The sequence below is a fragment of the Sinohyriopsis cumingii genome, chromosome 4 (genome assembly GCF_028554795.1).
Source record: "Sinohyriopsis cumingii isolate HCF-2022 chromosome 4, ASM2855479v2, whole genome shotgun sequence".
Lineage (NCBI taxonomy): Eukaryota > Metazoa > Mollusca > Bivalvia > Unionida > Unionidae > Sinohyriopsis > Sinohyriopsis cumingii.
Genome location: NC_142964.1, coordinates 40683809 through 40744756, shown reverse-complemented (window position 1 = coordinate 40744756; position 60948 = coordinate 40683809). Strand labels below are relative to the sequence as shown.

The following is a 60948-nucleotide window of genomic DNA, read 5'->3' as shown; positions in this document are numbered from 1 at the left end:
ATATATATATATATATATATTGGTATCCAGAATGATTACATTTTGGTACACTCCAAAGTTTACACTTAGCTTTTTTAACGAAAACTTAGCACGGGTGTATGTGTCGTGTACATATATAATTTGATCGAGAGTTACTTCTCTGACCGTCACTGATATGTAACAGGACAGATAATTATTATCTGGCAACTCGATTAATCGCAAGAAGTAAAGGTTACATATATATGAACGAATACATTAAAAGTTGAAATGTAATGCAGAACGTCAACATTGCCCATTATCATGCAAAAACCTTTCTGCTGAAGCAAGAGAGATAGTCCAGACAGAAATTCCAAGGGCATCACGGCAAACCTTTCACAGTAGAGTGATATTATCCGAGAGCTCTATGTGGCAACTGATGTAGAAGATACGTTAATTTTCAAAAACTTTATGATGAAGATATGTGATTTTCAAAAACTTTATGTAAAAGATGTGATTTAAAAAAAAAATTTATGCAAAAGATGTGATTTTCAAAATTTTTATATAAAAGATGTGTGATTTTCAAAACTTTATGTAAAAGATGTGATTTTCAAAAACTTTATGCAGAAGATGTGATTTTCGAAAACGTTTTTATAAAAGATGTGATTTTCAAAAAATGCATTTAAAAGATGTGTGATTTTCAAAACCTTTATGTAAAAGATGTGATTTTCAGAAACTTTATGTAAAAGATGTTATTTAAAAAAAAATATTTAAAAGATGTGTGATTTTCAAAACCTTTATGTAAAAATGTGTGATTTTCAAAACTTTTATGATGAAGATACGTGATTTTCAAAACACACACGTACACGATTGCTTGCAAACAGAAAGAACAGACATTTTTAAAGCATTTTATTTTAGCCAATTCAATTTTTTTTAAAAATCTTAAAAACAAATTTTGATTGATAACAAGTGTTGTCAATAAAGATATCTATAAATTAAGTATGATGGAAAGGATGACAAATGTCATTGATTTTCTAATAATCATAACGAAACCTTATCAATAGTGATTATTACACTAAAACCACTTACTAATTGTATCGATGGCATATTTGAAATCCCAGGCATGAAATTATTATTATTATTATTATTATTATTATTATTATTATTATTATTATATAACGAGCGCATTTGTGCGAAAAGAGTTGACTCTAATCTGCTAACGCATAATGCGCAAGCAGATCAGAGTCGAAGTGTTTGTTCCCACTAGAATATCAAGGAAAGTGTAAACTCCGGACCATCGATTCATTAAGGAACGACAAGGTCTAGAGAATTCGCAGGCTATTTTTTTAAATCATGTTTTTGCTTTACAAAGGTAAACACGATATACTGTCAGACTCTTATGCGCTTTCATGTCCTAAGGGATTCTAATAAAACACTGGCGGTTAAGGGGTGGGGGAACGGGGGTCAATAAGAAATTGAAAAGGTTGGCCATTTTGAGGCAATCTGATTAAAATCAGATCTTCGTTGTCCTACTTGAAGATCTGACTGCGACCACTTAGGTCATGCTCTGGTGACCTATGTTATTACCATAATCGTTTATTTTATCAGCCACTCGGATGAAGTCTTATATTGTAATAAATATGGAGTATGCGCATTTGGTTATAGCGCCCCGTTTTAAGGAATTCTTAGATTTGTGTGATTACTTGTGTGATTACTGGAATTCGGCGCAATGGAAATATCCCTAGCCCGACATAATTAGCCAATTATTGGGAGCAAACGTCACGGAGTGAAGTGTTAGTGAGTTTCCATGATGCCATGGTTCACTGGTAGTGAATTCCGGCCAAAACTGAATGAATGTCCTCCCTGTCGTAAGATAGTCCATATTCAAATCTAGTGGTGTACATTGGTTGTGTGAGCAGTGGCAGTATTTACGGCAGGAAATCGGTAAATTACACAAGAGAATAAATAAGAAGGGACTTGGCAGATACCGTTTATGTCGCAATGGGGGCTGGTGCATTTATACTGGCCTAAGGTGGCGGAGTTAAAATAGTTCCCAGTGTTAGGGGATACTCGTATATTTTTTAAGCCGCGAACGGTTGGCGGTACGGTTGTTTTATCTGTGGTCTTACATTAATTAGAGTAAAAATTTAGGTATAGAATGGACACGTCGGGCTTTCTAATTTACAAATGAAGTTGTATGGAAGTCTTTAGAAAGTTGGGGTAAACTTTTGAATTCTAGCGAGAATAGCGCCAGGGTTTGACAACGACTCGGTCAAGTAAGGACCCTTGGCTTGTAACAATATCTTCACCTTCGGGAGACTGAGCAGTATAAATGAAGAGCATCGTTGTGTGCCGAACGATCTGACTCACTTTGAAATTTATGAAAGATGCATTTCCATGGGCTAACTCAAAAGTCACAAAAACATGACTCCTAAGCGACCGCTGTCAGATCTTCACTCAGGACAGTGGAGATCTGATTGCAATCAGATTGCCATTCAAGGATAACCAGCCACCTGTCTTCAAAATCGAACGAAATTAATACAAATTTATCCATTTGCCATTGCAGTGCTCGTTACATATAATGATGTTATTGAAATGTCTTGCGTACAAGTAGTTATAAAATGGAAAGTTGTTTATTTTGTGCTATACTTAAGTAGTGTAAAAGAAGCTATCGCCATTTAGGCTCATCCGGGAACTGACATTGGATCAGTCCACTATATACCGAGATTTGTAATATGTTCCTCTATTCAGGTCGATGCTATTATGTCTCACGCTAAAAAAAAAAAAAAAAACTAGTGCATGTCAACATCTATAGGGGTCAAATGTTAGTGCGAACAAACTGAAGGTTCAGTACAAGGTATGTCAAAATACTTTAAGACAAAAGGCGCTCATTGCGGATTATTTACATCAAACGGATACAGACTGATCCTTTCCTTAAGCAAGTAGATAGTATGGTTTCATTCAGTGCATGACGTGAAAATGACGTTAGTGTAAGAGAAACTGAACTTACAAAATTCTCCCCAAATGATATTAAATTTACGTTTCTTTATTTGATTTTATATTATTCACTCTAAATACTGATTTAAATTGCCTTTTTCAATGCCGTAAGTGCCCATATTTTCGCTTTACTTAGGGTTTCTTCAACCCCCAACACCCCGACCCTGGAAACCTGAAAGTGAACAGTATAACAGTATAAGTCAAATAATTAATTACCTGATGTGCCAAATTATCTCTGTCTATATATAAAAGATGTTACAAAATGCAAATTGGGTGGCCGGGTGCTCTAAAGCGTTCACTAATGCAGATTACTGCCATCTCACCTCTGTCTACGTGGGTTCGAGTCTAGGGCTAGGGCATTGTAAGTACGTGCGAAATCTTGCCAGTAACTTCTAGTGGGTCGGTGGTTCTTCCCGGGGTTTTCCCGGGTTCTTCCTCCACCGGTAATAATGGCCGCCATGTATCGTGTTCTGAAAAATGGCGTTAAACCCATAACTACGAAATGCAGAACGAAAGTGTCTGATGTTAACTTCCCTAATAAAATCACATTCTAGATACTTTTATAAAATTTATTTACAATGTTCGAAACAATCCATGTCCCACATTTCTGTAGAAATGTACTCGCCAATATGTGTATACTTTAGATCAAATTAGCGTACTTGGTCTATACTGAAATAGCATCTTTCAGTATTTGACAGTATGCTATCTGTACGATGGGGCGAACCCTCTGGTGCGCAAAAGTGCCAGGTATTGTGAAATAGGGAACAAATCAGCAAATCACTAGTAAAGAAATATTGTACGAGGAACGTTGTACTGCAGGCAAAGTTATTCCCATAAATGTGTCTTTCAAGTGGTTGCAAACTGTACAATATTGTTGAAGAAATGGAATATATTCACCAGGCTTTTAGTGACAAAAACATATTAGTAAATTTCATTAATATTCTGAACTGAAAAAAAAACTACTGAAATGTTAATGGACAGAAATGTTTATAATGATCAAATATACTGGTAGACACAACCTAACAATTTCTAAACGAAATCAATAATACATACATACATACATACATACATACATACATACATGAGAGTATTTGTAATCAATGCAAGATATATAAAAAGAATCACCATAAAGTCCTCATACCTTCAAAGTCACTTGAAAGAAAGTTACGTTAAACAGGTGCCGTTTAAAGCACTCTTTCAGTGACGAAGAGTGTAAAGTGTATAATTTCGGGCAGCACTACAATACAATGATACTGCAGTAGGAAACGCGTGCGCGCACACATTCATACATACATACATACATACATACATACATACATACATATTGGAAATGAATTTAATTTTCTGGCATATGACAAGGGGAGATTTATTACACGATCAGAGTTTAAATATCTGCTTAAAACTTGATGCAGTAAGAATGTTCCATCTCAGCCTTAACTCGTACATCTACAGTGTGCATACTTTCAAATCATAAACATATACTAGTGATGTTTTTGTAAACTGAGCGAAGGTCATATAAAGATCAATACAATTTTAATAATATACATTTTTGTTTAAGGGGGGATGAAGGATTATTCATTGACAAATTAGAGTGTAAATTGTAAACGAATCAAAATTGGCTTTAGTTATATGTAATTTGCATGTACATTACACGCATTTCTATTGATGTTCACTTTAAGTAAATATAATACTTGTTCAATTTTTACGATACGTTCTATTTTGTCTCAATAAACCAATATGTGTAAGGTATGAACAGAAATAAATGTAAACTTTTGACTGCTATTTATTGCATTCACCCTATTATCGAAGGAGAGGGATTACACTGAAAACTGGTTGTAAGACCTAACTGTTTTCCTTTCTTTCAAGATTCCATACACCCCATTTAAATGCAATTTACGGCCATTTAAATGCCATTTACTGCAATCATAATGTTTTCCTTGATATAACATTGCACAAGTACCTTTAACAACTACCCAAAGAGCAAGTTAATCTTCTCATCCCTATTGAGTTATGTGGGTTTTTTTATACATATAAAAACTGAAGCATCCACGACCATATTTAAAGCTGAAATAGTTAGTATTCTAGACATCTGCCTTTCGACAGACCCCCATAATCCCATAAATATTCAATGGCCAGACACCATGTCCTCTGAACTAAAATAACGATACAAATAGCACAATTCTCTTTAGCCAGCTGGTAGTCTTCCTCCATATCTGCCGCTGTCATGAAACATCTAGACGCCTCCTCAAAGAGGCGAAGTTCCATCATTGCATATCCAAGTAGAGAGTGGAGAAGAGGGATGTCATAATCCAATACCTCTTCCATCAAATCTATCAAGTGCCTCTCAGCTATCCGCTCTAGTCTCAAACATTTATTGCATAATACCAGCAGATAACGAGCTAAACATGTTGAGGGGAGACAGATCTCATCCTGTGCTTCGACTTCGTCTTGCAAAAGATCTGGAAGAGTAACTTTTTCCAGTCCACCGTAAACAATGTCCGTTGTCGTTTTGTCGATTTTAAGAGCATCCTCCAGATACATGACAGCATCTTCGTAGTTTGTTTGGCTATACAGAAAGTTGGCATACTTTACACATACTTCTTGATTCATTTCCAGATTGAGAGCCTCCTGGAAGTATTGCTCCGTTGTCAGAATCATTTCTAGCTCCTCGTCTATTTGATCTGAAATGCATGCTTTAACGTAGCAAATAGCGGCAAGATTCCCAAGGGTTGGGCACATTTCTGGTCCGAGCTTTCCATCATGGATTTCTCGATAGACCTCCAAACTTTCTTTATAGGAGTCAATCGCCTTTTCCACATCTCCGGCCATGGAATGCATCTGCCCTAGCTGGTTTAGAGTGTTGATAAGGTCTTCTTTGATGTCCTCTCCCATGACCTCCTGCATGTCATGAGCCTGTTCTAAATAGGATACGGCATTCTGGTACTGCTGCATGCTAATATGCGCCTCGGCAGACTTGCTGACAAGATGGTTGTGCATGGTCATTTCATCGGAAGCTAAATTTGGATCAAAAACTTCATCGAAGGATACCTGACTCTCACATTCACCATACTCCAGGGCTTCGTTGTAAAACTGAAGTGCTGTTTTGTAGTCATACTGAGCAAAATAACAGTCTCCAAGAATCTGCAATACTCTCATGAACTGTCGCCTTTCTCTGCATTTTGAGGCTTTCATAAGTGACCTTGCGATGGTCAGGTATTTAATCCCCTTCTGTTGAAGGTTAAGAGTGTTGTAGGAGTTGCCCATTACGTACAAGTTCTGGCATACCAGCCAGAATTTCTGCTTTGGAAGCTTTGCAAGCTCCTCCCCAAACAGATCACAGAAGACTTCAAAAGCCTGATAGCACATTGATACACATTTGTGACAATTTTTCATCTTATACTGACTGATTCCGAGCAAGGAAAGCAGAAGTCCGTGCAAAAATGTTCTGTTATAACCATATGCACATTTAACCATGTGCAGTGCCATTTCAAAAACCGAGGCAGCTCTTGGATATACGTGTAACATGAAGCTTGATACTCCTAGCATACATAATACATGAGCATTCTCCATGAGTGATTCTTTTCCAAAAATATTATTCGTTTTGAACATGCTGAGAGATCTTTCAAAGCACTCTAGTGCCCTATCATAATTCTTTTGCATGAAATAGCAATCTCCAAGACGCATTATAGCTTTTGCAGTCATCTCTACCTGTTTCTCGTCCTCTTGGTATCTGTCTAGCAAAGAGATTGCCTCATTATAGCACATAATAGCCTCTTCTATGTCTCTTTCATCAATATCTGATCGAAGTGATGACGTCATTTCTGATTTGTTGCTCCCTGCACTGGAAGTAGATGTGGATGTGTCTGTACAGTCCTTTTCAAAAAATTCACAAATGGCAGCGATCACGTCTTCGAAAACAGAATCTTCATTGTTTTTTCCAACAATATAACCGTTGCCAAGTTCTATCAAAGCAATGGCAATTTCAAAATTTGCTTCCTCCTCTTGAAGATCGCGATAAGTTTGTAAAGCCTTGTTAAGAAACGCAAGTCCAGAAGACGATTTGCCCTGTTTCGACTTCACTGTCCCAAGATTCTTCATAATGCGAGCACTGAATCTGAGCATTCCTGCCGTTCCGTCCTGGATTTCATCAATAACGTCCAAAATTTTCTCATATACCATCTCCGCCTTTGCATATTCCTCCTCTTGTACAAGTTTATCCGCTAGTTTACAGAATGATCTGGACAATGTGAGACTGATGCTGTGTTCGTGAAGCGGTGAAATGATCTCCTTCTCTCTACACCTCTGTCGTTCATTTCTTAAATCGTGGTCTCCTTTGGTCGTTTCAGGATATTCCTCCTTGTCATAACATGTCTGGGAGACCTGAATAACGCTCTGAAAAATGCAGTTCTTTCGTTTGTTTAAAAAGAAGTCCCATCCTTCGTTATCCGCATGGTTGGATGCAAGTTCAAATGCAAATGAATATTCCTTTACTGGGGAGTCCGACTCCAACATTTCTTCATCGATCTCTTCTATACCCTGTAAATCCCCATGATCCCAGTCAAGAGAGTGGTGGGAGTCATTACTGATGACACTTTCGGTGTCATCATCGTGCCTCCTCTCAGTCGATTTCAATACCCTACCAGTAACTTCTGTAAAGTTTTTCGTTTGAAGTCTCCCTCTACAGTATTCCTGGAATTTTCCTAGCCAGTCTACGTTGGTATCCATGTCGTCAGAATTCTGTTTTTGCATTCCTTGCCCCGTTACTCTATAATGCATTCCTGTAACGATCAAATATTGTGGTACATTTGAGCTAAGAGGAAAGAGTCCCGCCGACTTTCTTGAATTTGAAATCGGAGTATTTGGCAATGATATTGACTGGAAAGGATCGAAAAATTTTCCATCATTTTTGAGTGAGTTGTATAGAGCACGGACAAGGTTGTCCTCAAGAGGCCTGCATTTGAGTTCAGCACTTTGCCTTTGTTCTTGAAACCATTCCGTTTCTTGGTTGTCCAGTTCATTCTCAAGCTCCGAATCACAAAATTCAATATTGTACTGCAATAGAGCGATGGCGTGCATACAAAGCCATTGCCATTCAAGCGGGTTCGACCGACACATTCTGCTACGCCGAATGCAAATATCAGCGAGACCAGATAGCGTATGGACAAGAATAATGCCGTTGTCCTCTGGCTTTTCTTGCATTTGCTGGTACAACTGCATGAAAGCCGTTTCCGCCTCATCTAAGCGAGAACTGTTAAGGAAATCTTTGGCTTCTGCTAACATTTTTGCAAGATCCGTGCTACTCGCGTTCACATCGTCAACTTTTGCCAAGTTATCTAGCATCTGTAATGGAAGAAAAGATACTCTTACATTAGACAATTAACTGATGTACGGAACGGAAAATCAAGTGATTGGATAGAGTTTCATGTAGAAGTACATACAAGAAATTGTGTAGTTTTTATGAAGTAGTGATATGCATACGCTGCTTACAACAAGTTCCTGTGTTTACTTTTAGTTTGTACAAGAAGTAGAATCGACGGCTAAAACAGTGAATTTGGCGCGTCAACTGAGATTAGCATCATTATGTTCGTGGAAAAACATTGCAATTGGCGAGAAATTGCGCCTCAGATATTGTTATTTGTTTAATGTGTTATATAGAAGCACTGAACATAGAGGTGCGCGGTATTATCAGTATGCCTGTTTACCGGATACGTTTTCCGGTTGTACGCTCCACGCTACTTTATTTCCTGTACCGGTACTTCGGTAGGTGCTGTCAGTAAGGAATATTCTGAAATTCCCGAGCAATCATGTAACAAATTTAGTGATAATAAAAGCATGTTTTCATTTTTCATAACAAAACATTCCATAAATTACGAATGATCTACAAAATAATTATATGTGTCACAAAACTAATTTCGAATATTACACATATTTTTGAGCCTTGAATCCCATGTCTGACACGTGTCGCGTATAAAAAAATGTCAGCCGAATGGAATGTAGTGAAAGATGTTTCGGCCATATCCATCTTTTGGGAAAATTTCTGATTACGAAATAATATATAATTTCTTTGAGTTATTTACTAGCGTATGTCAATGTGTTAAGTACATGTATTTTTTGTAAGACCAAAAACTCCTAAGAGTTCCAGAAGAGCAGTTGTTTTCTGTTTTAATTTTACGTAATTTCTGGAGCCGACAAAATATTTACTTGTTTATTGAGTCATTGTGTTTTATGTTTACTGACCCTCGCTGTTAAATATCTTAACCCGTGTGTCGACATCCCATTCAGAGTTTCCCCTGCCTATTATATTGATAGTGTATGACTGTAGGTAGTAAATTGTCCATATGACAGTCAATACGTCCTATTTTTATCAACACACTCTCTAATGGCAGCACAATGACTTTTACAGTACGTCATCTATAGTGTAAGCTTACTCATCCAACATTAATTACAGTTGTTAGAAAACAACGCATTCAATAATTAACATACACACCGCAAATTCATCTATAATAACGTCTTGGTCATTTCATTCGAGAGGAGTGCGTGCGATTTCCTTTCTAGCCAGAATAGTATAGTTTCCTTTATTTCAAGATAATTATTTTAATTCTTATAATTTTGATATAATTTTTGTTCGTTTGCGATAAATCAGAGCAAGATATTTTTCCAGCTATGTCAAAGCCGGAAATTTTAAACATTCATAGGCCCTGCCCATCGAAAATTAAATTACTGGTCCTTAACGTAATTGCAGTATACCGTAGTATGTACCGCGGTATGTTCAGAAATATCCCGGTATACCGAGGTACAAATTTTTTCGCCGTACCCAGCTTTAATTGATTTGGTTTTATGGGGTTTAACGCCATTTTCAGCACATGAAAAGCCGGCTATACGTGGTGGCCAGTATATTTTGTGGGGGAAGAATCCGGGATGAACCACCGACCCATGGGAAGCTGCTAGCAAGCTTTTCTCAGATTCCCAAATTGGTGAGTCGAGACTCAGAGCCAAGCGGACAGAGGTGAGACGTGTCAGTGATCTGTAAACGCGAGTGCCTTAGACCACTCGGCCACCCGGATTCCCTGCAGAGATGAGACGAAGAAGAAATACGGATGGTACAAAAAGTGTATGTACGACATCTTTTGCTGCATTGTATGTGGGTAATAAACTTCAGCTTTCTGTTCTCTAGACTCGCTACAACGTAAGCTTCACAACAAAGGCATTTACGATACGAAATACTTAGTTTAACGACATGCACAACGCTAAAGATCATGGAAGCAATAATGGGTTCTGATCTTTCTGAAATGAAAACACTTACGTGCAAATGAAAGCGAGGAGTGGACGAAAGAACAACATTTTCAGAGGAATTCCCGAAAGTAGAATGAATGATTGTTTGTATCTGGTCTTTTTTCATATAAAAAAATATTAATGCGTGTTTATAACTGGATTCATGGGACATGTATTTCCTTCTGCCCAAGGTTACCAATTAGTCAACGTGGCCAAATTGAAAAGCCACGTCACAAACCAGTCATCGTAGCTGCTTGTGAGTACGGTGATATATAAAATATACTCAAGCGATGTTTGCAAACTGAAAGGTACCACATGTGGCATCGACCGTGATTATACCCTGGAGATTGTTGCAGCAAAAAAGAATTTAAAATATATGTCCTCGTTTTGTTCATTACAATACGTATTTTGACAAATAACTTCAGAATAACACATCATAAGCTATGCATTCTAACTAATTTGTATTCAATGAAACAACTCCATTACGCTGTTCTAATTACAAATAGGTACACATATCTAATCAACAGTCACTACATCAATCCAAAATGCTCATATCAATTTTGGGATTTGTTTTAAATTCTTTTCTTTTAACCATAAAGGGGGGGGGGGGGCTAGGGTTGGCAACAAAAATCAGGAACTTTCGGCCGACCGGAAACACATATTTGTTTTTCATTTTTATTTTTATTTATTTATTTTTGGGGGGTCTATAATATGTGCCAAGTTTTAAAACGCTTTAAACCAGTGAGAAAGAAAAGTTTTATTTCAAAAATTCTGTCCTATATTGCTTTCAGCAGCTATGCAAAAAGTAACAACTCTGACAAAAATTTAGAACACTGTGATTTGTCCATAAGTGCATCATTGGGTGATTACTATTAGCCTACATCAAAAAAGTTTCAGTCGATCCATAAAAAAAACCGTTAAACTAGATGTGTTCTGAATATTCTGTCATACACACTACATACCGCTCCGGTGGCCTTGTGGTTAGAGCGTCCGCATCGGATGCGGGAGGTCGTGGGTTAGATCCCCGGCCGAGTCATACCAAAGACTTAAAAAAAATGGTACGAACAGCTGCCTCGCTTGGCGCTCAGCATTAAGAGGTTAGTGTTACGACTGGTCGGTCTGGTATCAGGATAATGTGATTGGGTGGGACATCATGCTACATGTCTGCGGCATGATGCCCCAGTGCTAGACATCACTTTAAACTGCCACACTGCAGATATCGTAACGATATGACTAAAACATTGTTAAAGCTACGTTAAAAATCCAAATCACACACACATACATACCGCTCCAAGTCAAAATGAGCAGTAACTCGAAGTAAAATAGCTTCTCTGTGATTTGTCGATATAAGCATCGGCATGTGAGGACCATAATAATTATATATGAGGCGCCGTAGCGGACAAAAGCTGGTCCAATCAGAACGTTCCACTTTCACGTGTTGTCTCAAAAATGCTCGTCCTTAAAGTTCAATTTTCTAGGTCGAGATTTTAGATTGTATCTGATGAATTAAACAGTAGTGGTTATAAGTTGTATTTTCTATGTCGATGTTCTGGATTGTGTCGTTTGATTTACACGGCGGTGGTTGAAATTTCAGTATCGTACGTCTAGAATTCCTTATTTACGTATTGGCTCAAAGAGTTTATGTTGAAAGTTCCATTTCATATGAGGAGTATTTAGATTTCATCTGTTGAATTACACAGCGCTTGTTGAAAATTCGATGTGCAATGTCGAGTTTGAATACTGTATCTTCTGCATTACATGGCGGTTGTTGAAATTTTAATGTCATATGTCGAGAGTTTCAATTTAACATGTTGAATCACATTGATTGTGCTGAAAGTTCCATTTCGTATGTTAACATTGTATCTGTTGAATTAGACAGTGGTGAATGGACATTTTATTGTGCTTGTCAGAATTGTTATTCTTATATGGTGAAATGATATGTTGGTGTTAAAAGTAATATTACACAATGTCCACTTCAACAATTCAAAATAATATCGAGCATTAAGATACATCATTCGTGTATTCAAGTATGAGGCACCATTACCTTTCATGCAGTTGCAGTTTGAAACTTACCATTCACAGGTCGAGAATTATCATGAATTTCTTCGCTAGAGGTCGATCTCTTTAACGGACCTCGTTATTTTTAAACAAGGAGGCTGCTTCTAATTGCTGTGAAATTTAACAGATGAAATCTAAATGCTCGCCATACGAAATGGAACTTTCATCACAAACAGTTACATACAACGTGTGAGTTAGGAATTCTCGACATATGATATTGAAATTTCAACCACAGCTGTGTAATTCAAAATATACACTGTAAAACGTTGACATAGGAAATATAACTTTAAACCACCACTGTATAATTCAACATATAACATCTAAAATCTCGATCTAGAAAATGGAATTTTAAGGACATTCAATTTGATCCAACACGTGAAATTGGATTTCTCGACATACGACATGGAAATTTCAATCGCAACTTTCTCACTGGACCAGCTTCTGTCCGCTACGGCGCCTCATAATTATGTACCAAACTTTACTGGGACCCAATCGGAACAAACGCATCCACAAAATTCTGTCGTAACACTCAGCCGAAAGACAAAAAGGGAAATAACTCTAACAGCAATATGTACATCTTCATATACCAAGTTTCACAGCAATCGATCCCAGATCGCTCGTCTAGTTGCGTTGACAGTAGTGCCTGATGGGCAGAAGGACGGGCTGATGTATTCGAGGATTTCATAAATATTTCTGACTTTAGAAATATATAATTCCTCATGTTTATGTTCACTTCCTATTCGAAGGAAGTGGGAGCTTTATCAGATATTATTGAATTCTTCCAGCATTGATCGATGCACAAGAACCTGAATAACTGACAGCTCCAGCCATTGCAAACTCATTCTTTTCCTTGGCTACATGATGTTCATTGATACTGTAGTCTCGTGACCTGAATCATAAGCCGCAAATTAAATTACTTTGACATTGATTTTCCGCAGCAGCTCCCGTTAGCAACAGCTCGTTTCACCCGATATAAAACGTCAGATATTTATGTTTCAGCGATTTACCAGCAATCATTAAAGAAGAAGAAAAAAAAACTATGCCCAGTTGATAATGCTATTACTTACTGAAGGGTCTTGAAGCTAGACATGAATTCAACCATATCCTGGGAAGAAAATAAACCAAAAGACAAAATCTACCTGAAGCACAATAGATGTTTTGATACAAATGCCCTCCAACCCCATAAAAAGGCGGATTCAAGGGAGTTAGTTCAAAATGCAACAGCAAAGTTCCAAGAGAAACTTGTCAGAATATCAAAACTCTACATACCTCAATATAAAGCCTTATCTAAAATTGGGTTCTATTTGTCTAATGGTTCAAACATTAATTGGAAGAAACGGATTTACGATGGACGGAAGGAAGAATGAAGAGACATAACGTTAAGGGACGGACGGACAATTGTAACAAAAAATGACCTCTCCATAAAATGGAGGGATATAGAGCGGTGGGGGTGGGGTGGGTGTAATTCGAGTGTGTATAATCCAATATATTACGTTTACTGGATATTTATAAGTAAACCCGATTTACATCTTGTATACACCGTAGTATAATATATTATATAGGTTTTAATGCAATTTATAAGGCCTAAGATCTAAATGTCCCATAAAAGCACATATTTATATTCAACTGCTTTAGTATTCCGATAATTATCTTCAAATGGTGTTGAAATTCCTGCATGCTAATGGAAATATTTTTTGTAAAATCTGGAATCAGTTCAGAATCAGGAATACGTGTGCCAAATTCAAATCTGAAGGCCAAGCCGAAACAGATCTCAAAATCTTGATACATCAAGTGTATACGTACTGATTAAATAATTCTGAACGGAAATAAATAGTGGCCTGATTCTGAGATAAAATTACAAACTGATTACGAAAGTATCTGGTTCGTCCCCCAAAAAATGTTATCACCCCAGTCAAGTGTGTATGTAATGAAACACGTGCTGAGAGATGTCAGTAAAATTATAACTACCTCATTATCTGTTTTTTGGGCACCAGACGTGCAGGAAGTATCCACAGTTACCAGTCTATTGCACGCGTGCAGGATCTCGTGGGATGAAGAGTCGGAAGGAAGCGCCATCTTCTGAAAGAACGGCTGGGTAGATGACATCTTGTAGACATTGTTTTTAGTGCTGGGAAGTCCTGCAAGCATGAGAAAATGAAATTGGTAACGGACGCTTAACAAGTTAAATGCATGTGTGTGAGTATGTATACATACATATCTGCGTATGTATGTCCCATTCAAATATAGACTTTGTTATTGTTTTACTTTTGCACTGGTTATTTAGAATACAGTGATGTCCGCAATAACTTTTCAGTAGAGTGTTAATTCCGTATGTCTCTGTTCTTCGCATACACTAATATCATTCTACATAGGTAATGAACAAGTTATACAGATCAAGGAATAAACACAAGAAAGTTCAAGCAAAAAATGTGTGGGCATTGTTGGTTTCTAAACGCTTCACCGAAGACATATCCGTTTACATCAATTCAAATTTTGGATTCGAACACGCAATCGTTACACTCATGCCTCTCCCATTATTTCCGGAAGACTGATGTGTGCACATTTACGTAGATCTATAAAGCGATCAAACAATGAATAATTACCTATCGAAGGGCACTTAAATCTTTTGACATGTACCGCGACGATAGAAAAACAAAGCTAACAGTAGACTGTCTATCGTTTGGAGGACATAGATGCATCATACATATCTTGCAAACAGATATGGCATATACAGCGCACACTACTGTAAACTAGAGTATATAAGATCTCACGTCTCATAATCATAGTTCCTGATCTGCCGGAGCAATATGTGTCAGCTGATCCGGGTCTATGTTGTTCGCATTCGGGTGCAAGCTATATGGGGATAAACACGGCGTAAAATGTGGCCGCGTGGTCTTAAGCGTTTGCCTTTACCAATCACTGACATATCAGCTGTGTCCGTGTGAGTTTGAATCTCGGGCTTGGCAAATGTAAGTATATGAGAAATGTGTGTGTGTGTGTGTGTGTGTGTGTGTGTGAGAGAGAGAGAGAGAGAGAGAGAGAGAGAGAGAGAGAGAGAGAGAGTTTTTGGATTTTTAACGTAACTTAAACAATTTTCCAGTCATATCGCTACGATGTCTGCATTGTGGCAGTTTATAGTGATGTCTAGCACTCGGGCATCATGCCGCAGACATGTAGTATCATGTCCCAATCAGTCACATTATCCTGACACCAGGCTGACCAGTCATAACGCTACCTCTTAATGCCGAGCGCCAAGCGAGTACCATTTTAATAAGCCTTTGATATATCTCAACCGGGGTTCGAACCCGCGACATCCAACATCCGAGGAGGACGCTCTAACCACTAGGCTACCGGAGTGGTCGGGTATTTGAGAAAGCTTGCCAGTAGCTTCTCGTAGATGGATGGTTCTTACCTGGATTTTCCGGGTTCTTCCTCGGCCAGTTAGACTGGCCACTTTGTATAGCTTATCATGCGCTGAAAAATGGCGTTAAACCCAAAACAATAAACAACAACATGTTAAAAAGAAAAATTAGCAAGTATATAAGGCATTGTTCGGTTTCGTAGAGTTTAACGACATAATAACTGAAGAACCCGGCGACCAGTATATTTGATTGTGAAAGGTCCGCCACCCCACGGTGTGCTAGTGGCAAGCTTTCTCACATACCTACATTAGCTGAGCCGAGGCTCATGCCCATTCAGGTGAGATGAGTGAATGATCTTTTGACATGATATAATACATATCTTGCAAAGAATTACGGTATGTAAAGAGCACCAAACTAAGACCACTCAGTCTCCAAAGGTCCCCCTTTTGTTTCTTGAAAAATATATCTCTATTTTTTTGTTGTTCAAAAGTGACCATGAAAAACCAAGCGAATCATATATTTTGTTTATATCATAGAAACATCCAGCAAACTATTCGCTATGTTACTGTGAGGATAACTATTTTTAACATTTTTCGGCTTACAGTATTATTGTTTGTTTGCATTTCGCATTTGCACTCATTTATTATTCATATATTGACAAAAAGAATTAAGTGCACCCAGACTAACAGACCTATATGATAGCCTTTTACATAGATGGATGGATGCAAGAAAGGAGAGACAGATAGATGGAAGAAAGGAATGAAGGATAGATAAATGGATGGCAGAAAAAAGGAGGGATAGCTCATGTACATGCGAGTAACAACACCCAGATCAAAGCTGAATTATGGCCTATTAAAGAAGTATGTATTACATTAAATACGTTCAACACGTACATTTTAATTGGAATGCTAAAATTAGGACGAATGCACAAATACGTGTGCGCACATGTAATATGATAATACCATATTTACTCCTGTAGAAATCACTGTTAACTGCTAACATCTGAGACCCTGCATAATGTGCCACCTGACACGAGTCTACGTTGTTTACATAAAAACAAACGTAGATTAAACAGTATAGATATCGTTTTATTTACTTTGCTCTGGGCTGCAACAAAAAGAAACAGTTATCGTGTGCATGCTATGCACATTTACCATATTTATAGATGTACGGTATATATATAATGCACAGCCAACTTCGAGAGTTGGATCAGACGTCGTATTGTGTGCAGCTGGAATATTCCCCGTTTACTTATTTTTAGCAGCCTATCAGATAAATCGTTGCCAGTGCGTGTGACGGAGAGTTATCGTTAGTGATGACATGTTCGAATGACGTACCACTATCAGAAATTTGAAATATGTGATTTGATTGGTGTACTGCAAGGTCAATAGAACGTGATCACTTATTGGTGCCCATCAGCTCTTCAAACGGGACTGTGGAGATCTGATGTTAATCAGATTGTCAGATCTGGGTCTTGGTTGATTTAGTGTGTATTCTAAACAAATAAATAATGTATTTTCGCATGAAATTACCCCTTAAATAAAAAAGAAGAAGAAAAAAAAGCAAAAGCAAATCACAGAAAGGGGTTATAAATGAGTACATATTGATCTTGTATCTTGTATATTATATGGAACACATTGCATTGATATAAATATTTCAGATAAAAGTAAAGGAGATTTCGCATTCATTCCAGTCATATCATCATCATTATTATTATTATTATTATTATTATTATTATTATTATTATTATTATTATTATTATTATTGATTTAAATGTAATTCGCAAACTTTAAAAAATTATTATTAATAATAGTAGCAGTAGTATCGTCGTCATCGTCATTTTAATCATCACCATCGATGGATTTGCCTGTAATTTGTTATATGAAGTATACATTAAACAAAATACAGTATCTTTAATTATACCTTAGGAATACAGTATTGCATGCAATTGGTGGTTATTATTAAATTTTGCTTGAATTATCTCATTCCCAACCCTCTCAAAATTTACTTACTGATGAGTATTAAAAAATACGTAAACGAGAGATGATTATTATGTCAATTTTCTTTTTAAATGCGGGTGCAAACACTGATGAGATGCATTTTCGAAGTATCAATTCCCTCGTGTATATTATTTAGCCTATTCAATAAATTCTCTTGCATCCAGTTACAAAGTCGCTTCCTCTAAGTTATATTAATTGCAGATACAAATAAATTGTGTTGCAAGTGATAATATAGGGTGTTTAAATGCATAACAATGCAGCCCAAACGCTGTATCGATAAAGTGAAAATCAATACGACACACTTTGGTAATCAAGTACACATGAATTATGCAAACATTGGTGTTACGTTGTTGTGGCAACAGCTTTTTGTTACGTCTATAAAGAAAAAATGACAGGCGGACTGGCGGACGAAGCTAATTATCATAAATTAAATTAAGAATGGTTTACCCGTAAGAGATGCAAAGTGAAACTGTAGTTGACCCCAAAACATTGAGTTGTTCTGAGAGCTAATTTGCAAATATGGCAGCGCGCTCGCGTGCGTGCGTGCGTATAACGCGCGCGCGCGCAATCTACAAAATAACTATTACCGTCCTTGCAAGAATATTGTCTATGAGAACAATTACTGTCAGTATTTGTCTGCATTCGGGTTATAAAGATTCTAGTCAGGTTAAACAAAGTGAATCCATGTTTCATGACCTGTTACAAGGTCAATCTCATTCAAACGTCTCTGGGCTCTCTTTTTATATTTGGAGAGCAACTGTTTGCTACTTTCAATACGATTCTTTTCTGAGCAGCCGTCATTAAATACAGGACCCATCTTGCACATAACGTTTTTTTGTTTTAGGTTCAATTGATTTTGCAATATATTAAAAACTGCTGACGAATTAGTTTTTTTATTATTAGAAAAATATCATCCACTGTTTATCAAGCATGTTCATTAATTGCCTCTTTTCACGGCAACTACTCCCCGCTCACCAGCTGTAGACAACAGTCGTCCAGAACGTGAGCCATCTTCTAAAGAACTGTGAACATGATAAAACCGCCTCAGAATTGTAGAATGTAACAGAGAATTACATACCTAAACTGATCAGCTTCGGTATCAGTCGGGGAACGCCCTAAGATTGCCCTAATTTGCGCCATGCTCTTTGCTCAGTAACAGAATTGTTCTCCTTCCTTAACATTTTCAGGTCGCTGTTGTTTACATTTTACGTCACCTACATATATCTGCAGGTATCCGACATGTTATACATGCAGCCAGAATCATTGTTCTCAAACATTTTTCACCCGCTGCACACTTCCGGGCGTTTTATGTATCACTAATAAATCACTTGCAGCAAGCCAGCGCGCGCGCACGTGTGTGTGTGTGTGTGCGCGCGCGCGCGTACGTGTGTGTGTGTGTGCAAGCGCGTGTGTGTTACTGCAGACTATGCTGCAGGTATATTCACAATTTTGTTAATACATTTGCTCAGCTTACTAAATATAATTGGTGTAGGGATGGGAGTGTTGGCAAACAGGTCATTCAATACTGTAACCGGTTACTGTTTAACAACTCGAATTGTCAACGGCTATCCGAGCGATCGTTACTGCCCTGTTCTTTTAACTGTTCTTCAAACTGTTCTTCAAGTGTCAAATTAGCTTTTAAAAATCCATGACTGAGGCCCAGTAACACAATTCTCAATATATATATAATTTTTTCAAATGAGATCATCTTAAAAATGTAAAGAGATTCTTCAAGCCTTACTTGGTATCACCCCACCCACCCCGACCATTACCCCATACATTGGTCAGTGTGCAAGGTTATGATTGCGAGAAATCATAGATACTGTCACAAATACCTGAAAAATAATATTTATTTGGATGAATGTTATACCGTGTGCCAGGCTTATGATCATCTAAGAAAGAAATGCTTTAATGAAGTTTATTTTTATCCGTCTCGATAAATATTTGGATCTTCATGAGTAATAATACTATAGTGATTATAAGAAATCTTTCTATGTCAATTCGCTTTTTGTCTCAAACAATCTTGGATAAGTCAAAAGAATGACATACTATGTCGTAGACGTCCTTTATTATATCACACAATGATGCTTTGTAGAAAGTTGTGGTTGAATACCGCATATAATTTCTGTACACCATGTGTGTGTGTGTGTGCGCGCGCGTGTGTGTGTGTGAGAGAGAGAGAGAGAGAGAGAGAGAGAGAGAGAGAGAGAGATTGAGCTTTCAGTCACATCGCTATGATGTCTGCAGTGTAGCAGTTTTATAGTGATGTCTAGCACTGGGGCATCATGCCACAGACATGTAGTATGATGTCCCACCCAGTCACATTAACAATAGCCTCTTAATACTGAGCAACAAGCAAGGCAGCTGCTAGTACCATTTTTATGTCTTTGGTATGACTCGGCCGGGCTTCAAACCCACGACTTCCCACATACCAGGCGGACGCTCTAACCATTTAAATCACCGGAGCAGTCCTCTCTGTACACCATGGCTCACACTGTATTTACTTGTATTATGTGGTATGGGCCGGTGGTCTAAATTTCTTAATAAAGCATTATTCTTCTTCAGTTGATTTGGAAACGGGAACCAAATATTTAATCTCTCCAAAATTTTGTGTAAAGCTAATAGTTCTGTAAATGAGGTAAAACTCAAGACAAAATGCAATTAATTTGTGCAGCAACTGTAGCTACCAAGGCGTATCTTCTGTTAGTTTCAACTAATATATTTATTCTGAAATGAAACTGACCCGTGCGCATTTATAATAATATTTTGTAACATATACGATGACATAAAAAAAGATACAGTTTATTTATAATGACTTACTGTGTCCTTTGTCGAAATTATCCAGAATCCTAGTCAGAATGTGGTTAATATATACACTGTACACAATTCCCATTTTATTTACAGAAGCCTGATTGTTCTTGAGACCCGCCATTGAATCACGCAACGTAAATCCATGCAGACTACTTTTCTGCTGGGACAACTTACCCCACTGCACCATGGTGCACGATGATCAGATGATCAAAATCTCTTTTGATCATACCAGGAAAAAAAAGTCATACATACAATACCATTTGTTCTCTTGTTTTCCACATATTAATAATACTAAACACTATCATCATAAATTATGTCCTGCGCATGAGATGCACCCGCCATAATTCCGTTACTGTGACATTCCAGTCTTATACATTATTCAATCCGATAAAATTGTATAAAACGGGGACGAGAACAAAACGTCAACGACCTCCAGCAGTGAGCAAGTATAACTCAAACACAGGTCGTGCTTCTTGATGGATTATACAGAAGAAAATCGTTACACAAATGGCGGTCGGTTCGTCTGCATAAAAGTCACATACATTCCGCTATATAGATCGATACATGGTGTTGATGAGTGAAAAACAGGAAAACTGGTGGAGTAAATAATTACCTACTTATTTGCAAATCCTTGGATTAAGAGTTGTGTAAGGCCACAGTAGGATGGATATCTAGCTCTATAAAAATATGGCGGCCTCCGTTATAAATAAAATCGATGCAGACCGGCATAATTCGGTCCTTGACGGACGCAAGCTCCTCATAAGTTCTTGTTATACAATAGCTAGTCCTGCAGTAGAGCAGTGCAGAGTAATTTACGTACTATTATTGTATTCCCTCCTTAGCTATAACTGCTGATCAACACAGTTTTGGTAATATAAATTGTTCGAAGAAAGAAAAAACTTCCCACAAATTAGCCTATATTTATATATATATATTTGGATTTTTAACGTAGCTTTAACAAATTTTCCAGTCATATCGCTACGATGTCTGCAATGTGGCAGTTTATAGTGATGTCTAGCACTGGGGCATCATGCCGCAGACATGTAGCATGATGTCCCACCCAGTCACATTATCCTGACACCGGGCCGACCAGTCCTAACACTAGCCTCTTAATGCTGAGCGCCAAGCGAAGCAGCTGTTAGTACCATTTTCGTAAGTCTTTGGTATGACTCGGCCGGGGATCGAACCCACGACCTCCCGCATTCAAGGCGGACGCTCAAACCACTAGGCCACCGGAGCGGTTATATATATATATATATATATATATATATATATATATATATATATATATATATATATATATATATATATATATATATATATATATATATATATATATATATATATATATATATATATATATATATATATATATGTGTGTGTGTGTGTGTGTGTGTGTGTGTGTGTGTGTGTGTGTTATCCGTACGAATAAATATAATTTAAACACAAATCATTGCAACTTTACAGCCTATTAAAAAGTTTATTTTAGAAAACAAGTACTTTTAGTCCGTCTTTTTGTCTATCAGGTCCCAAGGTTGCAAGTAACACAAAATGACTTTATTCCAGGACTTCATAAGCAACTGGATACATTTAATCTAAATGACATTATGGAATCATATCTTTTCATGGATAACAAATCAGAGTGGAACAGTATTGTTAAATGTTTGAAGTCCGTTTTCTACATGAAAATGCTTTGAAATGTAGACTTTATCAAAATATTTCTTTTACTCAATTCCAGAAATTATTTCTTGACGGCAGTTTGTTTTCCTCAGTAATATGAGAAATATAAGAGACAACAAAAAAATTCTTGACACATGTCGGCCTATATTGTGACTACAATTTTTTCATCTCTGGAAGAAGCTGCGTTGTCAAACAATGCTCTTTAGCCTTTTCATTTTCTGTCCGTATGTTGTTTTCTTACAAAAGACTGTGACACGTTTTGGTGCTACATTACCGGCAAATATGGGGTACATGTTTGCATGTACATAGATTCAATGTCCAATACTGTATGTGTGAATATTTTCAAGGAAATGATGACCGTGATTTTTGTTATTTTATTAATTTAGGAATGATCATTTAATATATTCCCATCCCAAACATATTTTACCTGTTGTTTCTACGTGGAGAAAAGACACAACAAACTTATGGTTATATCAGTACTGATAATGAACGTATCGCCAGTTAAATGTTTGACAGTAACCTTACACTTTAGTTCGATAACATCATAAACTAGAGAAATCTGTGTGGTTTATCATTGGTGGCATCCACATCATCGCGATAGATAAGTGTTCCAAAAGTTCATATGAAGGAAAAATTGACTGCATTTCATAAACAATTTTAGAAGAAGTAGATAGTGCTTTCTCTCTAACGCCATTCAGATTTGCTGCTACTAGCTTTTGTGTTGGAATGCTACTCATTTCAATTATTTTCTGAAATTTGTGTTTCCATTTCACTGTAGCGGAAAATCTTCATAGCCATTTGGGTTCACTTTAAATGGTACCCTACTGTTATAATGTCTAGATTACGTTGTAAAATTAAGAATGCCCAGACGATATTGCACGTTATGTTGACTTAGTTCTTAAGGCGAATGTTCACTATATATTGTAAGTGTATAGTATATGTATATATATCTTCTTTAATCAAGTACCTTTTACATCTGCCGCATTCTTTCTACTGCTGAATGTACTCTTCGTGATCTAAGGGGGGAAAATGATATCTCCTTGAGATACGGAGATAATAAACTCTCTCTCTCTTTTCGTTATCACCTAAGTGTCTGCGTTGTCCTTAAGCAGAGTATACCGTTAGAGTATCATCCCGAGAACCATCTCTTTAACAGGGAACTACTAAAGGTCCAGCTAGATTTTACTCAAGGAAGACTAGTCTTTACCGTCATACGTGAGCAAATGATACACCCTACCCAATCAGGACATACAATAATGGTCAGGAAAAAATAGAAGGAAAAAGAAATATAACACAAATAAGAAAGAACAATATTTGAAAACAAATTAAGCGATGAGTGGTAACATTTACGGCAAAAAGCCAAATTATATCAAAATATTTTCGATAGTAAAACTCAGTACTGTTGGACCCCTCGTACATGTACTACATACACATATCCTCTGCATCAAAGTGGATAAAGCCATTAATTATACATTCCTGTCTTGGTGTAACACGAGTAACACGAGTAGCAAGTAATCTTAAATACCGAGAACTAACATAAAATATTATTACCTTGGGGGGAAGAACATTCAACGAATTTTTCGCATTGCAAGTCACCTTTGGAAATATTCCTTAGGACCTGTCATGGTGTCAAGGTGAAATGTTATTGTTAATGCCGGAGATGCGCGATAAAGCATTAATTAGCAAGCATTCTGATGGTATAGAATTAAAATATCTACTTATTGCCCCGTCTTTAACTTCAGACCATGGTATTATGTCTCTCTTCAAGAAGTCAGACCATATTATTATGTCTCTCTTCAAGAAGTCAGACCATGGTATTATGTCTCTCTTCGAGAAGTCAGACCATGGTATTATGTCTCTCTTCGAGAAGTCAAACCATATTATTATGTCTCTCTTCGAGAAGTCAGACCATGGTATTATGTCTCTCTTCGAGAAGTCAGACCATGGTATTATGTCTCTCTTCGAGAAGCCAAACCATATTATTATGTCTCTCTTCGAGAAGTCAGACCATGGTATTATGTCTCTCTTCAAGAAGTCAGACCATGGTATTATGTCTCTCTTCGAGAAGTCAGACCATGGTATTATGTCTCTCTTCAAGAAGTCAGACATGGTATTATGTCTCTCTTCGAAAAGTCAGACCATGGTAATATGTATCTCTTCGAGAAGTCAGACCATGGTATTATGTCTCTCTTCAGTAAGCCAGACCATGGTATTATGTCTCTCTTCAAGAAGTAATTGCCTTCAAATTATGAAGAGGAAGCAAAAGAAGAAGAACTCGGCTTAAAAGAAAGCTCGAATGAAAACAAAATATTGCGGGAAAAAAATAGATGTGCTTTAAATGATAAGAAAAAGTTTTCATGTACACGTAATATAGATGCGTGGATATATTAGAAAAAGACATTGCTCGTAAGGCTTTTATTGGGTATTAAATGGGATTCTACTGTTGAACATTGTAATCTGTTTCATTTTCAGAGATCACAGTTACACGAGCACTGCAAATTATTACACGATGTTTTTCCAGTTCCAGGCCACCAGGTATGTATGTATGTATGTATGTATGTATGTCTGTATGTCTGTGTGTGTGTGTATGCATGCATGCATGTATGTATGTATGTATGTATGTATGTATGTATGTATGTATGTATGTGTAACTCAGAAATTACCTCTAATGAGTTTAATTTATGTTTATGTTTTTCTTCATGTTTTAATGCTTGAAGTTTTGCAATCTTGATATGTTCTGTGTGCTGTGGCTGCTAAGTAATCTATATTTGCGTCTATAAAAAAAAAAAATGAGTGTTACATACTATCTCCAATGCTGACAGCTTATCTTGTTCGATCAGACCCAACGCCTCCTTCCTGGTCTTCATAATATACCAATTTAAATTAATTTCTTCACAATTTGTCATCAGCTTTTGTAAAATTTTCCATTTAGTTCAGATGTCATTGTACATGCCATAAAAAAGACCGTGACTTATACATAAACTGCTGTGCTAATGAAGAGTTGGAACTACTCAAAATATCCAACCTTCCAAGAATTTGTCTTAATATGTAACTACAATGGTCGCAATCATTAGCTTTTATTATATGGACTCAAATGTATGCCCACATCTTACGGTTTTGGATCGGCTTGTTGCAAGCAAGATGTAGACGATGAACTAACAGTTATGAAATTGTTTAGGCAAAGATGTACTGATATTGGCATGCACACCTGGAATGCAGACAATTATGAACAGGATAGGTGCAGAGTCTATAAATGAATCAAATTAGATTATAGGTGAGACCCATATAAATGTGACTGAAAACCAATTGTATCTTAGCTAATTTTGCAAAGCCTAAAAGCAATTATCGCACGGTTAGAGTCAATGTGGATACATAGCATCGCACTCCCTACCACGATAGAATATGTCTGGTTTGTACAAATGAAACTGAAATGGAATAGCACTTTGTTTTCGAGTTTGGAGCTTTAGAACAGCTTTGTTAGCTGTATGTACCTGCATATCTAGTTGTAAACTGTATGTACCTGCATATCTTGTTGTAAACTGTATGTACCTGCATATCTTGTTGTAAACTGTATGTACCTGCATATCTAGTTGTTAACTGTATGTACCTGCATATCTAGTTTTAAGCTGTATGTACCTGCATATCGTGTTGTAAACTGTATGTACCTCCATATCTTGTTGTAAACTGTATGTACCTGCATATCTAGTTGTAACCTGTATGTACCTGCATATCGTGTTGTTAGCTGTGTGTACCTCCATATCTTGTTGTAAACTGTATGTACCTGCATGTCTAGTTGTTAACTGTATGTACCTGCATATCTAGTTTTAAGTTGTATGTACCTGCATATCTTGTTGTAAACTGTATGTACCTCCATATCTAGTTGTAAACTGTATGTACCTCCATATCTAGTTGTAAACTGTATGTACTTGCATATCTAGTTGTAAACTGTATGTACCTGCATATCTAGTTGTTAACTGTATGTACCTGCATATCTTGTTGTAAGCTGTATGTACCTGCATATCTTGTTGTAAAACCTACAGAGGATACGGGTTTTTTTTCTTCTAAAAGTACATTCAATTCAATATTTTAAAATTTTAATATATGCGCTAAAGCATAGAAAGGTACCAAATGATTCATTTCATGTAAATAAATGATGAACAATAATGACATAGCCCATTATTTGTTAAAGTAATCATCTTCTCTCTTTCTCTCATGCTTGATACTATTTATCTCATGACTGATACTATTTATATCATGCTTGATACTGTTTATCTCATGCTTGATACTATTTATCTCATTATTGATAATATTTATTTCATGTTTGATACTGTTTATCTCATGCTTGATATTATTTATCTCATACTTTATACTTTTTATCTGCCGTACAAAGCAGAAGCATATATAAATTTAATTCTACAATCTTAAACACAGAAAGGCAACACCAAGAATCTTGTAATCAGGATGTCCACTCTTTTCTAAAGATAAATTTCCAGGTTAGTTCCAGGGATTTTCCAGGATGAAATTAAGTTTTTCAAGGTTCACATATGACCAGAAAGATAATCATATACTAAACCAAAAAATGTATTACATGAAACAAGTTTGATTATATTCCTATAAAATGGCATGTAAAGTCATTGCAATGTACAAAATAAAATTTCTAACTTTATTTTGCTGGCCTGCATTATGTTGCTAAGTGGGAACAACATAACGAACATAAATTAGTTTTGTCTCCTTTCAAACCTTTAATTCTAAAGAATTCTATAGCAATATATATTTACATCTTATAGAAAGTAAACATTTCCTATTACAGTATATATATATGAAAACAATAAATGCAAATAATTAGAATCTTGTCTTGTAACAAAGAGAGCTTAACCCTGAATTTATCTGTGCCAATAAAATCCAAAAGATTTTTCATACAACCTAATCTCCTTAAGATGATCTGATTAAAAAATCCATCAATTAAAAACATTTTCAAAAGAGTTTATTTAAATTTGGCAAAAGACCATCAACATTATAAACTGTTTTATAAACAAGGACTGAATTTTCTGTTTAATCAACTTGTCTTCTTGTAATTCGCTAAAACAGTCAACAAACTTGTATTGATACAGTGGCTGGAATCGTTTTTTAATATATAATGCAAGGGACGACAGTTTCTCATTTCAGCTGATATTCAACAATTTGGACTACAATTTTGCTTTAAAACGAATAGCAGTCCGTTTTCTAATCCGGGTTTCCTTCGAATATTCCCACCCCATTTTTCATATTTGGACATTTAGATTGGGGTGTGGGGTCGTTGCAATTGCATCTCGGAAATTTGGAATTTGCCGCCACCGTGCAGTAGCGACACATGGTAATCGCTTACCAGTGGGTCTAGAAAATTCAAACTTATGTAATATCGATTTATACTGCATTAAATCGATAGGAAAATGATTTATTTTCTCAGAAATGGCAAGTATTATAATGTTATGTCTTTAATCCGCTGACAGACTAGACGAAACTACGGCATTGATGAAACCTGACCCGGTACTTGCCATTTGCATTACTAGTCACTTCACAAATCTCAAACGACGACATCGGAAGTCCATTAGTCACGTGATGTCAACAACAAACTCCATTTTAATGTTGTTGTAGAGAAATTCAATTATATTAAATGAAAGTCAGATACTTTTTGTAAAAACCAGCAATCTGGCCAGTCTGATTTATCAAGCGGAGAGCACATGTCAACGTGGTAGTCACGTGTTACAACTAAACTCCAGAAATTGTTCTTGGAATATATAAATATGGGGAAAAAATTGTTCTTTTGTTTTTGGATTTTTATTACAACCAGTACACGGCTTTCATTTAATTTTTTTTTCTCTCTACAACATTTTTCTCTCTACAACATTTGAAAATGTGGGTTAGATTTGTGTACTCATGCGACTAGCAATGCAAATCGCGAGTACCAGGTAACATTTACTCAACACCGTAGTGTTATCTTGTCTTTCAGCAGATTAAAGACATAATGATTTTAATACTCACAATTTCTGAGAAAATAAATAATTTTCATATCCATTTCATGTAATCACTCGATCTAACAACGTTTAAAGTTTGTTAGGCCATCCGGTAAGCGGCTACGCTTTGCCACCACGATGTTTGCCTCTTGTGATGCTAGAGTGGTTTTCATACCTTCCACGTAAGGAAAGATATGGATATCGAGCTGACATTAAAAATAAAAGTCAGCTAGATGAATCTAATCTACTGTGCGTTTGGATTGACTCAGCATGCATGTTTATTGCAAGCACCCACATGACCATACTACACCCTTCGAATATTTTGGTTAGAACTCGATAAATTTAACTCATGATCAGTTAGTTGCGACTCAGTTAGGCGATTGTTTCGGGTGTCAAGTGGTTTCGGAAAATGCCCGGGTTTTTCCCGACTTTCATCAATATTTCCTAAATTTCAGGACTTGTCATGGTCGGGAAAAAAAACTCTCATTTCTCCCGACTTTTACCCGATTTCCCGGTAGCGTGGGAACCATGGTTCCATGTAAACCCTGTTAAATAATAATGATATAATGATATAGTTTATTATATGTTTATGTATATCATTTTTATTCACTCGCGTGCTTGACATTTATTAATGTTAACTGCATTATGTAATTCAGCCAGTCCTTGATAAAGACATAAGAGAACTAACCCTGCACTGACAACCTATCAATTGCCTTCATAATCGCTTTTGCTAAAAAAAAGACCGTTGCATATGTGTATCTAAGGTGCACTAATACATGTTCTCTTCTATGTTTTCTTTGCATGACAGTATGGGGACGCCAGACAGAAAATAAAGACAGACCGCATTCAATCGATGTACTAATATGTAATTGTGTGCAAAATGTCAAACTGATATGGCAGATTATTTTAGCCTTCGTTCAGATACAATAGAGCAATGACTTTATAAACGCATGCAGTGGGAGCAAATCAAATCACATACATAAAGGTATCTTTCTTTCATTCCTTCTTCCTTTCTTTCGTTTGCTTATTGGCTTCGAATTCTTCATTCAACATCGATAAGGTCTTAAATCTTTCCGTCAAATGTGACAGCTCTATTACGTATTTGAACATTAAAATAAATATTGTTCAATGGTAGTTTTGTTCTGACTGCTCTCACAAGAAAATAACAGAACCGGTTGATAGCGAAGCCTGAACACCGTATTAAGATTTTCCCAGAAAGATATTAGATTTTGTGTATTAGAAATATGTTCCTAAAAGGACAGTTGTCTACGAAGAGATAATATTGATGGAATGGACGATTTTTATTGCTCAATTATATATATATATATATATATATATATATATATATATATATATATATATATATATATATATATATATATATATATATATATATATATATATATATATGTGTGTGTGTATGTGTGTGTGTGTGTGTGTGTGTGTAACGCAACCTCCTTGTACACTTATAAACGAACTACATCACAACAAATTTCCTGCGCATACTATGCAAGAAATGTGATGACCGGTACTCTCCCCTGATGTTACTAAATACAATAAAACAACATCAATATCTGACATCATAACCATATTCGGCATAACTCGAATTCAGTCCTGATGCTCTGTCATAAAAGTTCCCTCAACTCAAAATCTTACAAGAAAATAATCTGACCAATCAGAAGGCTCAATATGTCAAGTCTTGAGTAATATTACGTGTCTGTAGCAATATTTGCTACCTTAAATACTGATTAATGTTTGACGAAAGAATAGTACCGTGTAAAACATTCCTTGTTTGGAACCTCAAGAAATTTCGAAGTTGAAACTAATAATTAACATGTAGCGCGATATCGACCACCATAAGCCGTGGGTGGCAAGTTGCCAAATTAATACCTAAAGTGTAGGTTGATATTGAATGCCATGAATGTTTTAGCAGAGGCCAATCAAATATGGTGAACTAGACTCAGGAAAGACAATTTTGTGAATTTTCTTTCTCTGAAAATATGGCTAGTGTAAACTGTGAGGTATTTTATTTACAAATGCTTTTAGTTTACTCTGGTATTAATAGTCATGGTCTTTAGTTTTGGAATGAATAGTCAGGTCTGAAGTTTTGGAATATTTATCGATTAGTTCTGGCAATCTAAGCTGTCTGTCACGGTCTGCAGTTTTGGAATAGTTATCGATTAATTCTGACAATCTATCCAGTCTGGTATGAATAGTCATGGTCTTTAGTTTTGGAATGAATAGTCATGGTATGTGGTTTAAAATCTTTATCGATTAGTTCTGGCAATCTAAGCAGTCTGGTATGAATAATCACGGTCTATAATTTTTGGAATTGTTATCGATTGCATCTGGCAATATTTGCAGTGTGATATGAAGCCATGGTCTGTGGTTTTTGAATAAATAATCATGATATGTAATTTTGATACGAATAATCATGATCTGAAGTTTGGCATGAATATTTATTATCTGTAATTCTGGAATGAATAGTCGTCGTCCATATTTGGGAATTGTTATCAGTTAGTTCTGGTAATCTAAGCAATTTAGTCACGGCGTTTAGTTTTGGTATGAATAATCATGATCGGAATTTTCGGTATGAATAGTCTTGGTCTGTTGTCTTGGAATGAATGATCACGGTCTGTAGTTTTGGTGTCGATGATCATGGTCTGTAGCTATGGCATGAATGATCATGGTCTGTAAGTTTGGAATAAATGATCATGGGCTGTAGCTATGGCATGAATGATCATGGTCTGTAAGTTTGGAATAAATGATCATGGGCTGTAGTTATGGAATGAATGATCATGGTCTGTAGTTATGGCATGAATGATCACGGTCTGTAGTTTTGGAATAAATGATCATGGTCTGTAGTTTTGGTATGAATGATCACGGTCTATGGTTTTGGTATGAATGATCATGGTCTGTAGTTGTGGTGTCAATGATCATGGTCTGTAGTTATGGAATGAATGATCATGGTCTGTAGTTTTGGAATGAATGATAATGGTCTGTAGCTCTGGCATGAATGATCATGGTCTGTAATTTCGGTATGAATGATCATGGTCTGTAGTTATGGAATGAATGATCGTGGTCTCTAGTTATGGCACGAATGATAATGGTCTGTAGTTTTGGAATGAATGATAATGGTCTGTAGTTTTGGAATGAATGAGCGTGGTCTCTAGTTATGGCACGAATGATCACGGTCTGTAGTTTTGGAATGAATGATCATGGTCTGTAGTTTTGGTGTCAGTGATCATGGTCTGTAGCTATGGCATGCATGATCATGGTCTGTAGTTATGGCATGAATGATCATGGTCTGTAGTTTTGGTATGATGATCATGGTCTGTAGTTATGGCATGAATGATTATGGTCTGTAGTTTTTGTATGAATGATAATGGTCTGTAGTTTTGCTATGAACGATCATGGTCTGTAGTTTTGGTATGAATGATCATGGTCGGTAGTTTTGGAATGATTGATCATGGTCTGTAGTTATGGTATAAATGATCATGGTCTGTAGTTTTGGTATGAATGACCACGGTCTGTAGTTTTGCTATGAATGATCATGGTCTGTAGTTTTGCTATGAATGATCATGGTCTGTAGTTTTGTTATGAATGACCACGGTCTGTAGTTTGGGTATGAATGACCACGGTCTGTAGTTTTGTTATGATTGATCATGGTCTTTAGTTTTGGAATGAATGATCATCGTCTTTAGATTCGGAATCGTTATCAAAAAATAACTTCTTATTAATACAACTGTTTGAATGCTATACAATATATCTACATAGATGTAAATATTAAATTCCTATTCCGTCTTTTTACTACTTTTAATGTGATCCTGAAGCAGAGGAAAGACATCTAAAATAATTATGGACCTGAATTATTTATGATTTATGAATCTCTGTCTCTTTTTTGGTCCTCAAATATCAAAGATAGAAAACCATCTTTGGGTGAAAAAATATATATAAATATTTAAAAAGCTATAAATAAAATTAACGAAAAACAGCTCCCCTTCTGTGTCGTATTCTAATTGTTTCTTATATTTCATATGCAAAAAATATAAATAAAATTAACAAAATTAAAGATCGCCCTCTGTGTCCTATTCTAACTGTTCCTTATTTTTCATATGCAACGTATGGTGTTTGTTAAGTGTTAAAAAAAAATTTAAAAAATTGCACTGCATATTTTATGGTTCTACATTCTCTCTCAATGATATATACAGTATTCATTATTTTTAAAGTAAACTTTAAATAGAACAATAGTTGTGGTATGTTCTCGAACAGTGACAAAACCTATGGAATTAAACTTGCCATGCACTTTAAGTAGAAAATATGCGACCGCTGAGATTTTTAGGCCAACAAAAATAAATGTGTTTCCTACTGAGCTAGTTTTAAAATTATGATTTTGTTTAAGGAGGGAAAAAATTCTAGGATCGGCATTGAGAAAAACAGACACTCGGACGACCGGAATCACACATATTTTTGGCCAAAAGGATTCTTTTTTGGCTGTTTTTACACGAAATAATGAGCTCGTCTTCTACTTCAGTACCCATTTCCGTATACGTCTGCATCTGCATGATTTATCAATTTATTTTATATACGTAAAGTCATATTTAAAAAATGCTTATGATTGTGTTCAATACTGAACATTACATACACCTAATTTGAAGATTACAATTCAATATTTGTATGTTATTCTTGCATTAAATGCTTAGTTTCTATCTCAACTGACAAGACATTTCAAGAATCCGTACGTGTTAGTGCTTGAAACGGATTCAGATAGCACAAGCTGTAAACCACGGTACTTCTGAGATTTCTTTTATATTTTAACAAACGGTATATTAACAGTTTCTGTTTGATTGATTTCAGATGAGATCCTGGTCGTACCGGATTGAGATGAAGAATCAAATTTTAAAATTTCACTTGCCTCTAAAATATATGGGTGCCGTTGGTAAATCCTCCTCATGCTGTGGCTGTTTCTTTCTCAACGCTCCCAATTGGAGCTTTGTTTTGTCAGCGGCATCAAGAATTAGGAACCCTTCGTCAAAAATCTTGGTTGGACTCACTAAAACGTTGACATCTTTTGCCAGAAATTCACTCTCTGTTACAGGACTTCTTCTTTCTGGCAAATTATTTAGAATAGTTTCGTTCGCTTTAGATTTACATTGCTCCTTTTCGACATTGAAAACCATTTTGACTTCAACTGGATTCTTTTCTAAACTCTTCCAATTTAAACGTCCCTTAATTGAATTACGATAACGTTCAACTGTCTCTGATTGATTATTAGAGTCGGGGATCTCTTTCGTCTCAGCGACACTTTCTTTGCAAAAAGTTTCACTTCTAACTTGATTATAATCACCTCGAGAAAATACCGAAGATTGTTCCTTTGTCGTTTTTTCACACTGTATTTGTTTCGGCTGCGTGTCTTTCTTGTTTTCTAATATAGACACAGTTTTCCATTTTAACGGTGCAACCTTTTCAAAGTTTATGGTATTTGCTGTTTTTATAACCGTGTTTTTACTATCAATATTTTTCGTGTCCATATCATCATTCTGAGCCTCTACAGTTATTCCGCTTAAAGAAAGCTTGCTTGCTTCATCGATGTTCATATTGGAGTTACTTCCAGAGACTTTGTTTGTATCGGTTTTCATAACTGATTGCACGTTGGTGAAGGCTTGTGACTCTGACATCATTAATTTATTGTCAACGTCACATTGCATTAAACTATTCACCATGGGTATAGTTTCATTGGCATTACACCCAATTTCATCTTTAGAATGACAAGGGCGAGCCGAATGTGAAATTGCGCATTTCTTACCGAAATCTATTTCTTCATTACGTCTTGAAGTTAGTTGACATTTCTTGTCACATTTATCCACCTCGTCAAGTTCATTTTCAGAAGACTCAGTCTTATTTTCTTCGGCTTCCATCCCAAATGTCATAAACTCTTCTCTCCCCTTCATGATTTCAAGGTCAAATTTCTGAACATGAATAGATCCGTTATCGAAGTCCAGAGATGTACCTTCATTGCTTAACAAGTTAGATTGTGAAGCTGATTGGGAAGTAACTGACTGCACAATTCTTGCACCGAATGCCTCGTCTACCTTAGCGACATGATATTCGTCTGGATTCCCAGTTGTCTTGCACGTGGCACTATTATTGGAAATAGACCTACGCTGATCCCAGATACTATCCTCCGCTGCACTTTCGAAATCACTCGATTCACTTGATTCTGGCGAGTACATGCCGCGTGAATCAGACGTGTCATTGGAAGACACACTCAAAAGATCGTCAGTATCCAAGTAAGATTCAGTTCCTATATTCGAAATATCGTCTTCAATTGCACTTTCAAAATCGCTCGAGTTTTCAACTTCAAGTGAGGAACATGACAAACTACCGAACCAACGATTGTCCGCGAAAAACGTTTCTGATTCATCGCAATCCGAAATTATTACCTCTGGGGGAGTACCATCTTGACTTCGCTCTTCCGTGAAAATCGACCTAATGTCGAAGACGGATCTATCGGGATTTGAAGTGTCTGATAACAAATTGGATATCGTTTGGTGACTTTCCGGTTGACAAACTGAGCATCCACCTTTTATTTCCTCCAGCGAAAGCTCCATGTCCGGGGACAAATCTACTGTATTATCAACTTCGTTTCCTGAGATTCCCTCGAAGTCACTGATTACCTCTAACACAAGAGATCTCTTCTTACGTGTCCGTTGGGACTTTTCATATGCATCCGTAGCATCGACATCCTCTTCTTGAAGATCCCCAATCTCAATTTCATTATCAACCTGCTCGTTGCCGAAGCATACATCTACGTCAGGTTTTTCTACAAGTGTGCATGAGTTTAACATGGTCTGTCTGAAATCGTCATTCATGTGGACCGAACTGTCTGCCTTATGCACGTAAATAGAGCTACAATTATTCTCAAACATATTCTCTTCTGGTGAGCGATTGCAATTATTAGGCGAGGAGGTGCTCGAGATTTCGCCACCCGTGGAATCCACCATAATATTTTGCACTTCTAATTGATGTTGGGATTCAATTACTGCTGTTTCTTCTGGTTCTGATTCAGTGGTGTTCATGCTTCCATCGCATAGTCTACTTGATGCACCATTTGGTTTGATATATGAAATTTCCCCATCTCCCCTCTCCCGGGAATCGTTATTTTCCTTATCGTTGACGGCATGACGGTCTGTACCAAAAGAACGTGTATTAATAATATCTGCGCCTTCCGAAACAAGTGTCGGACATGGACATTTGTGATCAGTGCCTAAGTAATCCTCGTTATGAAATTTTAGGTCTAAAGAATTACTTCGTACAAGGGAATGGGTATTCAATGGGTCGATTAGAGTTCTATAATTATCACAATTTACATCCCCTAAGCTTTCATGTATTTGGCCAAGATATATTTGAGAACAATTTAATCTATCATCAACGTTGCTGTTATTTTGCATATCATCACCTGTTTCAATCTCTGCAGTTTTCAGTGACTTGGATAAAGTATGAATTCCTGATTCTGAACATGGTTGCTTATCTCCTTCCAAAATGTTCCCTTTATCGTAACATGGCATTGAATCATTCTTTCTACTGCCATTCCTTGTTTCATCATCTGAGCTAGAAGACGACTTTTCTGACTGGTGCACGTCCGTTGCTTCTTTTGCTTGCTCGTTACAAAGTCTGTCATTGAATATCTGCGTTACGCCTTCAGAATTCACCCTGATTACCCCAGGCATGTAACGGATTCTTCGTGGAACGGTATCTGTTTCGGTGTCGCCACCTTTATTGTCATCGTCTACGTCAGATGACTGATTTTCGACTAACTGTTTGTCATACGTTTCACTCTTATGCTCAATATCACAAGACCCATTACTTCCGTCCTCACTTCCATCTCTGTCGGAATCATCCTTTCTCGCACCCGCAAAACCTGTCGTTGTCTCGAGAACGAGTCCCTTCAAGGAAGCTGAAAACTTTATGGTTACGATCACAGTGTCTGACGGACTTTCCGGCTCCTGAAAACAATTTAAATCATCGCTATCCAAAATGTCATTATCGCTTGCTGTATCGTAAACACGAACCAATGGCTTGGATACCTTATTTTCGTGCACTAGTGTACTAGAATTACAGTTATCAAATGTTCTGGTATGTTCCGTCTCTTTGTCCAGCTTCAAAGGAGAATAGTCTTTGCAAGTCTTACACATCTGTTCAACATTTGTCGAATCTCTGTATGTGCATTTTCCTGCACTGTCCAAGTATGTTGCGTCTGTACTCTCTTGAAAAGGAACATCCTCCGTAAAGCTTAGGTGAGCAACTGATGTTTTATCTTTTGGATTTACTCTTTCTGTGTCGGATCCGTTCAAACTTGATTGCCGATCTACTTCAGACATGCCTAAATCTTCTGTAAGAAGCTCTTCTTCTGCCCTACCTAAATCTTGTGGAACCACCTCGACGTCATTGTCTGAATTTAAATTAGCTTCATGAAATGACCTTACTGAATCTTCTGGAACCACCTCGACGTCATTGTCTGAATTTAAATTAGCTTCATGAAATGACCTTACTGAATCTTCTGGAACCACCTCGACGTCATTGTCTGAATTTAAATTAGCTTCATGAAATGACCTTACTGAATCTTCTGGAACCACCTCGACGTCATTGTCTGAATTTAAATTAGCTTCATGAAATGACCTTACTGAATCTTCTGGAACCACCTCGACGTCATTGTCTGAATTTAAATTAGCTTCATGAAATGACCTTACTGAATCTTCTGGAACCACCTCGACGTCATTGTCTGAATTTAAATTAGCTTCATGAAATGACCTTACTGAATCTTCTATATCTTGATTAGCGTCGTTATACTCATTCCACTGTGATGTAGTTACTGGCTCACGAGCTTCCTCGCCAGTCGAAACGCGCTCTTGAGTATCACTCATATGATGTTCGACAGTCACTCCAGGAATTGAGTCATTATTAAAGCATACTCCTTGAACAGACGATAAATTGTCAGCGCATGAATCAGCTTGAAATTCTTCTACCATTTCGTCCTCCTGATTATCGTTGGTGCTGGCACCAAGATCAGTTGATCTCTTTAACAATACGTTTGATTCCTGCACTTGATTTGTTGTTAATTTGGTTGCAGTAATATCCGTCTCAAAAACGGGTTCATTTTGTAAGAATTCTTTCTCTTTATGGCCGCTGGTGGGTACTGAAACATCATACACTTTCGATTCTGTTCCATGAAATGTGGATACAAAATTGTTCCTGCTTGATACAGGACACTGTTCTTGCTTAAAATCAGTTATAGGCGAACGTTTTCCTTCTGACTTCTCCACTGATAAGGTACCTAAATACAACTTTTCAGAATTTGATACTGCACTTCCAGAAGGAATATCCGATCTCACAGAATCAGTCCGTAGAATAGCTTCATCCGTCAAAGACCCTATTTTATTTTCATCCAAAGATGCAGCCATCTCATGACAATTATCATCCAAAGCGCACTAATCAGTGTTGTCACGTCGTCTTGCGCCTTTTACTGTCGACTCTGTCATTGTACACCACTTTGTATTTTATATAACTGAACCAAGCATCTATCAATATTTTTGCTTAGTCACAAGTTTACAGTCACATCCAGTAAGTTAATTATACATATATTATGCATACATGTGTATATTTATGCGTGTTTCCCATTTTGGTATGCAATGGCATAAGAATATTTGGACTACAAAAAGGAACTTTCTTCATTAGTGGCAGAACTGTGCCGTTTATAGATCCCGCATTGATAAGCATATTTTCAAAAAGTCAGTTCCACAGTTATTCCAACTCAACCGAAATGGCAGATTCCATTCGAAAAGTGCCGAGGTTGGAGAAACTTAACAAAGACAAAAATATTGTCTCACGTAAACTTGCTTTTGGTAGCTTCTTTTAAAAATTCACCGTGCAAATGAGTATTTCTTCACTATTACTGCTACATGAACAACGAGCGGAAACCTTCTTCTATGAATACTTCTTAACAAATGACGCACCTATACCAATTCAAGTGACTCAACACTTGAGTCGTGTATTACGTGGACTGGTCATTTTGATGACCAATCCCTCTCCTCTTTGCCAACTCCTATATATGACTTTGATGAATATCGTGGATCGGTAGAAACAGCCGTAAGATACGAAAGCGCTCGTTTGTTGACAGGCACTTTATTTCGTGTCTCAGAGCATTATAGCACCTGCACACTATTGCGATTGATTTCATGTGTTCATTTTATCGCAAGATGTATTTATAAAGCTAGTGCAGCACTCTGTTTGGTTTAAATTTGCTTTCTTTAAAGAAATTTCTATTTGCAAAATTATAAAGTGGGGGCACCCTATAGTTGCTTCCCAGCACCGTATGCCTGAATATTCCTGAAGCAGGGTCGGGCAAAGGCTTTTTGGCGCCCTGGGCGAATTATGACTTTGACGTCACCTCATAGTCGAAGAAATTAACTTCCGTATAATTTGGCGCCCATTATAACGCCTGGCGTTAACTAGGCGACGGCAAAGTTTGTTTATATTTTCCGGCCAGCCTCGTTCTGGAGTGTCGTTTTCTGAGCATAACGTATACTAAAACATATCGAATGACAAAAGTGCATGTATTCTTACTCTGATAGGCGTGAATTGATCTCTTTAGTTATTTAGACACCAACCCCTGTGCGAGGAAAGAAATATTTAAGAACTTCTCATCTTCCAAGTGATGACAGAAGATAGGTTGTCAGCATAAGAATAGAAGTTTCCTAGTATCCATTTTGAAACTGACAGCAGATCCCATAAACAAAGAAATGTGTCGACTGTAGTCTTTACTTTTATGAAGTTTAGTAAGTGTCTATATAACGTTTTCAATTATGTTTATTAAATGTGCATGACTGCCTCCATAATGTTCAAAAACAAAATGCTCTCTCTCTCTCTCCCTCTCTCTCTCTCTCTCTGTCACACACACACACACACACACACACACACATAAATACCTAGATCTCGATGGTTCAGACACCCATTAGACCTTGAAAATAAAGAAAAGTTATGCATGTATATAAACATGCTTTATATTTTTTATGTATATGGTTTAACGGCACATCAGCACAATTGTGGTGCCAAATAAGTTCAGGTATCCTCCAAGAGGGTATAAAATCCTTAGATTACAAGGTCCAATTTTAAAAAAATATATAACCATGTTCGATTATATTAGTGCACTGCTAATGGAGTTTACACTAATTATTTTCACGTACAATATACGACAAGCACATTCCACAATGCTTCATCGAAAAATATTCAAAACCACTTTACTTAGCCGTTGCATCCAAATTTTAAAGAGTTGCGACTTGTAAATTCAAAATGTCGCTGTGGTTAAACCTACACGGATATGCAAAGGGGTGGTGGTGGTAAAATTTTCAGACAGTGCAAAAGATGAGCGTGATTTAATGAGATAAACTACTTGCCTAGGGGAAGTAAGTAAAGAGCATCTAGTACGGAGACCCCATTCATTTAATTAACTTTTACTTTGTCCTCTGGGGACAGAAAGGTGTTGTCTACATATTTCAGCTAATATAAATAGTGAGGCAGATGAGTTTATCTACAGCAAAATATAACATACTGTCCATACTCGCTTAGTGGTCGAGTTCAAATGCAAGCAACATAGACCCTGATCTGCCTTCGTAGATCATAATCTACGATGTTTGTTTTACTGAGAACTATCAAACTGCATATACCCAGATCTGCCGGTGCATTATTCTTGGTCTGTGCATCTTTACATTTAAATTCGACATATAATGGAGCACATACTGCAATACTAAATGCAACAGGGCGTAGTGCGCTGAATTATGTTGAGGGTATATATACGTTGTGCGTTTAGAACGTGATTCCAAACGGTACAGGTGGAACGAAATCAAACAGAAGGGGAAAGAGGAGAAGTGAAAAGGAAAAGGAAGAAATTGGTGAGGCTAACGATATGCATGACCAGTTGTTGTGGGGTTTAACGCCATTTTTCAGCACACGATAGGCTATGCATGGTGGCCAGTATTAATGGTGGAGGAAGAACCCGGAAAAACCCCGGGAAGAACCACCGACCCACGAGAAGCTACTGGCATGCTTTCTCACATATCCACATTTGCCGAATCCTGGACTCGAACCCACGCAGACAGAGGTGAGATGGCAGTGATCCGTAACGGAGAGCGCTTTAGACCACTCGGCCACTCGGGGCATGACCATGATGCGTACGAAACTTTATCAAAATTGCTCCTTCTTCCATGAAAATTAAATCTTAGCAACTTGAAATTTTATGTAACTGAAGTATCTTGATTTGTAAAATTCTGGAATGTGTACAATTACGTTTTTTAAACGCCTACTTCTCCACCCACCCTCACCCCCCCCCCCCGAAAAAAAAAAAAAAAAAAAAAAGAAAGTAAATAATGGGGTCGCTGGTCTAAGGCACTCGCCTTTACTGAACACTGCCATCTAACTTCTGTCCGCCTGGGTTCAAGTCTAGGGCTCGGCCAATGTTGGTATGTGAGAAAGCTTGTCCTTATATGAGGCGCCGTTGCGTACAAAAACTGGTCATTGAGAAAGCTGACTTGAAATTTCGACGTCGTATGTCGAGAAATCCAATATCAGGTGTTGGATCAAATTCCAGGTCCTTAAAGTTCCATTTTCTGGATCGAGATTTTAGATTTTATGTGCTGAATTATACAATGGTTGTTTAAAGTTCTATTTCCTATGTTGACGTTTCACAGTGCATGTTTTGAATTACACGGAGGTGGTTGAAATTTCAATATCATGTGTCGAGAAACCCGCATACACACGCTGTATGCAGCTGTCTGTGATGAAAGTTCCATTTAATATGGCTAGTATTTAGATTTCATCTGTTGAATTTCACAGCAACGAGATGCCAGCTCCTTGTTTAAAAATAAAGGGGCCGGTTCACGAGAGCGACCTCTAGCGAAGAAATTCATAGTAATTCTCGACCTGTGGCGCCGCATACATGTAGCTTCTATTCGGTCGGTGGTTCTTTACCGGGGTTTCCCGGTTTTTCGTCTACCTGTTTAACTAGCCATCATGTATAGCTTATTGTGCACTGACAAAACAGCGTTAAACCTACAAAATCCTAACAGGCTTGAAAACTGCAGCTTATCGGAATTTCCCCAATGCCAGTATTGTGGAAGCCTATCCCCACCCCCTCCATTGCGAACGACCCTCTTCAACCAAACGCCATCAATAAAGTTGTCATTTTGTTATACATGTATATCTATATACTTCTGATCACAGAATACCTAAAACTACTGCGTTCTCATTTCGTGCAGACGACCCTCTGTGACTGACTCCCCATCCCCAATCAGCAGTTGATCAAAATGCATAGATTTTAAAGGATTTTGTTCTTACCTGATTTTTCCGGCGTGGATGTTAACATCCTTGTCGGCTGTGTTATCGCCAGTAACATTTCGAATTCCGAACCCTTTTCAGTTTTAATTGTCTTTCATTTAGTTTCATAACCACATTTAGACAAACTGTATCTGACACCATCCACGACTTTCCTGCTTATAAGTACAACTTTCTGATACATTTCTGCTTTATCCTGACGTTTAAATAGACGACCCATTATATGGTGGTATTTAATTCAAATTTAAATTTCGCCTACATGCGCTTATATCATTGTCACGGTGTATGATCACGACGATCCTTTAGCCGAACGTACTCAACACAGGTGCGGTATGCGATAACCCCATTATATGCACCTTGTTGTGTTTTTTTATTATATTGAAAACAACATAAACAAAATGGACGTATATATCTTTAACAAGTATAGAACGTTCTCTAATCACCAGCTATGGGAATAAAATAAGCCAGGTAAACACAATCTTATCACGTGCTCGACTGTTGTCAATCCATGCAACGGTAGGCTAAACAAACTAACTCATTTAAACCTGTTTTAGGAAAGGCGTACCAGGTTTATGCCCCTTTATATATATATATATATATATATATATATATATATATATATATATATATATATATATATATATATATACACTAGATGGTTCAGCGGCTACAATTGTACATGAAGGAAAGATGACCAAGTGTTACCTCCCTTTACTTTAATTCTAAGGTCAAGGTTTATAGTCTGTTACGTTTGAACTGTCTCGTTTTTTAAAACTTTATAACTGAGAGCTGCATTCCTTCGCAGAAAGAACAAAGATAATAACTTGAAATAATAATATTTTCAACTTATCAATACGTCAGCGTACATGAATAAAGTTTACAATTAATATTAATTTGTATTAAACTTTATGCACAAGTTCCATGAACTTAATAGTGGATTTTCTTCTAATGTGGCAGCCTTATTAATTTCTTTAGGAAAATGATTCTAAACTCGAATCCCCTACGGATGAAACAGCATATATCTGTCTGCCTTTGCCCTACTTTATTACAACGATATCTATGCGTCCTGTAGGCGGTCTGCACATGGTTTTGATACGTAAATAATTTGAGGTGTTGAGTCTTTCGATGAAGAGGGTATTTTTACTGTATTTTCTCTTACCCTTCAAAAGTGGGTTGTTGTTGTTGTTGTAGGGTTTAACGCCATTTTCAGCACAAGATAGGCTATACATATCGGCCAGTATAAATAGTGGAGGAAGAACCCGGGAAAACCCAGGAAAGAGCCACCGACCCACGAGAAGCTACTGGCAAGCTTTCTCACATACCCACATTGGTCGAACCCGAGACTCCAACCCACGCAGACACAGGTGAGATGGCAGTGATCCGTTCGGTGAGCGCTTTAGACCACTCGGACACTCGGGGCCCCGACGGCAGTGGGAGTTTAACGTTGAAGTTTATGCGGAATGCGGTGTGCTGTACATTTCTGATTTCTTTCAGTTTCATATTCAAGCTATTTCAGTATATGGCCCGCAGACAGAACTTGCACAAGTCAGTCTCCCTAAACACAGTAATGTACAAAATTTGGAGATGAATGTAAAGTAATGTAAACAAATTAAAGTAATGAAGTAAACAAAAAGAATTTTTTTTTTTACAATCTGTTGTTGATGTTGTCTTTCTATCAGTTTACATTTATATGAAAATTGACAGCCCTGGTGTAAAGTAACGGAACTCCAACTCCAATATACAGTAGGGTATACTATATTATAATAACAAATATTATTTTAAGAAAACGTAAAGTCATAGAACTTAGCATGATAGTATTTATTTATTTATTTATTTATTTATCTCTGTCTCCAGGTTGGGCTTCTTTGATTCATTGTTTGCATTTTTATAAGTTTTGATTTAAGTTTTGATTTAAAATATTTTACTACAGTAATTGAGAGGGAATGCAGTATTTAAAATATTTAGCTACAGTAAAGGAAATGCAGTAATTGACCCGGAATGACAGTAATGGAAAATATGTATCATGCACGAACGATATATAGACTATAGGTGTTACTGTTGTTGTTCAGGGTTTGACGCCATTTAACAGCACACGATGGACTATACATGGGGGCCAGTATAACTGGTTGAGGAAGACCTCTGTATGAACCACAGACCCACGGGAAGCTGCTGGCAAGCTTTCTCATATATCTATATTGAACTCACGCAGACAGAGGTAAAATCCCATTTTCATAAGATGTTGATCTATTCATGTTGCGTTTTACCGCCTTGCTCACTTTATTCCTCTCTAGATTGAAGATTGGTCCTAATATAATAATATATGGCCCACCTGATTCTGCGTAAGTTATTTGTGGCATGGTCCATTAGTGATGACACACCCTTTCATATCGCATTTAAAATAGGCAATCCCGTCGACGTTTCTCATTGCTGTGTATCTTTCCTCTTTTTTTTTTTTGGGGGGGGGGGGGGGGAGAGGGGAGGCTGAAGAGAATATAAACTGACCTCCAAAAATTCCCGAAGCAAGGTGTCGATGGTATTTTCAAAATAAAGAATACAAATGTCAACTTATCGTATATTATCTGAAGATTTAACAAATATGTTAGTCAAGTCTTGCGGATGTGTTATCTCTAAAAGGCATGCTGGTGATCTGAGTTGATTTGGTTCCTTTCAAAGTGATCGATGAAAGTGGAGCATACCTTGTATTCGAGAAGCTTTCAGCAAAAGCAGGCAAGTGACACTGGTTACTGGATAACTGGGGTTGATCTATTGCCCTTCTTGTACAACGGGTTCTCTTAGCTAATTTCCAGTCAAAGGGCATTTCCCCACCCCACCCCACCCCACCCAGTCCAAAGTTTGAATAAATTTGGCATAACCGATGCTATTGCATTGGATAGTGTTCTTAGTATTATGCGATCACTTTCAGAGGTACCGTACACTTTTTTGTTTTTATTTCCTTGCAGTCATCTTTTGACACATTGAGCCAAAACTGAATTATTGCCATTGTACAATAGACGGTTTTCTGTATGTAATTTTATTAAAGAAGAAGGCCGAGTTTAAGATTCTTTGCCGATGAATGGTCTTCCCTTGGCTAGTTGCACGAGCTCACCGATGACACGACGTGTACAGTGTGCATTTACAGCTCTCTTTACACGAATCAAACGAATCACCTGCAAGTATGGGATAATGCCTCATTCAGATGATGGACAAAACGACCTCTGAACTAAGTACAGTATTGTCCGGATAGGCATCATACCGATATACAATTAATATGAATCTATGGATAAAAAATGGGTTATTGTCAGGGGTCGTTCACATGTGACGTCGCGCAATGAGGGGGAGGGGGTAAAAATTTGGTGACCACGTGTGACCATGGGGTTTGGGTTGGGTTGGGTTGTGGTTTGAAGAAATGTGTTGGCGCCATAAATATGAGTATGGAACACTTCTTTCAAAAATGTCAGAACAAAAAAGATTTTGTTAACTGCATCCTCGGTCCATTTTTATCAGCAATAGATAACTCTCTCATGAACGATTTATATTAATAATGTTATCTCAGATGAAATATTGAGTAATTGTTATAAACTTTAACTGTTTTAAACTGTTGTTTTTTAATTATGTAATTCTTTTTTAATATAATGTAATACAAACTTTAAATACAAAATGTGGACTAAATAAACTGCAGGCCTACTGGTGATTAAACTTATATTTTAGAAAAGTAAAACAATAGGCAAACAAGTTATCACCATCCTCACAATAGTCAGACGAAATCAAAGACACACGAGTTTAGCAAGTTGAAAGACGGTATACGGTCCGCAGTGAACGTTTAATCTTTTAATATTTTTTATGCGAAAAAAACAACAAATATATTAAGTTGAGTAGCGCCAAGGTTGGTCCCTGTGTCGCGCTGGGGCGCCGCACATTAAACGGAATAAATATATAAAATATTAGCTCTTTTTTATTTTTATTGAAAACGTTTTGTTGACACCACTGAAGGGCTAGGTTATAAACGGTCCTACTAGTACAAAGAGTCTTTGAAGCCTGAGGACATTTTTAAAAAATGCGGTGTAAAAAAGACAAGATGAGGGGAGAGAAGAACTTTGAAGTTTGAACCAGCGTGTGGCACTAGTAAAATTTACACTATTGAAACCATACAACGTAAGGTGTCCAGTATTATATTAGTTTTAATTTTCATGACTTTTCGACAGCCCATAGCAATAGATAAAAATAAATTATATCAGTCTTTATGTAACGCTTATGTGCAAGCATTTCCTATAAAAACCAAAAAGATGTGCCAAGATGAACTTATTATAAAGTGGAATATTATCAAGAATGACACAGATTTGGCTGAAAAAGTTAACAATATGTTGCAAGAGTTCAAGGCGATCTCCGTTATGAAGAAAGGATCACTTCTTAACTTTTGGACAAAACAAGCACCATCAGCTTCAGAAAAAGTTCCTACTCAGGATAATTTAGAGTCCAGTGAACAACCGACTGATGTCTTGAATATCATTACTTCTGAAACATAGCCTTCTACAAGCCATTTTGCTGCTCCTGGAAATGCTACTGTTCAATTACATTTGAAGTCCCAAATTTATTCATGAATTCTGACCTCGTTGGTTTGTATAATCGGCAGAAACAAGGACTACTTTCAAATGAGCAGAACGTAGAGTTAAAAGATAACCAAAAAAGAAAAACTGAGTTGGAAAAGAAACTAAAGAGGAAGATTGATGATCAAAGAAGATCCCAGAAAGCAAGGGATTTAAAAAAGAAAAAAACTGATTGCTTTATTGGACGATAATCGTGAACTGCGCAAAAAAAAAACTGAATATCAGGGCCAAATGTGTAACCAAAAATCGAAGAGGAACAACCACTGCTTGTGTAAACTATACTGGATATCGCAATGCATGGTTCAACGTCTCATGAATAAAGACAGTTCGATGTCTACAGAAATATCAAAACCAATTAACAGAGCATTTAAATAAGATGGCTTTAATATAAATCGAAGTGGACTATAATTTCGCCTACTTCCTAAGTGTAGTTCGTTGTCAGAAGGTAAACGTCACGTAACCACTGTCCCAGTAAAGTTAATTATCACATAGTAGGTATAGTTTTCCTATAGTATGTGCAGTTTCACATTTTTTATATTACCACGCTAAAATATCACTTTATGTGATTCTGACTGGTCCGAATAAGGCCATGAAATTATTGTGCAGTATCCTCTTTACTGATTGGCTGGGATCGTGGGAAAACTTTTTTAACCCCGCCTTCTGGAACGTTTGGTTTTGAATGAACATTTTTGACGGCCATTTTTGAACTCGACTCGCGAAAGGAAATTGAGAAAAAATTATCTCGGCTGTCTGAATATGGATATGTTCTTCCTATATGTTATCTCGTGTATAACAATATCATAATGAGAAAAATGGCGTAAAACTACAAGACAAGAACAACAATAAGAAGTAAAACTAAGAGTATTGCTTATTTGATGGCGGGGTGGAGAGAGGGAGTGGTATATCCGTAACATAGATATAGACTCCACCGTATATACAAGCGTGGTTTACATGTTAACTTACACAAGTAAATAAACCCACCTCTGTTCACAGAAGAATTAGGACATAAATGGGTCTCCTAACTGACAGAACTTAATCCAACCACGGCATCTTTACGCAGTATATATGAGATGCAAATCCTACTCAAAAAGAAATTTGTTTACGTCTTCTGTACAGTCTATTGTTCCAGTCAAATACTGTAAATATCCAGTCACAAATGTGATGCAGTAAATGTGGGAATTTCTGCATCCAGTACGTTTAGTTCTGCAATTGACATTTTAGAGTAAACATGTACTCTAGGCCTACTGTAACAATGTTGCATCACATCGCATTAATCCTTCTGTTTTGAAAAATGATTTTGTCGTTATAAAATGTTCTGTTTATTCGGATGGAAGCTTTTTCTTTGATTTGTAGTTTGTAAAAATGAACAATCTACTTTTACTAGTTCAACTTTCTTTGGGACTATATTTTATGCACAACAAATGAAAGGTGCACCGTCTGTCAGAATGAACGAAATTATTCGTTCTTCTTCTATCGAAATAATTTCCACTGAAATAAAAACTATGTGATAAAAAGAATCTCATATGGGTAATGATTTAATATTAAATTTATGAAACTCGTTGAATAAATTCAATATTAAATCGTTACCCATTTGAGATCCTCTATTTAGGGCGCAAAATGCTTAGCACACTAAACATACTGATGGCCAGTTTTGCACATCTACAATAAAACATTTGGAAGAACTGTTTTCCATGCTTCGACCGAATGAGGTTTGTTTTATCTGCCAGGACGATAAATGTCGCATTCCATTTGGTCTGGCTAATGCACGTTGAGTAGAAAGTAAGCCTTTCTGACCATGACTGGGTAGTTACTGCCTGGCACAAGCTTATACCCTCGGTGTATGCCGGCATTGAGACCAGTCGCAAAGGTCTTGGAAACAGAGACGCTCTTGGCTTTTCTGGCCCAGTGTTTATAACCATCCAGTCTGGAAACACTCCGCATCAACATCACTCAGCCGTGGGTTTGACTTTGAAAGTTTCTCTGTCAGACAAAGTTCCATACCATAACCAGTATTTAGTATTGATAAATTGATCAAGCCGATTCTCAGTGTTCAGATGGTGGGCCGGATGAAAACCCACGATATCAAAAAGTCGTTAAGGTTGCCATCCACCATTTCTTGAAACATGATCTTCCCTCTGTCTTCGTTGCAACAAATGCTCCAGCACGAAGTGCTTTTAACAGAGTGGGGAGGAAGATGCTGCAACTGAGCAGGGAATTGAGTGAATTAATATTACCTCATGACAACTATGGCAGCCATTTAGTTGAAAACTGACACTGAGCTGGAGAAGAAAAACTTTGAACTTGCCGAAAAACGTTGTCTGAAATATGGTCACATTTGATTGTAGACAATTACCCAACAATTGCTGAGTATAAGGAGCCATTAAATTCAGAGCTCATGAAACAGGATATATCGTGTAGAGATCAAAACTGGTGTGACACCAATGTCAACTCAAGCCAATATTGCTTCAGATTGTGAATTGTGACGACAACATGTGCTGTTCGAAAGCACGAAGCTCATAATTCAGCGTGATAAAGACAGTTTTATTCATCCTCCTTTACCCTTTGTCCAAACATGTGAAGGGCTTAAAGTTCCAGAACGAGCAACAGATGGAGCCTTGCACAAATTTCTATCCTTATTTGCAACTCAAAGTCTCTGTCAGCAACCACTTTTCGGACAATACCCTACGATCTTTATTATCCTTCACTTCAATCTGTGCTGAACGAGAGAATTTGCAAGATAAGCCACGTGTACTTTAGCTTCCTGGTCATGCTGCGCATTAACTCCGTCCATCACAAACAAGTAGCAGTTCCATCGAGGCGCATGAGACCAATGAGAATCGCTGCTAGAAGGCAACGCGAAATGATGGTCATACTTGCAAATGTGGAGAATGGAGAAAGTTTGGATTGGACTGACGAGGCGGAGCTTGATTTGGAGGGAATATCTCTTCTAATAAACTATGATAATCTAGAAACAAATGGATTTCTTGTTCGTTCAGTGGAGGAGCATCTTACTTTGCCTTGTGATAATCATAACTATGAGGAGATGAAATTCATTTACAAATGCTTCAGATGTTAAGCCTTTAGAATTTTTGTGGATTTGTTGAAACTTTAATGTTAGTAAGAATTGAAGTGATTGATGTGTTTAACTTGATTTAATTTTTTGTTTAAAATTAATTAATTTTTAAAAACTAATTTTATAAACTTTTAAATAGCCAAACGGTCCTTGTAAAAGCGTAATTAATTAAACACTATTTTACATAAACGATTGTTGTTTTCTCTGTATAGTTAACTGATTTACGTTTCATTTACTTTTCAGTATTACAAAAAATTGTGGAAAAAGGTGCAAGAGATTTGTGACGTCACATAGAAGGAGTCTGGGTTATTGTGATGAAGTGTGACGAGAGGGGTCAAAAAATGGTAAAGATTGCGTGACGTCTTATGTGGACGACTGATCAGGGTTAAAAATATGAAAAGAGGAAAAAGAATCCCGATTGAATTCGAATTCCATACCTCTGGCACTAAGTACATTCAATCGCCCCACTGAACTAATCTGAACACAACGTATAATATGGTAAAGTTGAAAAATCATTAATAATTTCAGCTTGCATTTTTTTATATTCCTTAAAACGAAACCTTTCGGGTCACAGCCATCTCATCTCTGTACGTGTGGGTTCGAGTCTCAGATTCGGCCAATGTAGGTGTGTTATTAAGGTTGGCAGTACATCCCCGTGTGTCGGTGATTCTTACCGGGCTTTTCCTGGGTTCTTCCTCAACCAGTTTTACTGGCCGCCACGTATCTTGTGCTGAGAAATGGTGAAAGAAACCCAAAACAACAACTAGGCTTAAAATGGGTAATAGAGCAAGTAGGGTATTCCGGTGTCAAATATATCTGGTGGAGGAAGATCCCAGGAAATGCCGCCTACCCACAGTAAGCTACTGGCAAGCTTTCTCACATACTAACGTTGGTCGCGCTGAGACTCATGCCGACAAAAGTGAGAACTGTGAGTGATCTGTAAAAGCGAGCGCCTTATACCATTCGGTCACCAGAGGTTCCCCATGTTGTTTCTTTGCTTCTTTAATAATATGACTCTGTATATCAATATAGCAATATATGATAAAATACTGACAAAGAGTTTAACTTTCACTTAAATATGTAGAATTGATGAAATATTATGAATTTAATAAATAAGTAAATAAATAAGATTAAGTAATTAATTATGTCTCTTCCAAGCTGTTCATTCGCTTCAGTGTAATTAAAATATGATAAAACGGATAATTTCTTTCAACTTCATTTTATTAATTTTGAAATATATTCTTCTTGAAGGTCATGTTCATAGCATAAAATTGTCAACAGTTTACTAGCTCTAAGGGAGATAAACCAGACAAACTATTCCTGAGCTGAAAGAGTAGTCTCCCACTCTCAGTGGGTCTACTATTCTAACCCCCCTCCCACCGTTTTTGGTGGCGCTCTATAGTTAGAATTTTAAAGAAAAAGAATTTCCCCGGCTTTCCTCACATGTTATACTGGTTACAAAAAAGACATTGTATATCTTAGGTATAGTTCAGAGAACCTTTAATTCCCTTTATTTTGGTGCATGATGGATGGGTGTAATATGGGTTATAGAGTATACAGCTTGGCCTTACTCCAGATGTGCACCTTTCAAAAAAGTGCTAACATGATCATTTTCACTTCCTGAACTTCAGAGGTAAATTGTACAACAAAAAAAAAAAAAAAAATAGCCGATAACATTTTTTAAATTTGATATATTTGGTAATTCATTCATTGCACTTTTAGAAGCTGGTATTGTCTAGTCTGGCAAAATTCATTTTCCCTATTTTAATATCTGCTATGGATAGTGTATTTTAGAATAATTCAGGCTGATTTTTTGAGCACAAGGGAACAGTCATTTTAGTTAGCAGTCTGCTTAGATCATGTACAATTTCCAAAAATACAATATCCTAAGAAATGTCAGCCACATTATATTAAAGTAGCATAGAGGTATGGCAACATTCTCTTCACTGTGCATGTTTTAAATGCAAACAACTTCACCTTACGTGCGTCACTTTCTCAAAAGTATATAATAACTGGTGAGCACCCCCTATATAAACAACGTATAACATGTCAGTGATTCTTTTTGTATTTGGATAGTTTTCTATAACAGTATCTAATACCAAACAACATGTGGCAGGTTTAAACACTGTACAAGAATACAACATATACATATTCCCATTTTTAACAAACCTAGGAAGAAGAATTATAGACGTAACGGATTATGGATGCATTATAGATGTAACGGATTATAGATGCATTATATATGTAACGGATTTTGCATCATAATCACTTTGTCAAAGGCTGGTGGTGGGATTGAGTACGGTGGAGGTGTTTCTAAAATATCTAATAGATTCTGAAGATTATTGACCAACGGGTCTTAATGACCTTGATCTTTTTTCTTTAACTAAATTTACTGTGGAGAAACCATTTTCTTCCTTATTAGACTTACCATGCTCTTGACATTTGACATTTTGACCTCCAAAACTGTAGGTTTGTGTTCTCCTTACGCTTAGTCATCCAGAAAGTTTGATCAATAAACTTAGTTTGCAAAATCCGTATCCATTATCGTCATGATGACCTTGCCATTTGACCGTTTGACCCCAAATCAACAGATCTCTTTCTTACGTTATGTACAAGCCATCCTCAAACTTTCGGCAAGGTACATGGTTCTCAATCAAAATTATTATGCAAAGACCATTTCCTTAAAAGTCTCAGTGACTCCGGTATTTGACCTTGTAACCTACAAATCAACAGGCCTAATTATTTTGTCTCCAACGGGCGTGAGGTCCACAAACATTGTTGAAGGTACATGGTCTCTAACTGAAACTATTGTGCAGAAACCATTTGTTTTTGTTTTTTCATTTTTTAACTACATTGACGTTGACCTTCGATTATATTATTCCGTGGTCAGTAGGTTGTTTCACTCTTAAGCCATGCACAAAGTTTTGTCTAGGTTTGAAATTTAGAACTAAAGTTATTGTACAGAAATAATTTTTCTTGTTTCTGTTATAGTGACCGCGACCTTTAAGTTTTTGACCGATAGGCTCTTTTCGTATCCAGAGTTCAGTCAGTTGGTAAAGTTGGGTTCATGTTGAACTAATGCTTGGTCTTTGAATTCATGCATAATATGAATGCGGTTCTGCTCAATAACATTCACATTATGCAACTTGGTGACGTCATGATGCATGAAATACCATTCATTGAACATAATTCATATAGTGGGTATGTATCAAAGGAAAAATGACCGATATGAAGCTTCTGAATGGATAAGTGAATTTCATATTCAACTTAAAATGCAATTCGTAGCATTAAAGCCAAATAGATGGACGTGCTTTGCCTTGTGGAAGAGAAATTCGCAGAATTGAATAAATGATAGAATACACGAAATTAAAGGTTACAAAAATTATGTCATGAATAGTTACTGGAATCTGCGAGCGTTGTTTGATACAGCTTATCCTGTAGGAGTATCAAAATACGATTAAACATTTTTTTAAACAAAATAAAAAACCACAACAATTTCATACAACATGGATAAAATGTATATTTTAGAAACGTAAGATACTGTACTGATTATTCAAAGAATGTAATTCTGATTACATACATACATACACACATACATACATACATACATACATACATACATACATACATACATACATACATACATACATACATACATACATACACAACGAGATTTATAAATTTTTCATTAATGGAAACGATGCTTGCCGAGTTTCTTTTTAATTAAAATTTTATAGAAAGAGTGATATATCATTGATACAGCGTACATACTATACATGTATTTTATTTATATTACATACAAATACACATATTTGCCCTTTGAAGTGAGTTAAGATTGACTACAGGCAACTGTGTATTGACAGTGAATGAACTCCTCACATCCCTGCCGAGTGTGTCCGCTACAAAATGTAGTTCTGTGCCTTTTGAGGCTATTCACAATCACTTTTGCATATTGATAAGTTTATTGTTTTCTTTTTTGAGTTTCTATTTTTATTCACATTGAATAAGTCAATAAAAGACACACTTATAATTTAAACATGAAACGTGGCTTTAATGAAGAAAGTAATGCGCTACAAACACTGAAAGCCCAGCCATTCACGTACCGGCGCATGGAAATAAGTGTGGCGTATGAAACTAAGCGAAATGACGAACCAACAATAGGTAATTAAAATATTTAATATATTTACAGTTGATCTAAGTCATTGCTTTTCTTTAATTAACATTACTACAGACCATAACATTCTCTCTCTCTCTCTCTCTCTCTCTCTCTCTCTCTCTCTCTCTCTCTCTCATATTTTATTAATTATGATCTAATTTTAGACATTATAATAGGTTTAAGAAACAACAACAACAAAGCACTAAATGCATTACAGTATGTGTGACTGATAACGAAGAAATTTACCTTACATTGTCGATGGGTTACTGCAACTTTGTATCATTGATCATATAAACACTGTAAATAAATCTCAAGAAAGTGTACACATAACACTTACGACCAACCATATTCTTGAAGGTTACTTGGTGTAAGTGCAGTTTCAAGGTTTTCATCCAACCAAAATTCTTTTTCTTTCTCACTCCAGATTTCTGCGTATTTTGTCCCCTATGCAAGGGGGGGGGGGGCACGGATAGCAGAAAGGATTGTGAAACATTGTGTACCATATTAAATTCATTTAGAAAATGGGGATTATTAATACTTTTTATTATTATTTTCAAGCGTCACTAATGATAAATGGGTGGAAATTCATTATTGATCTACAGAATTGATAGAATCAACAGCACACAGTTGCAAGAATATTAATATTTGCGTATTAATACGCCATGGGCTGATCACAATTTTTCCGATCTGTTGACATTCTTGAATGGAGTAGTATGATAACAGGGATTTGTTTTTGCTCGTGATCTAGGTCAAAGCTTTCCTCCCCATCCTAATGACTTTTTCCTCACGTTACTATTCACAAGCTTCTGAAACTGAGACATAAACTTCATCTACGTGACAAGTACGTACGCACGTACAGACTCTAGTACATACTCAAGCACATGCACGACTATATTTGCATCAACGCTCGCGATGTGAATAAAACGACCGAGTACAACGTAATCGGTGCACCTAGAGTGTTCATCAACAGCATTTCTTATTCAGCTGCTTCTTCCTCAATTTCTTGTTTTAATTTACATAAAAATACTTCTGTCAGCCATTTGCCTCCCTTTGACCACTGTATCTCTATAAAATGCTTTATGATATTTGCTGTTCTGCGTCAGGCTACTGTTGAAGCCATTGAAAGTGTTACAAGCTTATGTAAAGGAATCACAATATTTCAGTCTGTTTCTGATATTTTTATTTAGCTCTGACATTTTGTCTTTCAGAGTATTCAATCCATCCATTATTATTTGGAGACTATCAGACATTGTATTGACTTAATACCATCAATCATGGTTGTTGATCCTTTCTGTCGATATAATAAATTTTACTGACTTTATATTATCAATTAGGCCGTAGATCTTTTGGTTGATATCCTATTCTTACAGCCGGGAAACGTTAGAGAACATTACATATCTGATATAATCGGGTTGAGCTGATTCCCTATATTTCTTGGACTTCTTTTACAGGTATGGAGTCTCGCATGCCTTCAATGTCCGTAATAATTTGCAACCGAAAGTATGCTTGATTTTTCTTGGGGTGTTTTTATTTTGGAGGGGGGGGAGTTGACATTTATTTACGTTTTTGTCTTAAAAGGTGACGCGGATATTATTTTATCCGTGCTTGGAGACGTCGGTCGTTTTCCATTTCAATCAGCACTGTCTCGAACTGCGTCATGCTAATTTGTTGTATGTTCGATGGCCATCAAGTACAGCTTGTCAGATGTAATTTGCTCTGTGCCGCCGCGAGAAATTCTTATTAGGCACGTATTCGAGAATGTGTCCGTAACAAAATTGTTTTATCTGCTCCACCAATCACACAGGTCTGTTATGGCTCCAACAACAATTCCAACTGGTGTGTCTATATTAGTTGCTGTAGTCGTGTTTCCTGCCACAAAACGGTTATTGCCACGGCGAGTCCACAAATTGCAGCCACGACCGTGCGCATCTGTATCTTACGAGTAGCGCGGTTTTCTCTGTGATTTCATCTCGCAGCTCTTATATTACCCATTAGTAAGCTTTGATTATTTTTCGCGTCGGTAGATTTGAGGGTCCGTCACAGTTCTTCTAATAATAATGTGATAATAATTGCTCGACAAGCTTGACTTCTCCAGGAATAACACGCACATGCACTTCTTGCCCATGACCATTTTTATAAGATAAAATATCTATCTATGGAATATATAAGCCTTTGGCGATTGTGAGTTCTGTGGGCCTAGCACCACGTTTACTTAAAACTATATCGATTGCGCCATTGAATGATATCAGAAACGAACGTTCTCGTTTCCACCCAAGAACTTTTAAACGAACAATTGCGCCCTTGTTGAATAAAGGTCGAGATTGTTTTATCACTGATGATTTGACATAATCAACAGGGAACGTAACCTTGGTTGATTTGTCGGCAAATTCCACTTCATCTTTGTAGAAACAATCCCGGAGTACCTTTATGCCCGGTGATGTAGCCTGCGACCAGGCATTTTCATGTGTTTAATGCTATAACATCAAGCTGGCCTCGAAATGGTACTGGTACGTCACGGTGGTCCCAACTGTCGATTTCCTTTTAACAAGATTTTATTTCATTGTATACGAGGGTTTGTTAACACCACTCTGACGCAGATATTCGGGGACAAGTGAAACAAAATTACCATCAGTCTTATCCATCAATAAAAGGAAAACAACATCACTAAGACCTCAAGGAAATGGTCAAAAGGTACGATTTCATCTAACACTAGCGACGATGATTACAGTGTATTGTGGGTAAAATCAGAACTTGGGCTGGTACATGCACAATGATAATATACAAAGCATGAACACAATCAAGAACTAGTAGAAACCCAAATTCGATGATGGTGGGCAGTGAACGGACGCTTCTAATGTTAGACTTTAATCGAAAGTTGCCCAAGAAAATGATGTAAAGAAAACATATGCAGATGATTATATTCAGAAACTACAGGAGATGGGAACTGTTCGTGATCTCGCACGGAAATGTCTGAAACAAAATCAAAATGACCACAAAAGACAATGTGACTTAAAGGCAGGAAAAGGATCATTTAAAGTGGGTCAACCTGTTTGGCTGCTTGACAAGTACTGTTAGTGTATGAAAGAAGTTGACATTACCCTTGAATGTTTCCTAATTATTGGGATGAAAACTGATGACATACCTTAATGTATTGATGGATGAATATCATTTAAGATGGATGTGAACCAGCAGGATACTCCCAGAAACGATCCAGACTGGCAGAACCAGAGTCCTTGTCGCCTACAACACCATCTGTGGTGATGAAGATAGCGAGTTTGATTCGGTGCAAATTGGAAATACCAAGGCATACTTCTCCTCTGAAGACCGCTGATTTTTAACCTGGCATAAGTTTAATCTCTCTGACAACATATGAAGAGAAAGGCGTAATTTTCAGAGCATGGCCAGGAAGATCCATGTCTCATCAGGCCATGCGCTGTTGGGTTTGAGGTGAAGAAGGAGGAGGAAGCCATCATTGAAACGTTATGCCAGAATTTAGGTAGCCCATCAATTTTTGGAACTAATCAGTACAGGAGGACCATATTTGCTTCGGAGACTGTACTTACTAAACCTTCCCTAGCACCAGCAACTGAAGCAGTAACGAACCCTCAACTCGCCATGCGTATACTCACCTCCAACGTAGCTGAAAAGCAACTCGCTACTTCCCTGACATCAGATAAGCCAGTTCCAGTTTTATCATCGATGTATGAGGTCAGCCTGCCAGTGTGTAGAGAAGGTTAGATTCCATCCAAATCTCACGAGACATGGCAGAACAGGATACAGAGCCAGATAATATTCCACTGGACATGACGGTATGGGTTCCGGAATCAGCCATCAGATCTGTGAGTCAGAAACAATATAGCTTGGAAAGGCATAACATCCCCAGTCAACCAATGGTCAGCAAAGTTGTATCCTCTGAGACTCCACTTGATCTTTCAACTGCTTCTTCTAAAGATTTTACATCTTTCCCATGAAGCCTACAAATTCTACAAATCAGGAAAGGGCGAGGCTTTGCTGAGGGCTCGGTGCATGTTCTCGTTTGTATGACCGGACTGGGACAAAGAAGAAACAGCTGAATTACAGCCGACTCCGTCTCTGTTCAAAGGGAAAAAGGACATGAAAGAAAATGTCAGCTGATAGGAAGTTGCTCATGTTTCCAGCATGCTGACATGACTCTAGAGACAAATTCATTCTCAGGCCACATTTCTGATACATACCAGAGGATCTTCTTGACCACTACAATCTTTTGGCGCTGTTTATAGGTGTTCATAGATAATTTATTTTAAGATAATGGTGTAAAATGTTTAGCTCCTTCAACCTGGGGCAGTAGAAGATCATGTGGTACTGGCGTGTTAGTGTTTCTCTATTACAAACGTTTTATCGTTGAAAATCTTCTCCCTATTTTCGATAATGCGCCCGTCATAGTCATGTATTCAAACACCCCGTGGTCAAAGGGATCAATGGGTTCAAATTATACTGATCTACAAGAGGACTAATCCCTGTCTTTATGAAATTCCGCCAATATTCATTAACTATTACCAGATCGATCACTGTATCAAACTTTGCTTGTCAAACTTCGTCAGCTTATATTAAGTACCTTCTCTTGCCCAAATTGCATGTATATAATATCTTGTAATCCCGAAAGTGTATTTCTCTTATTTGATAGTTGCTTCATCGAACCTTTGTGAGACAGATTAAATCTGGAGTTTCAGTTTCTTGTATTTCGCGGTGAATGAACTTTAATTGATCGTGTCAAGCTCTTATGGACGCCATTTTTGTTTGTGATCTGTGACACATGACCATGATGTTTATTAACTATGGTAGGTTTGTGATTCTTATAATTTTACATTCAAACAATGTCACGGTGAAAGTATTTCTATCCATAATATATGAAACATGCAGACTCTGTATAAAAGCCGTTAATTTCATTGTGTAATACAATTATAGGAGCCTCCATTCTCTATCAGGGATGTAGCCTAGGGATAAATTTGCCTCTAAGGTAGTGGCAACTTCCTGTCAGCTGGAGTTACTTCCTGTCAGCATCATTTTCCTTTAGTTCCCTTATACCATGTCATTGGTCTCCAACAATGTATTCACTCTAGAATTGCTGTTTTGCTACCGAAAGACCTATAGCCAAGTTAACATAAGGAGTTGAGTCTCCGAGTGTTTGTACAGAGTAAGAAATCGCATGTACAAATGGTGTATATTTATAGGTTACTGTATTTGTATCAGAAAATATGAACGGACTTTTCTTAATGATACTGCTCGACCTTGGGAGTGAAGTATTAATACGAAAAACATGGAGTTCGTATTTTCCCATACAAATACAGTAACCATTTAATTATATGCTCATTTTGTTTATCTACCAAAGTCTTAGAAATAATAAAACGAACCCACTACAAGAAAAAAGTAATTTAATTTATGCTGTTTTCCAAAACTAAAATACACAGTCGTTGATTCATCAATAGACAGTAACGATAGTAATGCTCTCATAGCCACGCCCAGCGACCTTTTCATTTCGGCTCGCGCTCGAAATTAGTTTTAAAAATTCTTGTTCTGGTCTCCTTAAATTTAGAGTCATATTGGGATTGAATGCGCAATGAAACAACTGTTCCAGCTGGCTGATGTTTCACCGAAAACAGATTCCAATATGCTAGTCACACGACTATTGTTATCTATCTGCTTTTTCATTTTGCCATGGTCATCGGATTTAATTAGGGGAAAGCAACTAATTAGTGGATCGAATCCTATAGGGACTTCCATTAATTCTCATACAGAGGCAATTATATCATACTATCATTTATCGTCATTTGGAAGTGGCCGAGTTTCACAAATGTGGTTCGGATGGAATGCATTTTGTTCCACTATAAACTATAGAGGTAAATTTAAAAGAAAACGATATAAGAAACCCATTTCAAAATTATAAAAAAATAAAAAAAATTAATAAACCCAATATTCTGCTCTCAGATCTACCACTATTTTAAGAGTTTATTATTGTTTGAATATTGTGTTTGGTGCATTTATTATACGTACTAAAGTCGTCAGGCTTTCTCCACCACGCTGGCCTTACTTTAAAGCACAACCAAGTTCGTAATCTAAAGTGAAAATCACGAGTGTGTAATACGCGAATTATATCGCAGAAGATTTCAGCTACTTGGCGCTGCAACAAATTTTATGTCAGGTAATACCAATACTGGGGATCTTATGTCCCCTCAGTGAGCTCGTAGTTCACCTACATCACCGCCTGCTGGCCACCATTGCTTGTACCTACGCACAACGCCCCAGAAACAAATCTGATATATTCTTCTCTCAGAATTATACACAAGATGACAATTCATACTATGACTTCGATTCTCGTCCTTAGGATATTGATGACACATAAAAAACAGTTTCCAAATCATGAATATATAGATATGTTGTACAATATCTTTAATGGAAAGCCAACATATGCATATGTGGGTAAACTGGTACACATTACAAACAAGAAAGAAAATCTTTTAAATTAGTACAGGACAGATTAATATGTCGAAGTCAACTGCTGCCAAACTATTCACGTGCCAATTACCAGACAAAATTCAACAAACTTCAGCGCATCCTATAAATATATAAAAGAAATTTACAATTTACAATTTTTAATTCACGGAGAAAAAGCCGACGTTATAGAGAAAATTTTCAATGGGCGTTTTAACACGCAGTAAGGACAGATTAGAAAGTGTCTTCACACATGAAAACTGCTCAGTGACAGTGTGGAAACAGAACTTAAAATAAAATAATCGTACGTAGCTGTAAGAGTGGCTAAACTCAGTGCAACATGAACCTAAGAAAAAATAGGTAATTTGAACCATCGAATCGACCTCCTTGAGAAACCAAACAAAAACCTTTCTACCGAAAACATATATGTTAAGAGAACCTTGTTCAAACTAGAGACCTTAGTAACAACTAAGGTTGAACAATATGACATCTCCTGTTGTTAACGGTAACATTGCCATAAATCAACGTGCAAATCAACCCGCGTGTGGCCATTTAAGAATCAACAAACTAAAAGCAACGTTGTACAGCAACCTCAGCACCACAAGGATTCAAATCCAGTAGCACCATCTGGAACGACAAGGCTTAATTCTCTACCACGTGTTCAAGTGCAATTAGTGTGTAAAGTTATACCAGAGAATGTTACGACTCACGCCATTACTACCTATAGACGTGCAAGAGATGCTCTGATGCCATGAATGCGACACAGAGCCCATCAAAGACAATTAACTTAGTCGTACAAACTCACAGTGTCTGCTTCTTTTAAAGTAAAAACTTCTTCCAAACGTAGTGCACCAACTAAATATTAAAGCGGAATCTTTAGTACTGATATTGCAAATAAACCACATAATTAAAGGGCTCAGTCTCTTCGCATCGATGGATAATCTCATGTAATACAGTATCATCAAACACGATCAGAGTACGTCCATTATCAACAACAGGTCAAAATCTGTCAGACCAAAAAGTACAAAACTGTGTAAATGCTGGTGAAGTCGTTATATGGTTATATAAGGAACGAAATGCCAAATGTTTTCTCTGTAGTTGATAATTTATCCACCAGGGCAGGCATCTGTGCT

At 37.0% G+C, this 60948-nt stretch overlaps 1 protein-coding gene across 2 annotated transcripts; it reads right to left on the bottom strand.

Annotated features, from left to right (window-relative positions):
• Positions 1-849: 849 nt before the first annotated feature.
• On the bottom strand, positions 850-41792 carry LOC149801030 (uncharacterized). Of its 2 annotated transcripts, none has more exons than XM_089955065.1 (3): positions 41518-41792; positions 14251-14420; positions 850-8292 (listed from the first exon to the last, which is right to left on the bottom strand). In XM_089955065.1, the coding sequence occupies exons 1-3, from the start codon at positions 41573-41575 to the stop codon at positions 5026-5028; spliced, it is 3495 nt and encodes a 1164-aa protein (XP_089811191.1). In that variant the 5' UTR covers positions 41576-41792; the 3' UTR covers positions 850-5025. The 2 variants fall into 2 exon arrangements, with proteins under 2 accessions (XP_089811191.1, XP_089811190.1); XM_089955064.1 differs by lacking the exon at positions 41518-41792 and adding an exon at positions 20465-21113.
• Positions 41793-60948: the final 19156 nt, after the last annotated feature.

What these genes read in the sequence shown, in the direction of transcription:
- LOC149801030 (XM_089955064.1), bottom strand. Translation starts at nt 20,642, where the DNA reads ATGGTGCAGTGGGGTAAGTTGTCCCAGCAGAAAAGTAGTCTGCATGGA. An exon ending in TAATTTCGACAAAGGACACA is followed by an intron (nt 14,421 to 20,464) that starts GTAAGTCATTAT and finishes TCATGCTTGCAG; the next exon opens with GACTTCCCAGCACTAAAAAC. An exon ending in CCCAAAAAACAGATAATGAG is followed by an intron (nt 8,293 to 14,250) that starts GTAGTTATAATT and finishes CTTCCATTACAG; the next exon opens with ATGCTAGATAACTTGGCAAA.